Below are 70,724 nucleotides of genomic sequence, written 5' to 3'. Positions count from 1 at the left end.
AAGCATGACCAAGAAAACTCCTCACACCCTTAACATTAACAGGTGGAGGGATTTTCTCAATCACAGAAATTTTGGCCTTATCCACCTCAATTCCATTCCTAGACACCTTGTGTCCAAGAACTATACCTTCTGTCACCATAAAGTGACACTTCTCCCAGTTCAAAACCAAATTACAGGCCCGACATCTTTTTAAGACAGAATCTAAGTTTTTCAGACATACATCAAAATCAGACCCAAATACAGAAAAATCATCCATAAATATTTCTAGACATTCCTCTACCATATCAGATAAAATGGAAAGCATGCACCTTTGGAAAGTGGTAGGAGCATTGCATAGACCAAAAGGAATCCTCCGATATGCGAAAATTCCATATGGACATGTAAATACGGTCTTCTCCTGGTCCTCTGGTGTCACAGCTATCTGATTGTACCCTGAATAACCATCCAAGAAACAATAGAAAGCATGTCCTGCCAACCTCTCTAGCATCTGATCCAAGAAAGGAAGTGGAAAATGATCCTTCCTGGTTGCCTTGTTCAACCTCCGATAGTCAATACACATTCTCCAACCAGTGATTGTCCTTGTGGGAATCAACTCATTATTCTCATTTTTCACCACAGTTATCCCCCCTTTCTTGGGCACTGTCTGCACAGGACTCACCCAAGCACTGTCTGAAATAGGGTAAATCATCCCAGCATCAAGCAACTTCACAACCTCCTTCCTCACTACCTCCTTCATAGTGGGGTTGAGTCTCCTCTATGGTTGCCTTACTGGTTTGACCTCTTCTTCCATCAATATTTTATGGGTGCAGAAGAAAGGATTGATACCCTTGAGATCAGAAAATTGCCAACCAATTGCCAGCTTATTCTTCTTAAGTACTTCAATCAACTTTCCTTCTTCCTCATCAGACAACATTGCATTAATGATTGCTGGATATGTTTGATCATCCCCAAGGAACACATACTTCAAATGTGAAGGCAATTCTTTAAGTTCTACCTTAGGTGCTCCTTTTGGAATGTCATCAATCTTCTTCTCAAGCTCTTCCACTTCTGGCTCTTCTTTGTAATCTTCTGTACCTGTCTCTTCTTCTGAACTTTCTTCCTCAACTGGGAATTCTTCTTCTTTATTCACTTCTTCCACAACCTCCTGTATCACATCCAATCTAAAACAATCCCTCACATCAACAGGGTGCGTGATAGTTTCAAATACATCAATTGTGACTGTTTCCTCATCCACCTTTAGCAACAACTTTCCTTGTTCAACATCTATCAAAGATCTTGCAGTTGCTAAAAAGGGTCTTCCTAACAATAGAGGACTTTCTTTATTCTCTTCCTCCATGTCAAGAATCACAAAATCCACTGGAAAAATAAACTTGTCTACCTTGACCAAGACATCTTCAACCACACCTTCAGGCCTCTTGATAGATCTATCTGCAAGATGCAGAATAAGATTGGTCTCCTTCAAAGTGTTGATTCCCAAAGCTCTACATACTATCAACGACATCAAGTTTATACTGGCTCCCAAATCGCACAATGCCTTTCCCACCTCCACATCTCCTATAGCAATAGAGATACTGAAGCTTCCAGGATATTTCATTTTTGTTGGAAGCTTCTTCTGGATTAGGGCACTACACTCTGCTGTTAGGGCCACTGTCTCACCATCAGTTAATTTCCTCTTCTTAGTAAGAAGATCCTTCATGAACTTTGCATAGTGAGGCATATTTTCCAGTGCTTCAGAAAATGATATGTTAATTTGTAAATTTTTGAAGATATCCAGAAATCTTGCATAGTGCTGTTTCTGAATCTCTTGCTTCAACCTTTGAGGGTAGGGAACTCTAGCATAGGGAGATAAAATAACTGGCTGTTCTTTCTTGTCAGCCATCTTCTTCTTTTCCCACTTCATCATCTTTTGTGGGGAAGCATTTTTACCAACTTCTACCTCTCCTTCATTCTTATTGTCCTTCCCTTCCTCTTCTTTCTCAATTCCAACTATAACATCTCTAACAACTACTTCCTTCTCACTTTTCTCATTTCTCATCTTCTCTACTTCATCATCAGAGACTACATCTTCAACCACAACCTCTTCTTCATTCTTTTTATTTTCCACATTCTTTTTCACTGGTTGAAGTACCAACCCACTTCTTGTCATAATTGCTTTACAGTGCTCCTTAGGATTCACTAATGTATCACCTGGAAATTTCCCTTGTGGTCTCTCTGATATCTGTCTTGATAATTGACCAATCTGGGTCTCCAAATTTATGATTGATGCTTCCTGATTTTTGAAAGAAGTTCTGGTCTCCTGCATGAATGCAGTTGTCTCTTCCCTGAATGAATTAGACCCCTGGATATAATCCTGAGTTGTCTTAGATAACTGAGCAAACGCTTTCTCCCATGCAGCAGGATCACTTGACTGCTCCTTCATATGTGGTGGTGGAGGATGTAATGGTGGGTTGAATTGATGGTAGGAACTATAGCTGAATCCTGGGTGTTGATTCTTGTTCTTCCATGGTGGCACATAAACATTCCTTCCCTGATTGTTGTAGTTCCTTTGATTATTCTGATCATACCACACTCCATTCACCTCTGCTTGTTCTGGTGATCCCCCATAATCACACTCCTCTATCACATGGCCTTTGCCACAGATAGCACATACACTCTTGGTTTCCACAGAAGCTACCTTTTGTGAAGAGAGTTGCTTAATAAGGGTATCCAACTGTTGCTGCTGTTGTCTCTGTGTCTGCATCAGCTGATCATTCCTTGCCAACAGAGCATCATACCCATCTAACCTGATGATTCCTGTCCTTCTGTCAGCCACTGGGGCATTATCAATTTCCTGAGAAGCCAATGACTCAAAGATATCCAAGGCTTCTTGAGGAGTCTTGGTAGTCAATGATCCACCAGCAGTGGCATGCACCAAGGTTCTAGTGTTAGTGGTCATTCCTTGCAGGAAGATTGCTTCTTGTTGCCATGCCTCAATTCCATGCTGTGGACATTTCCTCAACAAAGTCTTGAATCTCTCCCAAGCCTCATAAATGGATTCTGACTCTTTCTGCTTAAAGCTTGTAAGTTCATCCTTCAACTTGGCCCTCTTGGATGCTGAGAAAAACCTCTGCAAGAACTTGGTTTGCAGATCATCCCCAGTTGTTATACTTCCTTGTGGCAATGATTGCAGCCATCTCCTTGCATCATCCGTCAGTGAATGAATGAATAGTATCAACAAAATTGCATCTTTTGTGACACCATTTATCTTCACAGTATCACTCAACAACAGAAAGTTCTCTATGTGCAAGTAAGGGTCCTCTGCACTGGTTCCAGCAAACTGATCCTTCTGCACCAAATGTATAAAAGCAGGCTTCAATTCAAAGTTGTTGGGCTCCACTGTTGGGCGCACAACATTCCCAATTGGAGGAATCACTGCAGGAGTCATGTACTCTCCCAGTGTCCTCTGTGGTGGTGGTGGTGGTGGTCTGTGATTCTCTGCCATTATCTCTTCCTGATTAACCGTACTGGATTCACTAATTTCTTGCAACTGTCTCCTTTTCCTGGCTGCCCTTTTGTGCTTCCTCTATGTCCTTTCTAATTCTGGATCATACAACAACAAATTCGGATCAAGTGTACCTCGCATATACCAGAATCAAAATTGACCAGAAACTTAACATAAACTAAAATACTGAAAATAAAAGGATTCAATCTCAGAATTCTATGGTATCAGTTAGTGTTGAAAAACAAATTCCCCGGCAACGGCGCCAAAAACTTGTTGGACGTTTAGCAACTGCACTAGTCGTACAAGTAATAAACTGATGAGTAAAGATCGTTCCCACGAGGAATTGTGTTGAAGCACCAATAAACCATAGAAAACTAATTTGAATCAGATAAGAATTTGTAAAAGTCATGAATAATTTGTCACCAGAAAATTGATTGTAAGTAATTTGACACAAAATAAATATGGATTAAGAATTAATAAAACAACAAGTAGTCATAAAATAACTTTCCTCCATAATAACCCATGTAAAAATTAATCATATGATGAATTCTTTTCCATGTGATGTTAATCAACCTTTTACTTATCATCAAGATGTAATCCCTTACTACCCTGATAGATACATTAATCAGAAACCCCAATCCCTTGGTGATCTCTTTCTTAATACATGCATGAAATACTAAAGTCTTAAGATTATATCAGAACTCTAGCATCAATCCCTTGAGTACTAGAATTCTGATGTTGAGATTATCAGATACAGAAGTCATATAAACATCCCTGTTCTACACTACTTCCTTGATAGAAATAATTAAATCAGAAAATCTCAAATCAACACATGAAAAATACTTCATCATATTAATCAGATCAACATAATATTATCATGGAGTTATATTGCATTCAGACTACAAAGACTCTACTCAGACATGACTAAGGAATAGACAAGAAAAGAAGAATCAAACTTCATTTCCATGTTGAAGGTCTTCAATCTCCAAACTATTACAAAGAAATCCTAATACAAAAACTAAAACACTAAGAGAATTTAGAGAGAAGTCAGACTAAAGTTTAAGAGAGAGAGAGAAAATTCCAGATCTTTTACTAAGTGTGAAGGCTTTGCCTTTTATAGTGTTACATTTAAAAACAGAAAACTGATGTAGGCGCTAAAACGTCCATAAGTGACCGTTTTAGCGTCCATGCTTTACGTATGCTCAACTGCTTTTAACTGACAAAAACGCTAAAACGTTAAGGAATGACCGTTTTAGCGTCCAAACTTGGTGGATGCTCAACTGACTTTAACTGAATCCAACGCTAAAACTCTTGATTTGGACATTTTAGCGGTGGAGACCAAAGTCCTTTTTCCACTTCAGAGCGCTAAAACGCTTATTGCAGGCCGTTTTAGCGCCCAAGACCAGCAATTTTCCATCTTCTAAGTGCAGCAGCGCGCTAAAACGCTCTGTGTGGGCGTTTTAGCGCTCATCACCAGCAAGTTTTGGCCTCTTCCTGTAGCAGGGCGCTAAAACGCTCAGTGTGGACGTTTTAGCGCTCAACACTTAGGCAATTTTTCTCCTCTTGAGCTCCAGAATCTTCTTCCTTCTCCAGTTGCCTTTCAAGCTTGCTTTTCCTACAAGAATCATACAAATTTCCAATAAAGCTCTTGAACTTGTAATTGAGGACATCTTAGGACATTAACCTTGTTTTTCATCATTTAATCACACAATTTGATCCTAATTCCTGCTAAAAACCATGATGGACATTAACCCCATGTTGGGGCACATTTTCAGGTACAGGTACCTCGGGGGTTGATACATCTGCCGGCAGGAGGCCGGAATTGAGTTGACTATGCATGCTGTTTTTACTGATATGCCTGGATGTTGACCATGCTTTATTTTTGGTAGATTGTTATTTGATTTGAGACATTGTTTGGCTATGTTGCTTGATTTGGTGAGCATAGGGGTTGTCCATGTCACGTTGATTTTGTTATGTTTATTTAGTCGGAGTTGTATAATGTATCAGGATACTGTTCGGTCTACGTGTTGTAGTTCAGTGACTAGATACACAGTTATTTATACCATGAGGTTATTCAGTTAGTTTTTATTTCAATTTACTTACAGGCGATATTTTGAAAAAGAATAAGTAATCCACTTGGTTAATTAATGATGATATCATAATTTGAAAGAAAAAATTAGTTTCCGCATTTATTTAGCTGCGCCATTACCATATGTATGTTTAATACACCGGGTGCACACGGGGTGTTACAAGAAGCTCCCTCTCTAAGTAGCTCTAAAGCAAATACTACCAAGCTTGGTCCAACCAGAAATGCTTACACATAGGTCATTTCCATTTCAATTTTAACCAAATAAAAACATACACTTGGTTATTCAAGAATTCATGCACTTTTTATAAGCATTCACCACAATCCTTTTTGTCAAGGACCAAAGGAAATCCACCAACCTCATCGTTCTAAGCTCACTTCCGTGGGAGGAAACCTACAATGATCACATAAGGATCATCAATACCATGGTGCAACCAAGTCAAATTACAAAGCACCACACCCCCTCCTCCACACACCATGATTCGGCCAAATGGCCAAAAAATACCAAGCCATGTTCTTAATTTTATTTCAAGGTTCCAATAGCTTCCTCAACTTACCACAACACCAAACCAATTCCTTAATTTCACTCTGTTACCATTTAACATCATTTTTCCCAATTATCCTCCTTTAGGCCAATTTCTACACTTAGACATATCCAATGGTTCTACTTCCAATCCACATGCATCAAACCAACATACAACCTATTTAAACACAATACACAACCGCACAACACCAATCACATGATTTTTACATCATCTTTTCCTTATTTTCCCTACATGGCCGAATTCTTCATGCTTGTTTACCTAGGGGTATTCAATCCAATTTCACACTTCCACACACCATACAATCTTACAATTAACTCATACAATTACTCCACAACTCAATTACACAATCCTACAACATTTTCATTTCACAAAGTCGTGACTTTCCATCATGAATTTTGCCTTAATTACCAACTTTTTCACCAATAAATTTTATGAGCTAAATCGCCATAAAACATAATTCTAAGACACTTTTATCTAATACACATTTCCAATTTGAGGTCTCTAACCATATCAATCCATGCATGCAAACCCTAGGTCATAAAACTTGCAGCCATGGGTCCCCTTTTCTCTCAATCTAGATAGTTTCATGCCTTGAAAATACCATGGCTGTGTTTAGAAGGTTGTTTACTTAAAGTTTGATATAGTAGAATTTGTGTTTTGGTGGAGTATTGATGGAGTTTGGAGGAGATGAAGTTTTGAAGCAAAACTTGCACAAATGAGAGGGAGGGCCGCAGGTTTGAGAGAGAGAATGGGAGGAAGGAATGCAATAGTGATTTGGCCATGTGGCATAAGTCACTTAAGTGGGGTGGGTCTCACCGCCAGCTCACACAATTCAAACTAATTCAAATCTCTCGCTTAAACCACTAAACATCCATTAATTCCTAGACTATTTAGAAACTTCAATTTTTAACATTCACCAATTTCTTTTAATTATCCTTGATCCGATGAATCCAGAGTTTTCCGGTCGTTCGGTGAAATCATAGTTTTAAGCTGTTATGCGCGTTATGGGCACGCTTCCCCAAAATCCCTAATTTTAATCAATTTTCACCAGAAATCACATTTTCTAGTTTTATGTACCATTTATAACTTATTTTCAAACCTAGAACTCAAAATTCGGCACGCTTTACGGTTCAACTGTACAACAATATTTTTATCTGGTAAAAACACTATTCATCATTTTTTCAGAAACTTGCCTATCCACTCAGTTATATTGTGAAAGTAAAATGGCCTTGAAGGCCGTAGCATGTCAGAGGGAAAACAAAATTTTTCATATGCGGAATTACATATGCAATCAAGAATCATGCTTTATGGCATGTGATGTTACCTTTGTTTGTGAGTTCAAAACTCCAAGACGATCAGTGTTAGGTTTGAAGGGTTCAAACCCTCTAACGTAGATCCACACCACCCACGTCAAGATGCAAGAACGTTTTCTTGAAAGCCACCAATTGACCACCACAGAGAGACTTGCTATGCGCTCAGTAGGTGAAGAATGAGGATAGGTATATGTGTTTAGAAGAGCGAAGTCTCGAGCATGAAAACTTAACAAGAGTGGGAATGGTATATAGAAGAATTGGCTAGGTTCTTTTGAAAAACCTTAAGGAGGAACTCACCAACTAGGCGCACAAGAGAGGGAGAGAATTAGTGTATCAAATCAGAATTTTTTACTTTACTTATAATGAAAATGGCGCACAAGTGAGTGAGACAAAGGTGGAGTTGTTGCCATTCAAAAATCCCAACAACCTCCCCTTTCAATCCTCATAAGACAAGGTCTTTTTCTAGTCAAAATTCTGAACCATTAGTCATCATATGACCACCAATTCATACGCCCCTATTCAGCCCAAAAAGGGTCCAGAAACATTTGAGCTGTTGCATTCAAGTTTGAACCAACTAGCTCACTGATTCTCTCAACAACCAAATCTGATTGGAGCTTGTTGGTTTGACAAGATGACAATCATCTCCCACCAAAATGGCGCCCCAAATCAGCCCTTGGACATCTCTATAGATCTTCTCTTGATACAAGGGATTTGTTCCAACAAGATCTCATCTTATCCTTTTGTTATGAAACAACTTTTCATAGCCAATTCAAATTCGAATTCAAACATTTAAATTCAAACGTTCAAACATTTCAATTCTAAATTCAAATTCAAATTTCAAATTCAAATTTCAAATTCAAATTCAAATTTCAAATTCAAATTTCAAAATTCAAATTTCAAAATTCAAATTTCAAAATTCAAATTTCAAACTTCCAATTCAAAATTCGAATTTCAAAATTCAAAATTTAAATATTTGATGATTAATTTAACTAATTAAATTAATTAGTAATGTCTTGGACCATCCAAGCTCATTAACAATACCATGCGCCCTCTCCCTCTTAGGTGGGCTTCCAAACTTCATCTTGGGCTAACAACCATTATTAGACCTAATACCTTTAATGCTATATCATCATGACATTAAGGAGCTAGTGTGTGACTCATTAGGTCCAACATAGCCACTGACATAAATGGGCTCGGGCCCAACAAGCCCATAACCCATTTAATGACAACACAGAGCACTAGCAAGGCTTTGTTGCCCTAGAGCTAGTTAGATTAATGACTTGATCATCCTATTACACATATTTGGTTGCCGTATGTATTTCTTTTCGTCTCGGTTACCTTCCCATAAAACCTAGGGTAAGGAAGCGTATCCACCCTTGTGGTTTAGGGTAAGCTTTATTCGAAATAGGGAATCTTCAATTTACTGACTCTAAAGGCAGATCATCTCATGATCTCTTTTACTATGCTTAGATTCCTGAGTCCCTGTAAAAGTCATCCTGAATTCTCCGGTTTACAGATAACCTAATCTCTCACAGAGATTTGACGAATTCCTTCAGCTTATCACCCTAGCCCTATGCTCTTTCAGGACAAGCCCAACAGTATACCTATGAGTCTCCATGTTTCAGGCAGACGAGGTATACAGTCAAAGCATGTCTTCTAGAACACAGTCTAGGTAATAACTTCTGGTCTAAGGAAAGACATACCCAAATATAAAGAGACTACTCTAATGATACTCTCTATGAGATTTCCTCATGGAGTCTCTTTTGTGGGTCTGTTCAGTGCGAGCTATACCCTTATAGATCCACCCACGACTTTAGCTAAGACATCTCCATATCTGTAGCTCATGAGGTCTTTACCTTGCATCCGAATACAAGTAGATAAGTCGTGCTAGTCTTACCCGAGATCACTTATCCCCATTCTCAGTGTCTCTAGACTAGGAACATAAAATTAGGAATAAATATCCAGTATCCTTGAATCCTCATGATCGTGATCTCATCACAGATACTCGAGAGATACCTATTTTATTCCAAGGGGTTTATCCAGTTACTCATATAAAATATTAACAGTAATATTGAGACAAAATATGAAACAGGATAAATAGTGCTTTTATTTATTTGCGACAATATAAAGGTCCACATATGTCCTAATCTAATTAAAAGATTGTCTCTAGGACATCCATATACTAACATATTGTATGAAGGCTCATTGTACAGCCGTACTAGCAAAAAGTGATGAACATAGATTTGTGATGAAATGTTGACACCATGCTGATGGATGTCCCTAGTATGTGAGAGCATTGTTGTCGAAGAATAGAAATACTTTGGTGGTCAGTAAGTTGGGTTAAGAACACACCTGCCTAAACCAAGGTCTTACCCGGGATCATAGACAGCTGGATTTTGATGTTATTTGTGCGGCCATTATAAGTATGTATTGTACGATGTGTTGTTACATATGTTATGTTTATGTTATTTAATGAAAAATGTTTATTGACAACGTTGTTGTGGAGTTTATTTTTATAGGTATGTTAAAAGAAAAACCATTCATAAAACTAATTCTTATACAAGAGAGGGTACAACATTTGTACGGATATAACATTACTTATAGGAAGGCTTGGAAGGCTAAAATGAAGGCCATTGTGAAGTTATTTGATGACTGGGATAAATCATATGTATTCTTGCCCAATTGGCTGATATAAAACAAAATAATAATAATAAAAATCAGAACATGCATAATTCGTCCAAAAATAAAAAAAACTTAAAAAACCATGAATAAAACCCTAAATTCATCAAAACCCTAAATTACACAACCATCAAAACATAAAATGGCCTTATATATCATGTCAATCAAACAAACCCCCTACCCATTCGGTTCACACTTCTTAAATTCGAAAAATAACAAAAAAATGTTGCAAAACAAAGAAAAATTACCGTGGAGGATGAAGAAACTAGTAGGAGACCTTGTCTTCTCAATCCACACGCTTGGACGAAGATTTGTGGAGCAAATCAGAGTTGGGGCTTTTCTCTACTCTTTAATCGATTAGGGTTTGAAAATAACCCCTTCTACCAAATGGGTAGGGGTGGAGTTTAAAAAATATCTCTGCCGAATTTTAATAGATTAACTAGAAGTCTTAATCGATTAAATATCCTGAGGTTTAATCGATTAAGAGATGTTTTTAATCGATTAAACCTCGAGTCAACAATTTTTTACGTATTTTGACCATTTAACCGATTAAATATTGTTGTTAATCGATTAAAGAGGAACATGATGGTGGATAATTTTAGGTAAGAGACAAAATAATTATTAATTAATTAATGAGGATAAAAAGGGTAAAAAAAACCCCATTATTTGCTTGCATTTGAAAGGTGGCAGCTTGCAAGTGGCACACATAAGTGGTCCAGTTTTGTTATACGTGCAATGGCAAGATATTTTGTAATATTCGTGTATTAGTACAGTCAACTCCATATTTTACCATAAAAAAGTGAGCTCCATTATTCTATTGTTTTTATATTTTAAATCCTGGACCTAGAGATTCTTGATATTTGCAAAATATTTCGATCATTTGATTATTATTTGATCATCCCCTTTAAAGGTTTTTGTGTTTTCCAGCTCTTACATTTGTGAGATTAATTTTAAGTCATTTTGTAATACATACTACATAATTTAAATTACAAACACATGAACTTACTTGATATCAGAAAGAAATTACCTGGAAAAGGAATGTAAATATAATTAAATGTGTCATTTGTTGTTATTTAAGTTGGTATAACATATAATGCACTAACAATTTGACAATCTTAAATGTCTTCAAAAATCCTAACATGTTGTATCGGACACTTTCCGATACTCTGACACTCTAACACATATTGCAGAGACTTAAAAAATAGTTCAAAATTTTTGTTGCATTGTGTTGTATTTTTAGTTTCAATTATTGGATTTTTTGGATTACAATTACTATTTTATTGAGTTTAATATATCTTATATTCCTTTACAAAATTGATGAATATTATAAGTTTAGATTCAATTATTTTTATAAATTATTGAATATTAAATACAATATGCACTATATAAATGTAAAATATTATTAAATATAAAAACTTGTTGAAATTTAATATTTTTTAAAATTAAGGTGTCGGAGTGTCGTGATGTATCCATATCTTATGTCGGTATTGGTGAAATACAAGATATAATAACAAGTATCACAAAAAGATTAAAAAAATTATTCTTTACCGTCCTTCCACCAAATTGTAAAAAGAGGTGGACCGACCCGAGACGATTGCCCACTAATTTAGATTTTTAGTATACATTTTTTCAGCCTTCCGCTGGAAAACGGATCAGCCTTATGGATCGAAGTGTTTTAGGATTATTTACAGGTGAGAGATCCAAGTTCTGCCTCTTCGAAAAATCATTTTTCCCACGGACAAAAAAAGTTTAGGCCAAAAAGTGTCACTATAACATCATCCCAAGTTTCCAAACCCCCGTATCGCAAACTACCGCATATAATGCTATTCACATCATCCCAAGTAAGGATGTTAGCGGTCTAAATTAGATCGGTTTTATAATTAAAAATTATATAATTTAATTTCTTCGATTTGATCATGTAATCATCCATTCAGTTTGAATTTTTTTTTCAAATTCAATCTGATCCAATCTTTTTTCTTTTGTTTGGATTGAATCGATTTTTCGATTTTTTGAAAAGTCTAAAACTTGTTTTACGTGTATTTTGCAAATAACATATCTTTTTTTGTATGTATTGACTTTGTAAAGTTGTTATTTTTTTTAAATACAAGAGCATCAATAAACGATAATATAGTTTCTTTTCTTTTTTTGGAGCAATGAGATATGAAACTCTACACAAATGAAATATTGCTGATGGAATGTGGCTAGATTTTTTCTTGAGTTTAGTTAATGGGTTAATGGGTCTTGGATTTAGAATTTTTTGGGCTATGATTGAGAAAAGACACAAGCAAATAGAGAGGAATTAATATATTGGATCGGTTTGGATTTGATCGGTTTTCACTAACTAAACCGAAAACCAATCCAATCGAATTAAAATTTGCGATTTTGTGTCATTTTTCAGTTTTCGGTTTTTTGATTTTCGGTTTATTCGGTTATCGATTTTTCGGTTCGACCACAACAATTTAAATTGGTTTGGATTGGTTAATGAACACTCCTAGTGCCTTTTTGGATCCTCTTTTTTATAAGCTAGAAACTACTTATAAGTATAAGCTAGGCCAAATAGGTTTTAGAAAAAGCTCTTATAACGAAAATCTCTTTTTTTATAATGAAGAAAAAAGCTGAAAAATAAAAACTCCCAAGAGGAGCTTTTTTTTAAGCTTTTATACGTTTTTCTTAAATTGTGTGCTTTTTTAAAAACGAAGAGTTTTCAAGATAGAGAAAGAGATAATTTTATTGAAATATGTGCTTTTAAGTAACTTTCAAGCTAAAAATTCTATGTAATTCCCAAACAACTTTTAGTTTCTTTTCTAAACTCCTTTTTTTAGCTCAAACTTATAAATAGCTTCTAACTTAAAAAAGAGATGATACAAACAGACTCATAATCCCAAATAGGGGTGTAAGTAGGCCGATCCGACTTACAAGGATCTAGGACCTACCTAATTGGTCTTGGTATCCTTCATACACGATACTGAAGGACGAAAAAGTGAAGGATGAAAAAGATAAACCAAAACCAGGATGATATAGGATGAAAAAGATAAACCAAAACCAGGATGATATAAAAAGAAAAGAGGAAAGGATAAACCAAAAAGTGAAGGATAAAAAGAAGTATAAACCAGAACCAGTATCAGGATGATACAGGATGAGAAAGAAAAGAGGAAAGGATGAAAAAGTAGCAGGTTAAACTAGAATGAAAAAGAGGAAAGGGCACGACAAAAGAATGTTGGAAAGCCACAAAAGAGAAACGGCACAACAATAATTTTATACATGAAAAAGTAGTTTTTTATTTTAACATCCAAATGACAATTTTACTTAAAAGCACTTTTTTTTTTATAAACTTAAAAACACTTTTTAAATATTACATCCAAATGCAAAATAACTTTGACTTTGAAAAAAATAACTCATAAAAAATCATTTTTTCAAATGCACGTCCAAATGGGGCCTATATCTAGTTCAAAATTAATTATAATTCAGTTTTAGCTTAAAAACAATAGTTGAGCAACCGAAAAATATCAGATTGTTTTGTGAATCATATTCCTCGTTTAGTCCGGTAGGATCAATATGAAGAAAATCATATTTACTTTTATGGGTAAAAGAAGAAGAAAAAAAGTGACAAAATAAAAAAGAGAAAAAGAAAAAGAAAAAGAAATGATGCTTACCTTCATTTAGAAACAAATATTTGTATAAATAAATTCAAAATAAATTTGTATAGAATATTATATATTCATTTAAATATTAGGTTAAACAAATCATTAATTAATCCATAATTAAACTAACATTGAGTTTGAAAAAATTGAATCAGTCAAATAACCGGTAAGTTTTGGATTAGAGTATATACGTAATATCGTTATCATATCTTTTATCGTCAACATTAATGTTGAAATTTAAATTTTGTATTGTTCAGCACATACTGAAAATAAAATTTTATATTACCGATAGATAGTGAAAACAAACTAGTAATTATTAAAAATGTAATAGCTGTTTTGACATTAAGAAATTCATATCTATTAAATTTTTTTTAAGATCTATGTTTTTAAATAGGCTCTCAAGAAAAGTTAAGATTTAACATTTGAAATTGTTCTGTCTTGAAGACAGAGATGTCCAGCCCAATGAACTGGTATGATGATATTAGATCTAGTGCCCTCTCCAAGGTATCTATAGGGAGATATCCTTGAGTCAAGCAGATCACTGTGCACAACGAACTAATAACGGCGTTCGCCAACGAGGGTGTGTGTGCGCACAGTGACAACATAACAGTAAGAGAGAGAGCGTAACGTACCTTTAGGGTTTACCTCTTATTTATAGGAGTTACCTGTGGGTAATGTGATGTGGGCCTTTAGTGCCTCTGATGAGGGCCCTGGCCTGTTTGCTACGCTGTCGTATTACGATTAGTATTCTTGATGGATTCTATCCGTAATCATACTTGATAAGAATCTAAGATTGCCCCTTATTGGGCATGTCATTCAGTGGGCCCCTTATATGGGTCCATAACAGTTGCCCCTCAGCGAGGCTACCTGGGTGTTCGGGTTGCCGGGGTGAACCTTGTTGTTTTTTTGCTCTAGGCTTTTTGCCGAGTTGAAAGCGTTTTGAGTATTTGTAAACTTTTTGTATGCATGCTCCTTATATTTTGGGGTTTTTTTCACCGGGGTATCCATTGCCCCTTATGTCGACAGGTTCAGAATCAACCCTGGTGAGATATTTCTCATATCCCTTTTTCTGAGTTAGGGATGAGCCTGAGCAGTTGGGATCCAACTGGCGAGTTTCCCCTCAAGCGTCATCCCTTATACACATATTCTGAGTCTGTAGCTCATTTCCGGGATCAAGGACAATTTTTCTCCGTCCCTTATCTCGGCAGGTTGAGCATCAACCCGGGAAAACATTTCACGTATTCCTATACCGAGTTTGGGATGTGCTTGAGTAGTTACGATCCAACTGGCGAGTTGCCCCCAAGCATCATACCTTACATGCACGCTCTGACTTTATAGCTTTGTTTTGGAGCTGGGAATGATTTTCCCTAGTTAGTTTGTAGGCAGGTTATGCATGAACCCGACAAGATATTCTGCATGGGTAACCAGGTAACGAGTGTGCTTGAGCAGTTGGGATCCAACTGGCGAGTTTCCCCCCAGCATCAGTCGTGTAACCTAGCTAACCGCTGTCGAATACACGTGTCGTTAATATCTCGTGCCAATTTTTCATCAGCACTCATTTCATTCTGATATATGTTGTTTGACCATGTGTTAGCGTGTTGTAGCTATTTTATGTCGTTTTCGCATTTCGTGCGCATTTATTAGGAACGTCGTTTCAGGCGTCTAATCATTGCTTTTTAATTGCAATGACACTGGTGCCCCTGGCCCTTGCCATCCACGACTGTTACGGTTACCATCCATGATTGCTGCGATTACCACTCGCGAGTGAAATGACTTTAAGCCCCCTGACCTTTGCCATTCGTAACCACAGTGGTTATTACTCATGAGTATATAAGCCTTCGCTTCGTATTTCCTGCCTTTGTTTTTCATTCTAAGCATTGTGCAAGAACTTCTTTCTTATGTGAACTTGTCTGAGTATCAGCATCTGAAACGCATTTCTCCCATAGCCTTGGAAGTTCATTCCTTTCTCCAGGTGCCTCACTTACCTTTTCATTTTTATTACTTCTTTCTTGGGATACTTGCATTTAGACATCTGATTTTGAACATGCTTCTTCCATGCTTCTTCAATTTTGAACTTTTCATTCATCATATGCCATTTTGTTGATTTTCTTTCTTTTTTCGTTGTATCAATGTTCTGTCTTTTTAGAGGGTTGCATACTGCCTCCCCTCTGGCATTTTGGTGTTCGTCACCTTGCCTTTGTCGTCTTTCTGTTGTTGCATTAAATCTTGGTGTCGTTTGGACTTTTAACAAAATGAGGGGGAAAACCCTCTTTCTTCAACTTTGTGTTGTGAGGAGAAGAAGGAGGAAGATTCTGATTTTTTGAAAAAGATTCGCCTAGTGTCCGTTTCTGGTTGTGCAGAATTACAAGGACTGACGAGGAAGAACGTGAAGCCATGCTTCGTGGTTACCGCGGTGGTAAATCCCGGACAAGGTCCGGGTTGTCTGATAGAGGATTAAGACAGAGCCGGGGTAGAGGTTCATCCGTCCAGGGTAGGAGTCGTCTTTTTGAGAGCAGACGTATTCCCCAACATTTTCCCCAAATCGGATGTGAGCCCTCCAGCAGTTCACTTATAACTCACCCTAGTCCTTCATCATCCATCTAGGATTGCCGTCGGTGTTCCCCTATCCAGAAGAGTGTTCCTTTTTATTCTTGTGTCTATCTGAGTGACAAGCTTATTAAGCAAGAATGTGACTCTCTAGCGGAGTCTACTTTGGCTAGCTGCCGGCATGGAGATATCCCGGGATCTACCTCTGCATCCGGTGAGGCAGATGATCCCATTATGATCTCAGATATACCGACTTCTTCATCTTCTAGTGATTCTTCTTCTAGTAGCATTTTTGATTCAGGTATGCCCATTCTCTTCTTCTGAACAAGCTATTTTCTTTGTTTTAGGTTTTTATGGCATCTCCCCCCAGAGGTTGTAGAAGAGTCGGGTTCCACTGAGTCATTCCCTGAGTGTCCTCCTGCCTCTTTAATATCCCAGTTTCTCTGGGTTACTTACGAGGTTTTAAGTACCACTTCCCAAATGAGTTCCAGTGATGTGGATGGTCTCCCCGTTGGGGAGTTAGAGAACTATGATATAATTCTCCCACGAGAAGACGAACCAGTTTGCTCGGGGGAACTTAAGAAGAACCTCATTTTTTCTTCTTCTACCGAGATATTGTAACCCAAATTGGCGTCCGGTTTCCTTTAACCGAGTTCCAAATGGACCTTCTTAATCATCTTCAAATAGCTACCACCTAACTCCACCCCAGCTGCTGGGGTTTTATTAAGGCTTTTGAGCGTTTTTGTGCATACCTTACATTTTCTGCTTATGTTTGTGTTTTTGTTTTTTTTTTCAAGTCCTTAGCCCTCGAACCGGCCGTGAACCTGAAGAACGAAAAGGTTGGGTTACCATCCGAGGTATCATCAGTCGTAAACTCTTCCGAGTTTATACCGATTCTTTCAAGAACTTTAAAGACAAGTTCTTTAAAGTTTCTGCACATCCCGGTAAGAATGTATGGTTTCTTGATAACTGTGGTACGTAGGATGTAGAGGGAAAATTCCCCTTGCACTGGTCATTTGACCATTATCAACTTCCCCCTTCGAGCTTCCTCTTCAAAGAGACCGAGTTGAACCCTACAGATGTCGATAGTTAAATTGCCATTGGTACATATCTCCAATCGCACAAGCATGCTAGTGTTGCATCTCTTCTTTTCAAATTGCAAGAGGAGCTCGATGCTGAACTAAGTATGACTTATTTTTGCCATTGCAGGCATACTTGTTATTTTTACATCTAATAACTTTATTTTATGGTTTCTGATTTACAGTTCCTAACATGGAGAACTAGCAGAATGAACCCCCCAGCTGGCTGGCCGTTTTAACTCAGTCAAAGGCAACTTTTGCCGAGTTGCCGAGAAAAAGAAAGGCGTCAGAGCTTAAGAAAGCGGCTATTACTGGCAAAGCAAAAGGTATGCCGGCTGATAAAAGTCATGCCGCTTCCAAGAGTAAAGGGGCCCTTGTTTATACTGGTGCCACTGCCTCCTCTCAACGAGTAATGAAGTCTCCTCCTCCTCCTTCGTCTCCTGAGCTGGCGAAATATGTTGTATGGCAGTCCGGGATGAACGGTGATCACCGAGATGCAATTTGCACTCTGAAGACCTTCTACAACTCCTCTCCTCTTACCGCGGTTCAGATTAAAGAACTGGAGGAAATGGAACTCTATTGTGTGAAGATGGCCGGATTGACGAGGCCTTTGCTTTCTCTTAAGCAAAAATATCTTCGCACACTAAACGAGGCAGCTGCATCCCGGGAGGAGAAAGCCAAGACAATTGCCGAATTGCTGAAGGTAAATGAGGATTTCTCCTCATTGAAAAAGGAGCATGACCAAACCGTTACTGATCTGGCCAAATCAAAGGAGGGCTTCACTACTCTTCAGCGAGACAACGTTAAGCTTCGAGACTTGCATGCTGTCGATGGCCTAAGGATTAAGGACTTCCGGATTAGGTATGAGAGGTTGGAGGAGAAGTTGAAGGAAGCTGAGGATAATGCCTAGCTTTACTAGGGTGAACTTGAAAAATCCATCATCAGTTCCTTCTATAATGCGTTAAGCTAACTCCAAGTTCTTAATTCAGATCTCTCTTTGAATGTGGCCGACTTGAATGCTCATGCATATGTCAGTAATGGTCAGATCATTCCTCCCACTTCTGCATCTCCAGTAGGTGACTCAGTCACTCAAACTGAGGGGGGAGTGACTGTCACTGAAGAGGGTGAGGAGGTAGGTAATCAGCCTACTAAGGTTCCTGCAGCATCAGAAGAGATCCTTGGAACTCAGCCTACTAAGGTTCCTTCGACACCAGAGGAGACCCCTGCCACCCCTGCTGAATGAAGGTCCAGGATGCCAGTTACCCTTATAATTTTCCCTTTTTCATTCGGGTCTCTTGAGTCCCTTTTTAATTTGTCTTGAATATTACCAGTTATATTCTAGTTTTAATTTGCTCTTTGAGCCCTTTTCACGTCTTCGTATTCTGCTTTATCATTTGACATTTTGCATTTTATACTCTTCGAATCACCTTAGATGCATTTATCTAGGTTTTTGATTTTCATAGACTGCCGAGGTTGCCTGAAGCATTCGTTGAATACATCTAAGGACTTAGTATTTCCTCGTTTTTGAAAAATAGGCTTGTGCCTTTGTTGGCTAAGTTCGTAACTTAGTCAATTTTCAAGTATTTCCAACCTTGTTCGAGTTGCTTCCCATCCTGGGTAGGTTATTTTTACAACTCGAGTAGATGTTACTTTCATAACTCATGCATTTTACGAGTTTCATGTTAAGCTTTATCTGAGTTTTCCCCATATGAGACAGGTTATTTTTACAACTCAAATAAATTTTATTTTCTCGAATCGTGCATTTTACGAGCTTTGTTTTCTTGACCTGATCGAGGTCAAAGCATTGTACGGATTCAATTTTTGTCATTTTCCATGACGCATGTTTGTTTTAACTTAGCCATTTTGCAAGTCTACATTGATGATGGTTACTTTGTTGACCTAACCATTCCATCATAACCCGGATTTTATATCCCGGTTTATCTAAGGTAATGGCAATGTTGTCATCTGTCATACTTGGGTATTTAAACCGAAGTAATGAGCATTTCGACTTGATCAAAGTTAGCATGACAAATTGCACTTGTACCTCAGTATTTGTATAGATGCACCCAAAATGAATAAGAATAAATCTTGAAAGAAAAATTTCTCATTTATTGATATCAAATTGTCAACTACATGAATTTGCCGGCATATTCGACTTTAGTTAAATCCCTAAGAAAGGAAAATAATTCGCCTATGAAAACTTCAAATAAATTGAAATATTTCAAAACTTCAGAAGGTGGATCCTGGATTTAGCTATAATATATCTTCAGCTTATCCGTGTTTCAGGTTCTCTTAATTCCTTTGCCTTCTATTGTTTCCAGGATATAGGCCCCTTTTCCGAGTTTTTCTTTAACTTGGTAAGGACCCTCCCAGTTTGCAGCTAGCTTTCCATTTCTCGCATTTTTATTGCCAATATCTGCTCTCCTAAGTACCAAGTCATTTCTCTCAAAGACTCTTGGTCTCACTATTTTATTGTATCTGGCTCCTATCAAATGTTTAGCCAACATATCCTGGTAGTGAGCTGTGATCCTGGCTTCGTCTACGAGATCCAACTCGGCAGTAAGCAGTTTACTGTTTTCTTGTTCATTCTTCTTTATAGCATTCATTCTCCTCCAAGAGGGTTCTCCAATCTCCACCGTGATCATAGCTTCACATCCGTATTTTAATCTGAAAGGGGTTTCCCCTGTTGCAGTAGTGTGTCCGGGTACAACCATTTCTAGTTCCTCCTGAGTGAAGAACAGTCTTGGGGGGTAGAATTGCTGGCTTTCCCTTTGAAGGTTGGCCTGTCTCTTACTGACATGACCTCCTTCAGGTACTTTCTTCTTGCGTTGGCCGTGTGTCCTCCTCCACCCAGAGCTCCGTTTATCACGTTGCACTCAAATTCGACTTCCTGAAAAACCTCATCTTTATCTTCAACCTCTTTGCCCTTTGTAGGGCGGTCTTGTCTCTGATCCTTTCTATCCTCTCTCTTCGGGCTCCGACTTAGTCTCCGACTTCTCCGCCTTCGCTTATTATTCTTCTTGCCTTGAGTTCTGATGATGTATTGTTTCAATTTCCCCTCTCTGATGTGTTTTTCGATGGCATCTCGGAGGTCCCAGCAGTCATCCGTGATGTGACCGTTCTGGTCATGGAAAGCGCATTATTTGTTTCTATCCAATCCACTCTTGGCTTTCAGGGGTCGAGGTCTCTCGACATTGCGCATTTTAGTCTGGGCCACCTCTTTCCATATCGTAGACCTGGACATGTTCAAAGGCGTGTAATCATCATATTTTCTCCTTGGGGATCGGTCACCCGACCTATTCTCCCGAGTGTCTTTTCCCTTCTTCGCCCCCCGTTGATCCCGATCTTTATTTTTCTTGCTTGGACTCCTGCGAATCAGGCTTCGACCTCAGGATTCCCCATAAGCCTTCTGCATGTCCTCCACATCAATGTATTTGTCCGACCTTCGTCGGAACTCCTCAAGGTCATTGACCGGGTTCTTGTAAATTGACTTCGCCAGTGGAGAATCGCCATCTAATCCCGAGATGATCAGATGCAAGTGTACTGGCTCAGTTAAATTCCGAACCTTTAGGGTGGCATCTTTGAACCTATTGAGGTATTTCCTCAATGATTCATTCTCCTTTTTTTCGGATTCTTCCCAAGGCGTAGGCTGGCATTGGATGCGCCTTGCTTGTTGTGAAATTCAACCGGAAAGTTCGGTCTAGGTCCTCGAACGAGTCAATCGAGTTCCTGGGAAGCCTGGTTATCCAGGCCATTGCCTGGCCTATTAACATCGTCGCGAAGATTCTGGCCTTGATAGGTCCAGTTATCCCATTGAACAACATTTCGGTCTTGAAAGCCTCTAAATGGGCCTCCGAGTCTTGCTTCCGTCGTACGGTGGTATCTTGGCACTCTTGAATCTCGGCGGTATTGCCAAGTTCATGAGCCTTTCAGTGAATGGTCTATCGTTAGCCTCCTCAGCAAGGAGATAATTATCTCCTTGGTTGTTGACTGGTCCTCCGCCCTCTTGGAGTTATCCTACTTATTATTGGGGTTCACCCCGGCTGGTGTCTTTAGGTTACTTCCTATTGCTCTGACCGACTTAAAATAGCAATCTCGAGATTCTTTTTGATCCCCAGGAATGGTGATTACTTACCAATCATCTCGAGCTTCTGATGCTTGGTGGGGACCAGAATATCCCAATCGTGGATAGTTGGCCTTCCCAGAATTACGCTATACTTCGATGGGAAGTCAGCCACTATGAATCTTATCCTTTCCGACTTGTAAGCCTCCTTTGATCCCAAGGTAAGACTCAGATCAATGTATCCCTTAGGGATAGTATCGCGGCCACTGAACGCAATCAAAGCCGTGTTGCAGGGTTTCAAATCTTCCACATCCAGGTTCATATTCTGGAATGCCTGCCACAAAATTATGTCGGTACAGCTGTCGTTATCTACGAACATCTTCTTGACTTTACAGTTGACTATTGTGCCGGTGATAACTAACCCGTCAACGTGTCCCGGCATGACATATTCCAATTCTGTCTTTGTAAAAAATAGCAGTGGTGCTTCTTACCTCGGCCTTCATCCCTGAACTTCTTTTCTCGGGGCGGGCTTATAAGTTGTCCTCCTCTCCTCTTCTTATTATTCTTCCACCCTTGAGTTGTTATCAAGTATTGACGCAACTTTCCTTCCCTGATATATCTTTCAATTACGTCCCTTAGATCCCAGCATTCATCGGTTGTATGGCCAGGGCCATCATGGAACGCGCAATATCGAGATTGGTCCAGGCTGGCTGGATTTTGTAATGGTCGTGGCCTATCCACCCTCTTCATTTCGGTGGATGCTACCTCTCTCCAGATTTGGGATCTGGTCGAATTCATAGGTGTATATCTATCAAATTTAACTTTAGTTGAAACTTTCTCTTCTGGCCTTTTACCCCGGAAATCATTTTGCCTTCGATTTCCGCGTTTCTCCATCTGGCCGTGGTGTCGCCTTGGGTCTGCATTTTCAATCTCCATCTGCTCGAGCTCCAAATATTTTTTGGGCCGTGCAGTGAACTCAACTAGAGTTCGGACTGGGTTTTTGTATACGGATCTAGCTAACCTGGAGGATCCGTGGAGGCCGGCAATCACCAAATGTAAATGAACTTTCTTAGACAACCCGGGAACATGTAAGGCGGTCACTTTGAAACAGTCAAAATACTTCAGCAGCGTCTCACCAGGTTGCTGTTTTATTTTTCCCAGCGCGAATTCAAACTTTGGCTATTTTTTACTTGTAGCAAAATTCAGCAAGAATCTACCTCCGAACTCTTCAAACGATTTGATGGATCCCGCTGGTAGAGATGAGAACCATGATTCAGCTGCTCCCATCAACGTGGTCGCAAATAAACGGGTTATCAACGGCTCTTCAATTCCCTTAATGTACATCACCGTATCAAAGGCATCCAAATGCACTTGGGGGTCTTGCGCTCCATCGTATTTTGGGATTTCAGACAAGTTGAGGTTCTCTGGAAATGGTGCATCCACGATCTCGTCAACGAAGGGGCTGTCATTGTACTGCCCCCTGTGATACTTCCTCCTGTAGACCCTGGATACGTCGTTCGGGTTTGGGTTCCGGGATGGGCGTCTCCGTTCTGAAGACTGGGGGTTCTCTTCCAGCCTTCCCGGTTGTCCTATGCCGCCGTTATGAACTTCGGGTCCTTGATTATGAACCACATGGGGTGTGCTTCTCTGAGGCCGGCTTTCGATATTTCCAATTCCTCTCCCCCGACCCCGGGTCCCATCAGGGTTCGCCTGGGTGCTAGTGATCCGCAGATCATTCATGACCCGTGTTATGGCTCGTTCCGGGTTCGGGTTGGCGGTTCGACCTACTCGAGCCTCCAGCTCTCGCATCTGTCTGGCATCTGCCTCCTTTTCAAGCCCATGTCTTCTCTCCATCTCCTCCATTCTCCGAAGTACTGCGGCAACAACCATATCTGTTACCCGAGAATCACCAACTGCATCGTTTGGTGCCTGCCCAGCATCCGCCGTTTGTTCCTCCATCGGTTGTAACCCTACGTATGGGGCGTCTGGATTGACGGCTGGAGTTGATGCCGAATCAGAGTGCACATCACTCACGTGCACTGCATCGGTATCAATCTGCCGATGATCCGATGGATTCTCCCCGATTGGAGAAATAGGCTGGATCCTGGAATTCGATCTTGATGGTTGTCGAAATCCACTTCTTGTCGTTCTCACCATCGTGGATTTCGATCACGTAGTAGTGGAAAAGTTTTCCCACAGACGGCGCCACTGTTCTGCCGTGGGCAGAGGTGTCCGACTGTAAGTCGGTTGTTTGATGTTGGATCTATAGCTTTCTCTCTAGATACCTATGGAGTAGGTATCTTGGGGACAGCGAATCACTACACACAGTATGATGGCCTTAGCCTGAAGGGGTGTGTGTGTGCGATGTCGTGCTTGAAAGAAAATAGGGTTAGAGAGAGATCAGCCATACCTGTGGTCTTTAGCTCCTATTTATAGAGCTTACCTTTGGGCTTGTGTAGGTTGGGCTTCTTGCTGTCGTGGGCCTTTTCCTGGTCCATAACACATATATATATATATATATATACAAAGCTTCAAGTAATGAATCTACCACAAAACAAACAGTGTAGTAACTAAGGAAAACAAAACATAAGACCTATAATCGATAATGTAATATCATAAACCCTCTGGAAACACAAGCATCAATCTCACTCAAAAGCCATGTTAGGTCCTGGATAGACCGTATTGCTATACCGTGAGGTATGCGCTCAGAGATAATGTATAATCAGATGTATACTAGGCTTATAGCCGAGGTCCCAATCACTGCGCACAAGCAATAGGCTTATAGCCAAGGGGTGGGTGTGTGCACAGTGTGGGCAGTATTCGTAAATAGGTTCAAAGTGTGTACCTGGGGTCCTTAGGCTCTTATTTATAAGGATTACCTTCCTAGGCTTGGGCCTTTTGAGCTCCCCAGATTGCATTAGGGTTCAGCTCCCTTTCTGTTGGGATGTGACCCTTATCTTGTGCCCTTTGACTGTTTAATGTTGTTGAGATATTCATGAATCTATCTCTTAGTAGATTCTTAGGTGAGTAGTTGGGATATGATATTCATATCCATAACATTTGCCCACCAGCTCGGTATTCCGAGGCTCGGAATGCCGAGGTGTTTGCTATATCATCTCGGATTTGATTCACCCGAGTTCACTCATTTCGGTATTGAGCCTTTGAAAGTTTGGGTCCACGACATTACTCGGAATCACTTTTGCCGAGGTCGTTCGCGTGATGCTTTTTGACCTTCCTTGGTATTGTATGTTGAAATCGGTTTTTAACATGTCGGATTCGCCACGAGTCCGACCTATGCCTTCAGGCATTGTTTGTTCCGAGTTTCGACTTCGTTGTATCGGGCCGAGTTGAAGTTCTTGGTCATGTTACGACTTTCGGCTGCGACCTCATGGACTTCAAGTCTAACTATAGTAGACCTTTAGCTTGTCTGCGTTACAAGTTCTCTTTACTGGTTTGTTGGAGATAGTTTCCAAGGTGTAGGCTCCCTTTCCCAAATTTTCCTTGATTTTGCAGGGGCCTTCCCAGTTCGCGGCGAGCTTTCCATCTCTGGCGTTCTTGTTGCCGATGTCGACTCTTCTTAGCACCAAGTCGCCGCTCTGAAATGACCGAGGTCTGACCTTCTTATTGAATCTAGCAGTTACTAGGTTTCTTCAGTGGCGGATTGGGTGCTTGTCCTGTAACCCCACAAGACGAGGTGTAGTTGTTGCACCCAATTTCCTTTGGCATCGAACAACCTTTTCTTGAGCCCATTGATAATCACCTTGTTAGCAGACTCGGCTTGTCCGTTGGTCTGAGGATGTTCCACTGATGCAAACCGATGTGTGATCTTGAAGTCGGTCATTAACTCCTGGAACTTTTTATCAGCGAACTGTGTTCCATTGTCTGTGATGATCTCGGCAGGAATTCCGAATCGGCTAATCAAGTTTCTTTCAAAGAATCTTTGAATCCTAGCCGAGGTAATGGTGGTGAGGGGTTCGGCCTCGATCCATTTGGTGAAGTAGTCGACTGCCACTATCAACCACTTGAGCTGTCCTTCAGCCGCGGTGAAGGGTCCCAACAGGTCCATCCCCCATTTGAAGAATGGCCATGGTGCCGTGATAGTTTGCAGCTCTTCAGGGGGTGCACGAAGGATGAACGCGTGCTTCTGACACTGTTCGCACCTTTTGACGTGCTCCTTCGCGTCTGCCTCCATAGTAGGCCAGTAATATCCTGCCCTCAGTGCCTTCCTGGCTAGGGCTTTTCCTCCCATGTGATGTCCATTTATGCCTTCATGGATCTCGGCCAACGCATATTCAGCTTCATTTTTATTTAGGCATTTCAGCATGGGTGTGTAGAAGCCCTTTTTGCATAGTTGCCCTTCTACTATGGTGAAGCAGGCCGAGTTCTTAACAAGTTTTCTGGCCTCTTGTGTCTCGTCTGGCAGGACCCCTTTTTCCAAGTAGGCCACTATTGGCCTTCTCCAATCCTCAGTCGCGGTTATGACCATGACGCAGGTCGGCTCTAAGATGCTTTGCTGTATCACGGTTCGGTGATTTCCCGATCCATTCGAGCTGGCGAGCTTTGACAGGATGTCCGCCCTGCTGTTTTCATTTCGGGGTATATACTGGATTATTACCTCGTCGAATTCGGCCAACAGCTCCTTGACTTGTTGGAGATATTTCATCATGAGAGGTCCCTTAGCTTGATATTTTCCTTCAACTTGTGAAGTTACCAGTTGCGAATCACTGAGGATTTTTATCCTTCTTGCTCCGTGCTCCTTTGCTTGCACAATCCCTGATATGAAAGCCTCATATTCAGCTTGGTTATTCGAGGTTGGGAATGCTAGGTGAAGTGAATGTTCAATGGACACTCCCTCCGGGCTTTCAATTATTACCCCAGCTCCGCTCCCTTTAGAGTTTGAGGATCCATCGACGTATATCGTCCAGAGATCTTCATTCCCTTCTCTCTTTTCTTTGGACGGGGTTAACTCCAAGATAAAATCGGCCAGCGCCTGAGACTTGATTGCCTGCCGAGGTTCGTATGAAATGTCGAACTCGGAGAGCTCGACAGCCCAGTTAATCATCCTCCCAGCTAGATCCGGCTTGTGTAACACTTGCCTGATGGGCTAGTTGGTTCTCACGACTACTCGGTGCCCTTGGAAGTAAGGTCGGAGTCTCCTTGCCGTGGTAAGGAGAGCAAACGCCACCTTCTCGAGCTTCTGGTAACGGAGTTCAGGTCCTTGCAGTGTCCGGCCTACGTAGTAGATCGGCTGTTGTGATTTGTCGGTCTCCCTTACCAGAGCGGCGTTGATGGCCTCTTCGCCCACAGAAAGGTATAAGATCAATGCTTCTCCGGGCTCTGGCTTGGACAGTACGGGGGGGTGGCCAGGCAACTCTTTATATTTTCAAATGCCCTTTTGCATTCTTCCCCTCATCCGAACTCTGCCTCCTTTTTAAGGAGCTTAAAGAAAGGTAAAGCCTTTTCTGCCGACTTGGGCAGAAATCTTGTTAAGGCCGCAAGGCGACCCGTGAGTTGTTGGATTTCTCTCTTGCTTTCTGGTTGCTTCATCGCGAGGACGGCCTTGCATTTGTCAGGGTTGGCCTCAATTCCCCGGTTGGTGAGCATGAAGCCCAAGAATTTTCCAGCTGGTACTCCGAAGGCGCATTTGGCCGGGTTCAATATGATCTTTCGAGCTCTTAGTTGCTCGAATGTTTCCCTGAGGTCGGCTATATGTGTAGTTATATGCGCTGACTTGACGATCATGTCGTCGATGTACACCTCTGGGTTTCTTCCAATTTGATCTTGGAAAACACGGTTCATCATCCTTTGGTAGGTTGCCCCTGCATTCTTGAGGCCAAAAGGCATGACGTTGTAGCAAAAGTTTCCCTTTTCCGAGATAAACGAGGTCTTCTCGTGGTCATCAGGGTGTAGCGGGATTTGGTTATACTCGGAGTATGCGTCCATGAAAGATAGTAGCTGAAATCCTGACGAATTGTCAACTAGCTGGTCAATGTTTGGCATCGGGTACGAATCTTTCGGGCAGACCTTATTGAGGTTGGTGTAGTCCACGCAAATTCTCCACTTCCCACTCGGTTTCTTCACCATCACCACGTTGGATAACCAGGTGGTGTATTGTATTTCCCTGATGAAACCGGCCTCCAACAGCTCGTCCACGTGTTCGTTCAAAGCCTGACGTCGGTCAGATCCTATCTTCCTCTTCTTTTGGGACACTGGCTTCGATCCCGGGTACATAGAGAGCTTATGACAGCAGAAAGCTGGGTCTATTCCCGGGATCTCCGAAGCCTTCCATGCGAACACGTCGGAGTTTTCACTTAGGAAAGCGGCCAGCTCCCTTTTGAACTCGTCCTCAAAGCCCTTTCCCACCTTAGTGTGCCCTTTTTCTTCCTTCCTAATGCTGACGTCTTCCAGCTCTCCTTGGGGTTATGGACGAGGGGCTTGGAGCTCCTCCCTCATGTCCAGCTCCACCAAGTTTACTTCGTTTCCACATGGGTGTAGAGATTGGTCCCTACCTCCTCCATTTTTGTGCCGAGGGGGAGAAGACGGGCCTCCTTGATTTACTCGTAGGGTCTCATAGTAGCACTCCCTGGATTCTTTCTGATCCCCTCTTATGGTGATAACTTCGTTCTTTGCCCCCAGCGTCTTCAGGGCTTGATGCTTGGTGGAGATCAACATGTTCCAGTCGTGTATTGTAGGTCGGCCAATGATCACATTGTAGGACGACTCGGTGTCTACTACGACGAAACGAACCCTTCCAGCACGGAATGAGTCCTTCGTCCCTAAGGTCAGCTTCAAATCAATGTAGCCCTTTGGGGGGATGACGCTCCATTGAACCCGACCAGCTCGGTGATGCATGGTTTCAAGTCCTTCTCGTCCAGGTTCATCCTTTGAAAAGCGTCCCAGAGAAGTATGTCTGCCGAGCTCCCGTGATCAATAAAGATTCTCTTAACCCGGCAATTGACTAGCACTCCAGTGATCACCAAGCCGTCAGTGTGTCCGGGTACAACCATTTCTAGTTCCTCCTGAGTGAAGAACAGTCTTGGGGGGGTAGAATTGCTGGCTTTCCCTTTGAAGGTTGGCCTGTCTCTTACTGACATGACCTCCTTCAGGTACTTTCTTCTTGCGTTGGCCGTGTCTCCTCCTCCACCCAGAGCTCCGCTTATCACGTTGCACTCAAATTCGGCTTCCTGAAAAACCTCATCTTTATCTTCGACCTCTTTGCCCTTTGTAGGGCGGTCTTGTCTCTGATCCTTTCTATCCTCTCTCTTCGGGCTCCGACTTAGGCTCCGGCTTCTCCGCCTTCGCTTATTATTCTTCTTGCCCTGAGTTCTGATGATGTATTGTTTCAATTTCCCCTCTCTGATGTGTTTTTCGATGGCATCTCGGAGGTCCCAGCAGTCATCCGTGATGTGACCGTTCTGGTCATGGAAAGCGTAGTATTTGTTTCTATCCAATCCACTCTTGGCTTTCAGGGGTCGAGGTCTCTCGACATTGCGCATTTCAGTCTGGGCCACCTCTTTCCATATCCTAGACCTGGACATGTTCAAAGGCGTGTAATCATCATATTTGCTCCTTGGGGATCGGTCATCCGACCTATTCTCCCGAGTGTCTTTTCCCTTCTTCGCCCCCCGTTGATCCCGGTCTTTGTTTTTCTTGCTTGGACTCCTGCGATTCGGGCTTCGACCTCAGGATTCCCCATAAGCCTTCTGCATGTCCTCCACATTAATGTATTTGTCCGACCTTCGTCGGAACTCCTCCAGGTCATTGACCGGGTTCTTGTAAATTGACTTCGCCAGTGGAGAATCGCCATCTAATCCCGAGATGATCAGATGCAAGTGTACTGGCTCAGTTAAATTCCGAACCTTTAGGGTGGCATCTTTGAACCTATTGAGGTATTTCCTCAATGATTCATTCTCCTTTTTTCGGATTCTTCCCAAGGCGTAGGCCGGCATTGGATGCGCCTTGCTTGTTGCGAAATTCAACCGGAAAGTTCGGTCTAGGTCCTCGAACGAGTCAATCGAGTTCCTGGGAAGCCTGGTTATCCAGGCCATTGCCTGGCCTGTTAACGTCGTCGCGAAGATTCTGGCCTTGATAGGTCCAGTTATCCCATTGAACAACATTTCGGTCTTGAAAGCCTCTAAATGGGCCTCCGGGTCTTGACTTCCGTCGTACGGTGGTATCTTGGCACTCTTGAATCTCGGCGGTATTGCCAAGTTCATGAGCCTTTCAGTGAATGGGCTATCGTTAGCCTCCTCATCAAGGAGATAATTATCTCCTTGGTTGTTGACTGGTCCTCCGCCCTCTTGGAGTTATCCTGCTTATTACTGGGGTTCACCCCGGCTGGTGTCTTTAGGTTACTGCCTATTGCTCTGACCGACTTAAAATAGCAATCCCGAGATTCTTTTTGATCCCCAGGAATGGTGATTACTGTGTTCTGCTTACCAATCATCTTGAGCTTCTGATGCTTGGTGGAGACCAGCATATCCCAATCGTGGATAGTTGGCCTTCCCAGAATTACGCTATACTCCGACGGGAAGTCAGCCACTATGAATCTTATCCTTTCCGACTTGTAAGCCTCCTTTGTTCCCAAGGTAAGCCTCAGGTCAATGTATCCCTTAGGGATAGTATCGCGGCCATTGAACACAATCAAAGCCGTGTTGCAGGGTTTCAAATCTTCCACATCCAGGTTCATATTCTGGAATGCCTGCCACAGAATTATGTCGGTACAGCTGCCGTTATCTACGAACATCTTCTTGACTTTACAGTTGACTATTGTGCCGGTGATAACTAACCCGTCAACGTGTCCCGGCATGACATCTTCCAATTCTTTCTTTGTAAAAAATAGCAGTGGTGCTTCTGGTTCGGCTCCTTTAAACTTGGGTTGTTCTCGAATGGAAAGCACCTCTCTTAAATACTTTCTCCTGGCATTCATTGTATCACCTCCTCCACCAAAACCCCCGCTAATAACATTGCACTCAAACTCAGGTTCTATGAATTCATCATCCTCTTCTTTGGCCGGCTTCTTACCTCGGCCTTCATCCCTGAACTTCTTTTCTCGGGGCGGGCTTATAAGTTGTCCTCCTCTCCTCTTCTTATTATTCTTCCACCCTTGAGTTCTTATCAAGTATTGACGCAACTTTCCTTCCCTGATATATCTTTCAATTGCGTCCCTTAGATCCCAGCATTCATCGGTTGTATGGCCAGGGCCATCATGGAACGCGCAATATCGAGATTGGTCCAGGCTGGCTGGATTTTGTAATGGTCGTGGCCTATCCACCCTCTTCATTTCGGTGGATGCTACCTCTCTCCAGATTTGGGATCTGGACGAATTCATAGGTGTATATCTATCAAATTTAACTTTAGTTGAAACTTTCTCTTCTGGCCTTTTACCCCGGAAATCACTTTGCCTTCGATTTCCGAGTTTCTCCATCTGGCCGTGGTGTTGCCTTGGGTCTGCATTTTCAATCTCCATCTGCTCGAGCTCCAAATATTTTTTGGACCGTGCAGTGAACTCAACTAGAGTTCGGACTGGGTTTTTGTATACGGATCTAGCTAACCTGGAGGATCCGTGGAGGCCGGCAATCACCAAATGTAAATGAACATTCTCAGACAACCCGGGAACTTGTAAGGCGGCCATTTTGAAACGGTCAAAATACTTCAGCAGCGTTTCACTAGGTTGCTGTTTTATTTTTCCCAGCGCGAATTCAAACTTGGGCTGTTTTTTACTTGTAGCAAAATTCAGCAAGAATCTACCTCCGAACTCTTCAAACGATTTGATGGATCCCGCTGGTAGAGATGAGAACCATGATTCAGCTGCTCCCATCAACGTGGTCGCAAATAAACGGGTTATCAACGGCTCTTCAATTCCCTTAATGTACATCACCGTATCAAAGGCATCCAAATGCACTTGGGGGTCTTGCGCTCCATCGTATTTTGGGATTTCAGACAAGTTGAGGTTCTCTGGAAATGGTGCATCCACGATCTCGTCAACGAAGGGGCTGTCATTGTACTGCCCCCTGTGATACTTCCTCCTGTAGACCCTGGATACGTCGTTCGGGTTTGGGTTCCGGGATGGGCGTCTCCATTCTGAAGACTGGGGGTTCTCTTCCAGCCTTCCCGGTTGTCCTATGCCGCCGTTATGAACTTCGGGTCCTTGATTATGAACCACATGGGGTGTGCTTCTCTGAGGCCGGCTTTCGATATTTCCAATTCCTCTCCCCCGACCCCGGGTCCCATCAGGGTTCGCCTGGGTGCTAGTGATCCGCAGATCATTCATGACCCGTGTTATGGCTCGTTCCGGGTTCGGGTTGGCGGTTCGACCTACTCGAGCCTCCAGCTCTCGCATCTGTCTGGCATCTGCCTCCTTTTCAAGCCCATGTCTTCTCTCCATCTCCTCCATTCTCCGAAGTACTGCGGCAACAACCATATCTGTTACCCGAGAATCACCAACTGCATCGTTTGGTGCCTGCCCAGCATCCGCCGTTTGTTCCTCCATCGGTTGTAACCCTTGCACGTATGGGGCGTCTGGATTGACGGCTGGAGTTGATGCCGAATCAGAGTGCACATCACTCACGTGCACTGCATCGGTATCAATCTGCCGATGATCCGATGGATTCTCCCCGATTGGAGAAATAGGCTGGATCCTGGAATTCGATCTTGATGGTTGTCGAAATCCACTTCTTGTCGTTCTCACCATCGTGGATTTCGATCACGTAGTAGTGGAAAAGTTTTCCCACAGACGGCGCCACTGTTCTGCCGTGGGCAGAGGTGTCCGACTGTAAGTCGGTTGTTTGATGTTGGATCTATAGCTTTCTCTCTAGATACCTATGGAGTAGGTATCTTGGGGACAGCGAATCACTACACACAATATGATGGCCTTAGCCTGAAGGGGTGTGTGTGTGCGATGTCGTGCTTGAAAGAAAATAGGGTTAGAGAGAGATCAGCCATACCTGTGGTCTTTAGCTCCTATTTATAGAGCTTACCTTTGGGCTTGTGTAGGTTGGGCTTCTTGCTGTCGTGGGCCTTTCCCTGGTCCATAACATATATATATATATATATATATATATATATATATATAAAGCTTCAAGTAATGAATCTACCACAAAACAAACAGTGTAGTAACTAAGGAAAACAAAACATAAGACCTATAATCGATAATGTAATATCATAAACCCTCTGGAAACACAAGCATCAATCTCACTCAAAAGCCATGTTAGGTCCTGGATAGACCGTATTGCTATACCGTGAGGTATGCGCTCAGAGATAATGTATAATCAGATGTATACTAGGCTTATAGCCGAGGTCCCAATCACTGCGCACAAGCAATAGGCTTATAGCCAAGGGGTGGGTGTGTGCACAGTGTGGGCAGTATTCGTAAATAGGTTCAAAGTGTGTACCTGGGGTCCTTAGGCTCTTATTTATAAGGATTACCTTCCTAGGCTTGGGCCTTTTGAGCTCCCCAGATTGCATTAGGGTTCAGCTCCCTTTCTGTTGGGATGTGACCCTTATCTTGTGCCCTTTGACTGTTTAATGTTGTTGAGATATTCATGAATCTATCTCTTAGTAGATTCTTAGGTGAGTAGTTGGGATATGATATTCATATCCATAACAGTTTCCCCCCAGCTCGGTATTCCGAGGCTCGGAATGCCGAGGTGTTTGCTATATCATCTCGGATTTGATTCACCCGAGTTCACTCATTTCGGTATTGAGCCTTTGAAAGTTTGGGTCCACGACATTACTCGGAATCACTTTTGCCGAGGTCGTTCGCGTGATGCTTTTTGACCTTCCTTGGTATTGTATGTTGAAATCGGTTTTTAACATGTCGGATTCGCCACGAGTCCGACCTATGCCTTCAGGCATTGTTTGTTCCGAGTTTCGACTTCGTTGTATCGGGCCGAGTTGAAGTTCTTGGTCATGTTACGACTTTCGGCTGCGACCTCATGGACTTCAAGTCTAACTATAGTAGACCTTTAGCTTGTCCGCGTTCCAAGTTCTCTTTACTGGTTTGTTGGAGATAGTTTCCAAGGTGTAGGCTCCCTTTCCCAAATTTTCCTTGATTTTGCAGGGGCCTTCCCAGTTCGCGGCGAGCTTTCCATCTCTGGCGTTCTTGTTGCCGATGTCGACTCTTCTTAGCACCAAGTCGCCGCTCTGAAATGACCGAGGTCTGACCTTCTTATTGAATCTAGCAGTTACTAGGTTTCTTCAGTGGCGGATTGGGTGCTTGTCCTGTAACCCCACAAGACGAGGTGTAGTTGTTGCACCCAATTTCCTTTGGCATCGAACAACCTTTTCTTGAGCCCATTGATAATCACCTTGTTAGCAGACTCGGCTTGTCCGTTGGTCTGAGGATGTTCCACTGATGCAAACCGATGTGTGATCTTGAAGTCGGTCATTAACTCCTGGAACTTTTTATCAGCGAACTGTGTTCCATTGTCTGTGATGATCTCGGCAGGAATTCCGAATCGGCTAATCAAGTTTCTTTCAAAGAATCTTTGAATCCTAGCCGAGGTAATGGTGGTGAGGGGTTCGGCCTCGATCCATTTGGTGAAGTAGTCGACTGCCACTATCAACCACTTGAGCTGTCCTTCAGCCGCGGTGAAGGGTCCCAACAGGTCCATCCCCCATTTGAAGAATGGCCATGGTGCCGTGATAGTTTGCAGCTCTTCAGGGGGTGCACGAAGGATGAACGCGTGCTTCTGACACTGTTCGCACCTTTTGACGTGCTCCTTCGCGTCTGCCTCCATAGTAGGCCAGTAATATCCTGCCCTCAGTGCCTTCCTGGCTAGGGCTTTTCCTCCCATGTGATGTCCATTTATGCCTTCATGGATCTCGGCCAACGCATATTCAGCTTCATTTTTATTTAGGCATTTCAGCATGGGTGTGTAGAAGCCCTTTTTGCATAGTTGCCCTTCTACTATGGTGAAGTGAAGCAGGCCGAGTTCTTAACAAGTTTTCTGGCCTCTTGTGTCTCGTCTGGCAGGACCCCTTTTTCCAAGTAGGCCACTATTGGCCTTCTCCAATCCTCAGTCGCGGTTATGACCATGACGCAGGTCGGCTCTAAGATGCTTTGCTATATCACGGTTCGGTGATTTCCCGATCCATTCGAGCTGGCGAGCTTTGACAGGATGTCCGCCCTGCTGTTTTCATTTCGGGGTATATACTGGATTATTACCTCGTCGAATTCGGCCAACAGCTCCTTGACTTGTTGGAGATATTTCATCATGAGAGGTCCCTTAGCTTGATATTTTCCTTCAACTTGTGAAGTTACCAGTTGCGAATCACTGAGGATTTTTATCCTTCTTGCTCCGTGCTCCTTTGCTTGCACAATCCCTGATATGAAAGCCTCATATTCAGCTTGGTTATTCGAGGTTGGGAATGCTAGGTGAAGTGAATGTTCAATGGACACTCCCTCCGGGCTTTCAATTACTACCCCAGCTCCGCTTCCTTTAGGGTGTGTTTGGTACAAGAGAAATTTTTTAGTGACCGGGAATCATGATTAATGGGAATTCAGTGCTCCGCTCCCTTTGAGGTGAAGTTTCAATGGACACTCCCTCCGGGCTTTCAATTATTACCCCAGCTCCGCTCCCTTTAGAGTTTGAGGATCCATCGACGTATATCGTCCAGAGATCTTCATTCCCTTCTCTCTTTTCTTTGGACGGGGTTAACTCCAAGATAAAATCGGCCAGCGCCTGAGACTTGATTGCCTGCCGAGGTTCGTATGAAATGTCGAACTCGGAGAGCTCGACAGCCCAGTTAATCATCCTCCCAGCTAGATCCGGCTTGTGTAACACTTGCCTGATGGGCTAGTTGGTTCTCACGACTACTCGGTGCCCTTGGAAGTAAGGTCGGAGTCTCCTTGCCGTGGTAAGGAGAGCAAACGCCACCTTCTCGAGCTTCTGGTAACGGAGTTCAGGTCCTTGCAGTGTCCGGCCTACGTAGTAGATCGGCTGTTGTGATTTGTCGGTCTCCCTTACCAGAGCGGCGTTGATGGCCTCTTCGCCCACAGAAAGGTATAAGATCAATGCTTCTCCGGGCTCTGGCTTGGACAGTGCGGGGGGTGGCCAGGCAACTCTTTATATTTTCAAATGCCCTTTTGCATTCTTCCCCTCATCCGAACTCTGCCTCCTTTTTAAGGAGCTTAAAGAAAGGTAAAGCCTTTTCTGCCGACTTGGGCAGAAATCTTGTTAAGGCCGCAAGGCGACCCGTGAGTTGTTGGATTTCTCTCTTGCTTTCTGGTTGCTTCATCGCGAGGACGGCCTTGCATTTGTCAGGGTTGGCCTCAATTCCCCGGTTGGTGAGCATGAAGCCCAAGAATTTTCCAGCTGGTACTCCGAAGGCGCATTTGGCCGGGTTCAATATGATCTTTCGAGCTCTTAGTTGCTCGAATGTTTCCCTGAGGTCGGCTATATGTGTAGTTATATGCGCTGACTTGACGATCATGTCGTCGATGTACACCTCTGGGTTTCTTCCAATTTGATCTTGGAAAACGGTTCATCATCCTTTGGTAGGTTGCCCCTGCATTCTTGAGGCCAAAAGGCATGACGTTGTAGCAAAAGTTTCCCTTTTCCGAGATAAACGAGGTCTTCTCGTGGTCATCAGGGTGTAGCGGGATTTGGTTATACTCGGAGTATGCGTCCATGAAAGATAGTAGCTGAAATCCTGACGAATTGTCAACTAGCTGGTCAATGTTTGGCATCGGGTACGAATCATTCGGGCAGACCTTATTGAGGTTGGTGTAGTCCACGCAAATTCTCCACTTCCCACTCGGTTTCTTCACCATCACCACGTTGGATAACCAGGTGGTGTATTGTATTTCCCTGATGAAACCGGCCTCCAACAGCTCGTCCACGTGTTCGTTCAAAGCCTGACGTCGGTCAGATCCTATCTTCCTCTTCTTTTGGGACACTGGCTTCGATCCCGGGTACATAGAGAGCTTATGACAGCAGAAAGCTGGGTCTATTCCCGGGATCTCCGAAGCCTTCCATGCGAACACGTCGGAGTTTTCACTTAGGAAAGCGGCCAGCTCCCTTTTGAACTCGTCCTCAAAGCCCTTTCCCACCTTAGTGTGCCCTTTTTCTTCCTTCCTAATGCTGACGTCTTCCAGCTCTCCTTGGGGTTATGGACGAGGGGCTTGGAGCTCCTCCCTCATGTCCAGCTCCACCAAGTTTACTTCGTTTCCACATGGGTGTAGAGATTGGTCCCTACCTCCTCCATTTTTGTGCCGAGGGGGAGAAGACGGGCCTCTTTGATTTACTCGTAGGGTCTCATAGTAGCACTCCCTGGATTCTTTCTGATCCCCTCTTATGGTGATAACTTCGTTCTTTGCCCCCAGCGTCTTCAGGGCTTGATGCTTGGTGGAGATCAACATGTTCCAGTCGTGTATTGTAGGTCGGCCAATGATCACATTGTAGGACGACTCGGTGTCTACTACGACGAAACGAACCCTTCCAGCACGGAATGAGTCCTTCGTCCCTAAGGTCAGCTTCAAATCAATGTAGCCCTTTGGGGGGGATGACGCTCCATTGAACCCGACCAGCTCGGTGATGCATGGTTTCAAGTCCTTCTCGTCCAGGTTCATCCTTTGAAAAGCGTCCTAGAGAAGTATGTCTGCCGAGCTCCCGTGATCAATAAAGATTCTCTTAACCCGGCAATTGACTAGCACTCCAGTGATCACCAAGCCGTCAGTGTGTCCGGGTACAACCATTTCTAGTTCCTCCTGAGTGAAGAACAGTCTTGGGGGGTAGAATTGTTGGGTTTCCCTTTGAAGGTTGGCCTGTCTCTTACTGACATGACCTCCTTCAGGTACTTTCTTCTTGCGTTGGCCGTGTCTCCTCCTCCACCCAGAGCTCCGCTTATCACGTTGCACTCAAATTCGGCTTCCTGAAAAACCTCATCTTTATCTTCGACCTCTTTGCCCTTTGTAGGGCGGTCTTGTCTCTGATCCTTTCTATCCTCTCTCTTCAGGCTCCGACTTAGGCTCTGGCTTCTCCGCCTTCGCTTATTATTCTTCTTGCCCTGAGTTCTGATGATGTATTGTTTCAATTTCCCCTCTCTGATGTGTTTTTCGATGGCATCTCGGAGGTCCCAGCAGTCATCCGTGATGTGACCGTTCTGGTCATGGAAAGCGCAGTATTTGTTTCTATCCAATCCACTCTTGGCTTTCAGGGGTCGAGGTCTCTCGACATTGCGCATTTCAGTCTGGGCCACCTCTTTCCATATCCTAGACCTGGACATGTTCAAAGGCGTGTAATCATCATATTTGCTCCTTGGGGATCGGTCATCCGACCTATTCTCCCGAGTGTCTTTTCCCTTCTTCGCCCCCCGTTGATCCCGGTCTTTGTTTTTCTTGCTTGGACTCTTGTTATTCGGGCTTCGACCTCTGGATTCCCCATAAGCCTTCTGCATGTCCTCCACATCAATGTATTTGTCCGACCTTCGTCGGAACTCCTCCAGGTCATTGACCGGGTTCTTGTAAATTGACTTCGCCAGTGGAGAATCGCCATCTAATCCCGAGATGATCAGATGCAAGTGTACTGGCTCAGTTAAATTCTGAACCTTTAGGGTGGCATCTTTGAACCTATTGAGGTATTTCCTCAATGATTCATTCTCCTTTTTTCGGATTCTTCCCAAGGCGTAGGCCGGCATTGGATGCGCCTTGCTTGTTGCGAAATTCAACCGGAAAGTTCGGTCTAGGTCCTCGAACGAGTCAATCGAGTTCCTAGGAAGCCTGGTTATCCAGGCCATTGCCTGGCCTGTTAACATCGTCGCGAAGATTCTGGCTTGATAGGTCTAGTTATCCCATTGAACAACATTTCGGTCTTGAAAGCCTCTAAATGGGCCTCCGGGTCTTGACTTTCGTCGTACGGTGGTATCTTGGCACTCTTGAATCTCGGCGGTATTGCCAAGTTCATGAGCCTTTCAGTGAATGGGCTATCATTAGCCTCCTCATGAAGGAGATAATTATCTCCTTGGTTGTTGACTAGTCCTCCGCCCTCCTGGTGGTTGTCATGGCGGGGAATTCTACATATTTCCTTCTATCGTGGCCGCGTTTTGATGTTGTGGCTCATTAGCCTGGCCTGCGCTTCCACCTCGTCCTGCTCCTCTAGCTTGGCCTGCTCTTCCACCTCGGCCTGCTCCTCCAGCTCGTCCCACAAGGTTTTGATTTTGCAGCTCAGCCTCCAGCGCCTCCATCCTCTGGGCATTCAGCCCTTGTTGAGCCAGGAATCTGTTCTCCATCTCCTGCATCCTTTGGAGGATCGCATTCATGGCCACAGTGGTTATGTCCCTGAATTGTTCATTATGTGGAGGTGGGCGCACTGGGCCCGCTATCGTGTTGGGTTGGGTTCTGGAGGGCAGTCCTTGAGTGCCGACCTCGCTGACCTGGACTTCTACTAGCACAGGGGTCACAACTGATTGGAGTTGTTCCAATGCAGGTTGGTGTGGAGGCATTTGGGAAGTGCTAGACGTCGAACGGGTGTTCGTCATCGTGGAATGGGAATCGAAATTTATCGTCCCCACAGACGGCGCCAATGTTAGGTCCTGGATAGACCGTATTGCTATACCGTGAGGTATGCGCTCAGATAATGTATAATAAGATGTATACTAGGTTTATAGTCAAGGTCTCAATCACTGCGCACAAGCAATAGGCTTATAGCCAAGGGGTGGGTGTGTGCACAATGTGGGAAGTATTCGTAAATAGGTTCAAAGTGTGTACCTGGGGTCCTTAGGCTCTTATTTATAAGGATTACCTTCCTAGGTTGGGCGTTTTGATCTCCCCAGATTGCATTAGGGTTCAGCTCCCTTTCTGTTGGGATGTGACCCTTATCTTGTGCCCTTTGACTGTTTAATGTTGTTGAGATATTCATGAATCTATCTCTTAGTAGATTCTTAGGTGAGTAGTTGGGATATGATATTCATATCCATAACAAGCCCATTTATTCTCATTCTGAATGGCCTCTTCTTCTTCAGGACTAAATTCATTCTTTATATTGAAGTATTGGCATATCTCCTATTCTTCAGGACTAAAATCATTCTTTATATTGAAGTATTGGCGTATCTCTTCTGGACTCTCATCCTTTATCAAGTTTGCCATAGTTTGACATGTCAGATCCAACAGACTCTCAATTTCCAAATAATTTGCCGCCTGAAAAAGAAAAGTACCACAAATTAACAATACTATAAAAGCACTTTGATTAAACAACACATCAACGCTAAGATATATATATATGGATAAACATACATGACAAAATTTCTAAAATATACAAATCCCTAATCCAAAGTTAGATTCCATAAAGTAAAACACAATTTGTAAAAATTAGGATAGAAATAACGAAGATGTAGCACATTACAGATATGTATTAATTTGCGCAATTCAATGGATTTTTACCTTTTTTCACCTTTAATTTTAGCAAAGTACTGATTCTGCAGTTAAAATTTGCGCTTTCTTGATTATTCATTTTACTCACTTATAAAGTTAAAATTTTATGGGAAGTGATTTTTTTTACTTGAAAATTCAAATTCAGGGAGACACAAACCCCTCAAATCAGAATGACATTCTATTTAATTGAGAATTTAAAATAAAATTAAATATAGAGCAAAAGTTGAAAATCAAATCCAAATTACCAATAATATTAAGTTATTAACACTTATCAGCGAAACAATTATTATTTTTTTTAATTTTTGTTATCTCGAGATAATAAAATCCATGTTAAAATTAGGAGGATACACCATCGGATTAAAAACCATTCACTAACTATAACATTATTAAATGGTTGAGACAATTGTTATATATGTGGATGTGAATATTTAGATGCACTCACCATCAATACAAGGAAGAGGGTGTGCTTATCCACCTCAACAAATTCATCATCCCATTTTTTGAGAGCATCTATGTTGTTGTTGTCGTCGTCCTCTGCATGATGCTTGTTGCAATACTCAAGAACCTTTGCGAGGACGAGACTGTTGACATTCTCAAGAGGAATAACACCGATTGAACTATCACCGCTTCCTCCACCTCAAACATGTTTTTCTCTGAACTACGCAATTTTATCATCTTGTTAGAAGAAGAAAAAGAAGAAGAAGAAGAAGAAGAAGAAGACATGGTCAAATGTAAAGAGAAAAAGATTGTAGAGAGATAGGGCACAATGAGTAGAATAAGCATTGAGAGGGTTGGGTTTGCGTTGCACTTATATATATAGAAAATTATTAAGGATTTTTTTCCCCTCAAGTAACTCAGAAATAGGATTACAAAATTGCATAAATCTATTTCAAATTTGAATCAAATCAGAACAAGATATTCTAAATTCATTATCTAGATTATATATGTATTACTTGGGAATTCATAAGATTTATTTATACTGGTTGAAAATTCACTTTATTATTTGTTCCGTCAAAATACTGATTGATAAGATTACATGGTAAATTTTAATCTATAATTTGATGTAATCTTATCAAAATCATGAGATTATCTATTAATTAATCCTTGTTTTCGGATACAATTAATTAGTATCCCTTATAAAATACGCAAAGATATTCAAAAAAACTATTATCTTTCAAGATCCAACTTATGGTAATAACGGGTTTTTTTAATAAAAATAAAAAATAAAATAAAATCTTTAAGGAGGCGGTGGCCAAGATTGTAATCTCACTTTGGTTTTATTTTATTTTTTTAGTTTTTTTTAAAAGTCGAAATACACATAAACTGAGAAAGTCCATCTAAATAGACTCTTAAGAAAAAAACGAAAATTACCCGCATCGTATCATCTTTTCTTGTTATCTTTATTTAACCAAAAATATATATTTCAGTCAATCAAATTAATTATGAAAAAATATTTGTCCTTTTAAAGGATCTAATCTTATATCATTTTAGATCATAACAGTTGATTTCCGTCAATTAACAGGTAAGATTTATTGGGTTTTATTGTGAATTAATAATTAATTAATAAATTTGACCTAATAAATCTTAATCGTTGATGAACGCAAATCAACGGTTAGGATATAAAAGGACATAAGTTTAGATCTTTAAGGAGGCGGTGGCCAAGATTATAATAACGTTAATAAAGGTATAGTATCCCTTTATGGTGTGCAACTCTCATTCTCTGCAACTCTTTTTGGGTCAGCATTTGAGAGGGTTGGGTTTGCGTTGCACTAATATATATAAAAAACTATTAAGGATTTTTTTTCCCTCAAGTAACTCAGAAATAGATCACAAAATTGCATAAATCTATTTCAAATTTCAAATTTGAATCAAATCAGAACCTTGAATGATTATAATAAAAGATATAATTATTATTAATTGTGACGTTTTCAAAGTTTCAACCTTGAATGGCATTGATTGTGAAATTCGAATTTCAAAGTTTTCACCTTAAAAGAAAATAGTAAATGACATTGATTGAGAAATTGAAATTGAAGTTTGGAAGTTTTTAACCTTGAATAAAAATAATAAATGATATAATTAGTATTAACTAGAAAGTTTTCAACCTTCAATATTTTATGAAAGAAATCAGTAAAATCATCATGAAAAAATGAGATATAAGCAGTCTAAGCACACTATTTTTATTTTTTTATTTTTTCTGGTCAGGAGGGGAGCAAAATCATTGTAATTATCTTTGATATGCTTTGCCAATTTAGCACAGCTTATTGAAAGAATTTTGGGAAAGCTATAGTATCAATAATTAATGATTCCAACACAAGGTTTAAAATTCAAAAATTATAGACACAAAGGCATTAACAAGAGCAGCAACAGTAAACCCCCCTTAATTTCGTTAGTCAAAAGAAAAATAAAAAAATAGAACATATTCACAAGGCAAACCCAAACAAAAGAATAGAAAAAAAGAAGAAAAAAAGACAAAGAAGAACAACTTAATTTCCAAAGAGAACCCCATCGACTTTTATGAAAGTGGCATTCCCAGCAGTTAAAAACCCTTCATCATCATATGCATATCCAATTCTTCACAATTTTTGGGTTGTCTTTATAATGATTCTTTTACCATAAAATAACACTTTTTTAAAGATTAACACTAAGAAATTGTAGAGGATCCGGATCTGGCTTTAGAGTAAGAAACCTCCTATATATCTCTGTTCATGATTGTAATAGGCTTTATGGCCTTTTGTATTCAATTGAAGTTGAAACTGTTATTTCTTTCTTTTATTTTCTAGGTTGATATTCTTTAACCTCTTTTGTGCATTATCATCATGGGTTTAATGTTTGTCATTTTAGGAGAGAGATAGACACAAGGAATGAAAATCATGGGATAGAAAGAAAGTGGGTGGTTTTATTTATTTAAATTTTAATTAAAAAATATATTTTTATTTGTGTCTTTCTCTCTCTCTCAAAATGACATAACTTTATGTCATTTAAAATGAAAACACTTTTCCCTATCATCATTTGCTTAATTTGATTTTGAATGTTTAAATGTTAGATAACTCAAAACATATAAGATTGCCATAAAGCATAGCTTATATCTTTTATTTTTCGATATAAGTAAAAATGTAGATCTAATTATTCATGCCATGCACGCGATTATTAAGTAAGTGGTGTATATATTTGCTAAATTATTATAATAAATATAAATGTATTTTGATATACAATTTGAAACATATAGAAATTTATTATAAAACACTATTTTTATTTAAACTAAAACAATAGCCGCCAAGATAATTTTGTGAAGCAGGCCAAACAAAAGGGCAATCAACTGGTACAAAAAAAACAATGCTTTGACCACTAAACTTTCTACCCCTAGTAGCGAGTTTGTTATGCTAATGGGAACGTACCACGTGACATAACCAAACTTGCTACTAAGCGTAGCGAGTTTGGACGCATGGCAATCTTTTTAAAAATACTATTGGCATGACATTTAATAAATTTTTTTAAAAAAGGGATTTGTTGGACACTGTTCCATGATTCTTTCTATATGAAAGCCTATATATAATTAAACATGTGCGGTGACTCTATCAGGAAAATAAGCGCCTGAGAGCAATGTTATTAAAATCGGTCTGGTCATTAACTCGGTCGAGATACTGGGTTAGTGGTTCAACTAGTGGTTCATTGGTTGAATCGCATGAATCGGTGATTATATATAAATCTATAGTTCATATTAAAAAAATTTATAAACTTACTCAAATAGCTAAAAAAATTAATTTAAATTTTTAAATTTTTTAATATAAAAAATAATAAATTTTACATTATTATCCAATAAAGAATCAAACAAACATATAGTGCTTGTGATACTGGTGTTTCAGGTTGAGGAAATGACCTGAACAAACATATAGTGCTTCAGACAACTTAATTAGAGGAGGAAGGTAGTGTTGTGAAAAGTGCTCTTCTGGGAACACTTGTAATTTCATTTGAGTTGTTTTCTTGATTGCATGAAGGGGCAGTGTGAAAAGTGCTCTTCTGGGAACACTTATTGTTGAGATTTATCTTTTCTTCTGCATTTTCCATGCTTGCTTTTCCTTTCACCTAATGGTAACTCTTTATTCTCTGCTGTACACATTTCTTCCTACTTTTTGGAAGCTTCTTTTCAACGTTTCCTGCAAAGTGGTCAGAGAGATTGAGTTACAGGTGCATTTAATGAACCAATCTATTCCCTTTTTTCCTATATTTCTCAAATGATTACTTCATCAACTGTTCCTTACTGTGTTTTTGTTATAGAGATCTAAACATGTGTTTTTAATGCAAAAATTGGTCACCAGATGAAGGAACAGATGGCCTTTTACTGCCAAAATGAGCTTAGATGGGAACAAATTTTCATCCCATTAACATGCAACATATAACAGTTTATATCCATATACCGTATGAAAGAACCACCCTTCCTTGAAGTTTGGTGGAACAAACGGAAGATTAACCCTAAGGACCGAAAGCTTACCTAACAAGCAATGTCCTCCAACAAATCTCGTGTCCATAGAGTCACAAATGCGATCTCTCGCAAGGTCACAACCTAGTTCTAAGATGTGAAGACAATTAGTACATAACTAAAGTATCACATTTAATTTCCAATACTACACATACAAGACACCTACACTTGATTTTGACTCCAATTTATCAAAATGTTCTAAAGGGCGATTTTATAATTTTTTCTTTCTTGGGAACCTATCCCAAGCATGTTTAACAAAGGGACCAACCTACAAATCACCCTCCAACTACTCATACCATTAAGTTTTCGAAATTGACATATAGTCAAAACCATGATTTTCTACAGTGAGCTAAACAGTGATTTCTTTTGTTCTCTTTCATCAAGAAGCACTCCTAAGCATATTTAAAAAGGAAATTATATCCAAATAACTATCTAACTATCCATACCATCAAATCCCAATTTACAAACCCTAATCTCATGTATTTTCTCCAAAAACACAAAAGGGAAGTTGGGTACTTACCTTGGAAGCTTCAATAACAAAGATTGCAATAATAACTTAAGTATTTATCCACTAAAACTCTTCCTCCTTGCCCAAATCTGAAATGCTCTCTCTCAAAGTGGGTTTCTTTTCCTCTCACAAATAAACATCAAATGACAAAGATGTGGAGATGAGGTAGAGGATGAAGATTGGGTATTTGTCTCTCTTGCATTAGGAGTGAATAGTTGAGCAAAATGGGAGGAAAAAAGAAAGCTCTTCTTTGTTTGAGAGAAAGAGGCAGCTACGGGTGAGGAGAAGAAATGAGGAAAATGGGAGGAAAAAAGTTTTTGGCGCCGTTGCCGGAGACTAAAAATCGACAATAGTAGTACCTGTGGGTCTGAATAGTCATCTCTGTTTGACCATCAGTCTGAGGATGATAAGCCGTGCTCAGTCGCAACTAAGTGCCGAAAGCTTGCTGTAGTGCTCCCTAGAAGCGAGATGTGAACCTTGGGTCCCAATCACTTACAATGCTCTCGGGCACCCCGTGAAGTCTCAAAATATCCTTCAGATAGAGTCGAGCCAACTGCTCTGTAGAAAAAGTCACCTTCACTGGCAAAAAATGGACATACTTCGTAAGCCTATCAACCATAACCCATATAGAATCATATCCATCTCGAGTCTTGGACAACCCAACAACAAAATCCATATAATACCTCTGTGAGCTAAGCTTACTATAGGACGTCTCCTAATCGGGGTTTTAACTTATCCATTCACCTGGCCAGGGGTTTATATAAACTTCTAAGGGAATTCTACATCCTTGGATTCATCATCTTCGTCACTAATACATGTAACGTATTTGCTATACAAATCAATTCATCTTACAAATACAGAGTGATATCCTCAAACAGTCATAGAAGATTTAAACCACATTATTTCATGTGTCTATATTTAATGACAAGAGTGTAATCACTCATTCAAGCCATCACTTTAACAGCATGCTTCAGTTACATAACCAAAATATCATGTCTTCATCATTATTTATTTATTTATTTTACATGTAGCTTATTATCAGGAGCCAAAAAAATAGCAATCCCAATAAAACATATTCACAATATCACAACCGACTTAGCATGAAACTTGAAGCTATATCTCTTTCGAGAGACAATAACTTATCCGTAAATGCTCCCATGAATAATACTCATAGTAACGTGCTATCTTCACTTAAGTACCCTTTTTCATCATAATTTTAATAAAATGGAAGCTTTAAACATATAGGCAGAGAACACCTATCATAATACTCATAAGCTTTCTCATAATAATTTGCACATCAAACTTTATAGCATTCTTGGCAACCCTGAAGCATGCATATTGGCATTATCCTTCCAAAAGAGTACATAGGGTCCAAAAAATGTAGGCATTAACATAATACTTAGTTATATAATCTTAGCACAAGACCCATCCCACAAACGAATATATATATACTCATGAATATTAGTTTGGTCTTTCATTCGTGGATTCTCATGTATAATCTGAACACTTGGGCAGTCAACATCATATATAAGATAACTTTAAATTAAATCACACAATGCTATAAAAGTAGCACAAAGTATAGTGACATGAGAGACTACTATATGTCCAGCAATAATCATTCACACATATCTTAGATATATAAATTTTCCACCAATTAGTAAGCTATGTGGTAACTAATATACTAGCCACAAACTTATCTGGTTATAACCGTACAATGCAATTTCCATGAACTTTGGTTGAACAGAAAGCATACTTGGATGCAATGCACACTTGAGTTACACATTGTCTCAAGGAAGACAGAACATATATGATGAGTAAGTGGAAAATAAATGTCACAACTTGTGTTTATTTAGACTTGACTTCAGAAAATCATATAAATTCGAAATCTTTACCAAATGACTTGAAATTTCAATGGAGTAAAGTCGACCTCTGGGACTTCAAAATGATATAAGATTTTACTCCTTTGGAGGTTTGTAGATCCAGAAATAGATTTTTTGAAAACAGTGGACATAGATGACACATTACAACATTTTGTTGATTTTTACGTAGAGTTGGTTCCAACTATACGTATTTTGACATACCAATCCCAAGAATACGAAACTCTCCAGTCTGAAAGTACTTTAGTCCCCTGATTTGTGGCCTCAAGAATCACATGAATTGGATTCCTGAGGCCTGAGATGTGCAGCTATCAAGTTAGCTATTCAGCTTGAAGTGCAAAACAAGGCAGTCAAATTACATCTTGCACAACTCCTTGAATTTTTGCTCAATTGATCTGATATTTTAGAGGCATATAATACACTTATCTATATTTGATATGCAATTAGAACCACATTGTTTTGAGGTCTCTAGGTCGAGATATCCATCCAGGAAGTTGGCTGTTCAAATCAGTAATCTATGACAGCAATCGAAATAATCTGTCAACTTTCTAACGGAACTGAAGCCACTAAGTATTCTCAAACAGACTATAAATTTGCAGAATAATAGCTTAATGAGTCAGCTTTTTTATGGCACCGGTTTCACCAAATTCTGATACTCCTAAGTCAAGTTATGCAATCATTTACAGAAAGTATTCAGACAAAAAATGTTGTAGAAATTTTCTGCTAGAACCTACAATATGAGATATGACTATATACATATTATATAATAGCTGTCACCACACAATGACCACAACATTTTAAGAAATCCTTAGTTTATTATTACCTATACTATGTTCAATCCATTAGACAAGCAATGTGGGTCCAGCTTAACTATCCTTTCCCTTTAAGGTTTGGATTAGATTGATGCCTTGTCACTTAACTTTTCCATGTTATAATTGTCTCTTGTTATTACATGTACCACAACAAGCAAATATTGTCTTTCACTGTTATATCATGAATTACCAAGATTAGGAAGGATGGTAATCATATTGGTGTAAGCAAATAAACTAGTTTGTCACTCATAAAAAATATATATATATATTTTTTTGGAATAAGGGAAAAGTCAATTACATAATACAGCTTATAGGAAGAGTAATGCCCAAAGCATCTCTATCTAGAAAAATTCTACACCCAAGAAGTGGAACAGAAAAAACATGAACCTCTCAATTATCTAGTTGGTGTGCGTAAGCTGCTAGCCAGTCTGCTAGCATGTTCCCCTCTCTGTGGGTATGTGTTATAACCGTATTCCAATCATCAGCAATGGTCATTTTAATTCTGTTGACCAAATGAGCTAGAGGATGGTTCTCCTCACAGCCATTTTTGATTAAATTAACTGCCACCAACGAGTCTCCTTCAAAGCAAACATTTCTGAATCCAGCCTTCTTCGTTTGCTCCACACCCTCCAGGAAGCCACGCAACTCAGCAACGAGGGAGTTTCCAAACCCAAGTCTACCGCAGAAACCTCCAAGCCATCTTCCCTCATCGTCCCTCATAACCCCACCAAAGATAGAGCTTGTTCCTCCATTTTTACTTGAGCCATCAACGTTAACTTTAACCCATCTAGAATGAAGGAGCTGCCAACCAATTTCCTGGACCGTTCTTGTATTCTGAATGCCACTGGTATGTATTAACCTCTGAGATTCGATGGTATTAAGGACGAAAGATTTAATGGCCAAAGACGTACTCCTTTCCTGCAAGGTTTTCCCTTGGAACACTAACTCATTTTTGGCTTTCCAGATATGCCAGTGTAACACCCCGTTCTAGAACCGGTTGGTTAACATCACGTATTACAAAAATGATATAATTAGTATTAACTAGGAAGTTTTCAACCATCAATATTTTATGAAAGAAATCAGTAAAATCATCATGATAAAATGAGATATAAGCAGTCTAAGCACACTATTTTTATTTTTTTATTTTTTCTGGTCAGGAGGGGAGCTAAATCATTGTAATCATCTTTGATATGCTTTGCCAATTTAGCATAGCTTATGGAAAGAATTTTGGGAAAGTTATAGTATCAATAATTAATGATTCCAACACAAGGTTTTTAAAATTCAAAAATTATAGACACAAAGGCATTAACAAGAGCAGCAACAGTAAACCCCCCTTAATTTCGTTAGTCAAAAGAAAAATAAAAAAATAGAACATATTCACAAGGCAAACCCAAACAAAAGAATAGAAAAAAAAAAAGACAAAGATAAGAGAACGTCACCTCTGAACAATCTAAGATTGTGTGACCTTAATTTCTTAAAGTTTATTTAATCTAAGATTCATCTACTCCAGTAAATAAATAAAAAATAAATGGTGATGATATTGACTGAATCATGATTTTATTTAGATAAGAGCTCATACGAAAACAAAAACTAGCAATATTAAAGCTTCAAGTAATGAATCTACCAGAAAACGAACAGTGTAGTAACTAAGGAAAACAAAACAAAAGACCTATTATCGATAATGTTATATCATAAACCCTTCGGAAACACATGCATCAATCTCACTCAAAAGCCCATCTATTCTCATTCCGAATGGCCTCTCCTTTTTCTTCTTTTTGAAGTTACGGTCTCTTCTTCTCCAGGACTAAATTCTTTTCTTTTTTTTGAAGTTATGGCCTCTTCTTCTTCTTCAGGACTAAAATCATTCTTTATAGTGAAGTATTGGCGTATCTCCTCTGGACTCTTATCCTTTATCAAATTTGCCACAATTTGACATGTCAGTTCCAACAGACTCTTAATTTTCAAATATTTTGCCACCTGACAAAGAAATATACCACAAATTAACAATACTATAAAAGAACTTTGATTAAACAGAACATCAACGCTAAGATGCTAAGATCCAATAGACTCTTAGACGAGGTGTTAAATTTTAAATTTGACACTGGTTCTAAAGGATCCTGCCTCATATATATTCATAAACATACATGACAAAATTTCTAAAATATACAAATCCCTAATCCAAACTTAGATTCCATAAAGTACAACACAATTTCTAAAAATTAGGATAGAAAAAACGAAGATATAGCACATTACAGATATGTATTAATTTATTCAGTTCCATGGATTTTTACCATTTTTCACCTTTAATTTTAGCAAAGTACGGATTCTTCGGTTAAAATTTGCACTTTCTTGATTATTCATTTTTCTTAATAACTGAATGGTATGGAAATAATTTCATTGATCTCTTCCAAAATCAAGTTTAATAATTAAATCAAATTCCATAAAATACATTGAAAAAAAAAAACACACTCAGAAAAAATATATCTACATATGAGATATGAGGATAACAGTTAAGAGTCTGCCTCACTGCAAATTTCACTCTCTGAGTCTCACTTATAAAGTTAAAATTTTATGGGAAGTGATTTTGTTTACATGAAAATTTAAATTAAGGGAGACACAAACCCCCAATATCAAATCAGAACGACTATCAACTTAATTGAGAATTTAAAATAAAAATAAATATAACTTATTAAGAAGCAAAAATTGAAAATCAAATCCAAATTACCAATTATATTATCCCTTATCAGCAATTTTTTTTTTTAATTTTTTATCTTGAGATAATAAATTAGGAGCATACACCGACGGATTAAAAACCATTCACTAACTATAAGATTATCGATATCAAATGGTTGAGAGAAATGTTATATATGTGGATGTGAATATTTAGATGCACTCACCATCATTACAAGGAAGAGGGTGTGCTGATCCACCTTAACAAATTCATCATCCCATTTTTTGAGAGCTTCTATGTTGTTGTTGTCATCGTGGGACTCCTCTGTATTATGCTTGTTGCAATACTCAAGGACCTTTGCGAGGGCGAGACTGTTGACATTCTCAAGAGGAATAACACCGCCACCACATTCATCATCAATCAAGTTCTTGATAGTCACTGATTGAACTATCACCGCTTCCTCCACCTCAAACATGTCTTTCTCTGAACTACGCAATTTTATCATCTTCTCATAAGATGAAGAAGAAGAAGACGAAGAGGAAGAAGATGAAGAAGAGGAAGAAGAAGAAGAGGAAGAGGAAGAGGAAGAAGAGGAAGAAGAAGAGGAAGAAGAGGAGGAGGAGGAGCCACAATTATCATCAATCAAGTTCTTGATAGTCACCGATTGAACTATCACCGCTTCCTCCACCTCAAACATGTCTTTCTCTGAACTACGCAATTTTAACAACTTCTCATAAGATGAAGAAGAAGAAGAGGAAGAGGAAGAAGATGAAGAAGAGGAAGAAGAAGAAGAGGAAGAGGAAGAAGAAGTAGAGGAGGAGGAAGAAGAAGAAGAAGAAGAAGAGGAGGAAGAAGAAGAAGACATGGTCAAATGTAAAGATAAAAAGGTTGTAGAGAGATAGGGCACACTATGCAGAATTAGCATTGAGAGGGTTGGGTTTGCGTTGCACTAATATATATAAAAAATTATTAAGGATTTTTTTTTCCTCAAGTAACTCAGAAATAGGATCACAAAATTGCATAAATCTATTTCAAATTTCAAATTTGAATCAAATCAGAACCTTGAATGAAAATAATAAATGATATAATTAGTATTAATTGTGACGTTTTCAAAGTTTCAACCTTGAATGGCATTGATTGTGAAATTCGAATTTCAAAGTTTTCACCTTAAAAGAAAATAGTAGACATTGATTGAGAAATTGAAATTGAAGTTTGGAAGTTTTTAACCTTGAATAAAAATAATAAATGATATAATTAGTATTAACTAGGAAGTTTTCAACCTTCAATATTTTATGAAAGAAATCAGTAAAATCATCATGCAAAAATGAGATATAAGCAGTCTAAGCACACTATTTTTATTTTTTTTATTTTTTCTGGTCAGGAGGGGAGCTAAATCATTGTAATCATCTTTGATATGCTTTGCCAATTTAGCATAGCTTATTGAAAGAATTTTGGGAAAGTTATAGTATCAATAATTAATGATTCCAACACAAGGTTTTTAAAATTCAAAAATTATAGACACAAAGGCATTAACAAGAGCAGCAACAGTAAACCCCCCTTAATTTCGTTAGTCAAAAGAAAAATAAAAAAATAGAACATATTCACAAGGCAAACCCAAACAAAAGAATAGAAAAAAAAAAAAAAAGATAAGAGAACGTCACCTCTGAACAATCTAAGATTGTGTGACCTTAATTTCTTACAGTTTATTTAATCTAAGATTCATCTACTCCAGTAAATAAATAAAAAATAAAAGGTGATGATATTGACTGAATCATGATGTTATTTATATAAGAGCTCATACGAAAACAAAAACTAGCAATATTAAACCTTCAATTAATGAATCTACCAGAAAACGAACAGTGTAGTAACTAAGGAAAACAAAACATAAGACCTATTATCGATAATGTTATATCATAAACCCTCCGGAAACACATGCATCAATCTCACTCAAAAGCCCATCTATTCTCGTTCCGAATGGCCTCTTCTTTTTCTTCTTTTTGAAGTTACGGTCTCTTCTTCTCCAGGACTAAATTTTTTTCTTTTTTTTGAAGTTAAGGCCTCTTCTTCTTCTTCAGGACTAAAATCATTCTTTATATTGAAGTATTGGCGTATCTCCTCTGGACTCTTATCCTTTATCAAATTTGCCACAATTTGACATGTCAGTTCCAACAGACTCTTAATTTTCAAATAATTTGCCGCCTGACAAAGAAATATACCACAAATTAACAATACTAAATAGGATCACAAAATTGCATAAATCTATTTCATCAAATTTGAATCAAATCAGAACCTTGAATGATTATAATAAAAGATATAATTATTATTAATTGTGACGTTTTCAAAGTTTCAACCTTGAATGGCATTGATTGTGTAATTCGAATTTCAAAGTTTTCACCTTAAAAGAAAATAGTAAATGACATTGATTGAGAAATTGAAATTGAAGTTTGGAAGTTTTTAACCTTGAATAAAAATAATAAATGATATAATTAGTATTAACTAGGAAGTTTTCAACCTTCAATATTTTATGAAAGAAATCAGTAAAATCATCATGCAAAAATGAGATATAAGCAGTCTAAGCACACTATTTTTATTTTTTTATTTTTTCTGGTCGGGAGGGGAGCTAAATCATTGTAATCATCTTTGAAATGCTTTGCCAATTTAGCATAGCTTATTGAAAGAATTTTGGGAAAGTCATAGTATCAATAATTAATGATTCCAACACAAGGTTTTTAAAATTCAAAAATTATAGACACAAAGGCATTAACAAGAGCAGCAACAGTAAACCCCCCTTAATTTCGTTAGTCAAAAGAAAAATAAAAAAATAGAACATATTCACAAGGCAAACCCAAACAAAAGAATAGAAAAAAAAAAGACAAAGATAAGAGAATGTCACCTCTGAACAATCTAAGATTGTGTGACCTTAATTTCTTACAGTTTATTTAAGCTAAGATTCATCTACTCCAGTAAATAAATAAAAAAGAAACTAAGGAAAACAAAACATAAGACCTATTATCGATAATGTTATATCATAAACCCTCCGGAAACACATGCATCAATCTCACTCAAAAGCCCATCTATTCTCGTTCCGAATGGCCTCTTCTTTTTCTTCTTTTTGAAGTTACGGTCTCTTCTTCTCCAGGACTAAATTTTTTTCTTTTTTTTGAAGTTAAGGCCTCTTCTTCTTCTTCAGGACTAAAATCATTCTTTATATTGAAGTATTGGCGTATCTCCTCTGGACTCTTATCCTTTATCAAATTTGCCACAAATTGACATGTCAGTTCCAACAGACTGTTAATTTTCAAATAATTTGCCTCCTGACAAAGAAATATACCACAAATTAACAATACTAAATAGGATCACAAAATTGCATAAATCTATTTCAAATTTCAAATTTGAATCAAATCAGAACCTTGAATGATTATAATAAAAGATATAATTATTATTAATTGTGACGTTTTCAAAGTTTCAACCTTGAATGGCATTGATTGTGTAATTCGAATTTCAAAGTTTTCACCTTAAAAGAAAATAGTAAATGACATTGATTGAGAAATTGAAATTGAAGTTTGGAAGTTTTTAACCTTGAATAAAAATAATAAATGATATAATTAGTATTAACTAGGAAGTTTTCAACCTTCAATATTTTATGAAAGAAATCAGTAAAATCATCATGCAAAAATGAGATATAAGCAGTCTAAGCACACTATTTTTATTTTTTTATTTTTTCTGGTCGGGAGGGGAGCTAAATCATTGTAATCATCTTTGATATGCTTTGCCAATTTAGCATAGCTTATTGAAAGAATTTTGGGAAAGTCATAGTATCAATAATTAATGATTCCAACACAAGGTTTTTAAAATTCAAAAATTATAGACACAAAGGCATTAACAAGAGCAGCAACAGTAAACCCCCCTTAATTTCGTTAGTCAAAAGAAAAATAAAAAAATAGAACATATTCACAAGGCAAACCCAAACAAAAGAATAGAAAAAAAAAAAAAAAGATAAGAGAACGTCACCTCTGAACAATCTAAGATTGTGTGACCTTAATTTCTTACAGTTTATTTAATCTAAGATTCATCTACTCCAGTAAATAAATAAAAAATACATGGTGATGATATTGACTGAATCATGATTTTATTTAGATAAGAGCTCATACGAAAACAAAAACTAGCAATATTAAACCTTCAAGTAATGAATCTACCAGAAAACGAACAGTGTAGTAACTAAGGAAAACAAAACATAAGACCTATTATCGATAATGTTATATCATAAACCCTCCGGAAACACATGCATCAATCTCACTCAAAAGCCCATCTATTCTCGTTCCGAATGGCCTCTTCTTTTTCTTCTTTTTGAAGTTACGGTCTCTTCTTCTCCAAGACTAAATTTTTTTCTTTTTTTTGAAGTTATGGCCTCTTCTTCTTCTTCAGGACTAAAATCATTCTTTATATTGAAGTATTGGCGTATCTCCTCTGGACTCTTATCCTTTATCAAATTTGCCACAATTTGACATGTCAGTTCCAACAGACTCTTAATTTTCAAATAATTTGCCGCCTGACAAAGAAATATACCACAAATTAACAATACTATAAAAGCACTTTGATTAAACAGCACATCAACGCTAAGATGCTAAGATCCAACAGACTCTTAGACGAGGTGTTAAATTTTAAATTTGACACTGGTTCTAAAGGATCCTGCCTCATATATATTGATAAACATACATGACAAAATTTCTAAAATATACAAATCCATAATCCAAACTTAGATTCCATAAAGTACAACACAATTTCTAAAAATTAGGATAGAAAAAACGAAGATATAGCACATTACAGATATGTATTAATTTACGCAATTCCATGGATTTTTACCTTTTTTCACCTTTAATTTTAGCAAAGTACTGATTCTTCGGTTAAAATTTGCGCTTTCTTGATTATTCATTTTTCTTAATAACTGAATGGTATGGAAATAATTTCATTGATCTCTGCCAAAATCAAGTTTAATAATTAAATCAAATTCCATAAAATACATTGAAAAAAAGAACACACTCAGAAAAAATATATCTACATATGAGATATGAGGATAACAGTTAAGAGTCTGCCTCACTGCAAATTTCACTCTCAGAGTCTCACTTATAAAGTTAAAATTTTATGGGAAGTGATTTTGTTTACATGAAAATTTAAATTAAGGGAGACACAAACCCCCAATATCAAATCAGAACGACTATCAACTTAATTGAGAATTTAAAATAAAAATAAATATAACTTATTAAGAAGCAAAAATTGAAAATCAAATCCAAATTACCAATTATATTAACCCTTATCAGCGAATTTTTTTTTTATTTTTTATCTTGAGATAATAAATTAGGAGCATACACCGACGGATTAAAAACCATTCACTAACTATAAGATTATCGATATCAAATGGTTGAGAGAAATGTTATATATGTGGATGTGAGTATTTAGATGCACTCACCATCATTACAAGGAAGAGGGTGTGCTGATCCACCTTAACAAATTCATCATCCCATTTTTTGAGAGCTTCTATGTTGTTGTCGTCGTGGGACTCCTCTGCATGATGCTTGTTGCAATACTCAAGAACCTTTGCGAGGGCGAGACTGTTGACATTCTCAAGAGGAATAACACCGCCACCACATTCATCATCAATCAAGTTCTTGATAGTCACTGATTGAACTATCACCGCTTCCTCCACCTCAAACATGTCTTTCTCTGAACTACGCAATTTTAACATCTTCTCATAAGATGAAGAAGAAGAAGACGAAGAGGAAGAAGATGAAGAAGAGGAAGAAGAATAAGAGGAAGAGGAAGAATAAGAGGAAGAAGAGGAGGAGGAGGAGCCACAATTATCATCAATCAAGTTCTTGATAGTCACCGATTGAACTATCACCGCTTCCTCCACCTCAAACATGTCTTTCTCTGAACTACGCAATTTTATCATCTTCTCATAAGATGAAGAAGAAGAAGACGAAGAGGAAGAAGATGAAGAAGAGGAAGAAGAAGAAGAGGAAGAGGAAGAAGAAGTAGAGGAAGAGGAAGAAGAAGACATGGTCAAATGTAAAGAGAAAAAGGTTGTAGAGAGCTAGGGCACACTATGCAGAATTAGCATTGAGAGGGTTGGGTTTGCGTTGCACTAATATATATAAAAAATTATTAAGGATTTTTTTTTCCTCAAGTAACTCAGAAATAGGATCACAAAATTGCATAAATCTATTTCAAATTTCAAATTTGAATCAAATCAGAACCTTGAATGAAAATAATAAATGATATAATTAGTATTAATTGTGACGTTTTCAAAGTTTCAACCTTGAATGGCATTGATTGTGAAATTCGAATTTCAAAGTTTTCACCTTAAAAGAAAATAGTAAATGACATTGATTGAGAAATTGAAATTGAAGTTTGGAAGTTTTTAACCTTGAATAAAAATAATAAATGATATAATTAGTATTAACTAGGAAGTTTTCAACCTTCAATATTTTATGAAAGAAATCAGTAAAATCATCATGCAAAAATGAGATATAAGCAGTCTAAGCACACTATTTTTATTTTTTTTTTATTTTTTCTAGTCAGGAGGGGAGCTAAATCATTGTAATCATCTTTGATATGCTTTGCCAATTTAGCATAGCTTATTGAAAGAATTTTGGGAAAGTTATAGTATCAATAATTAATGATTCCAACACAAGGTTTTTAAAATTCAAAAATTATAGACACAAAGGCATTAACAAGAGCAGCAGTAAACCCCCCTTAATTTCGTTAGTCAAAAGAAAAATAAAAAAATAGAACATATTCACAAGGCAAACCCAAACAAAAGAATAGAAATAAAAAAACAAAAAAAAGACAAAGATAAGAGAACTTCACCTCTGAACAATCTAAGATTGTGTGACCTTAATTTCTTACAGTTTATTTAATCTAAGATTCATCTACTCCAGTAAATAAATAAAAAATAAATGGTGATGATATTGACTGAATAATGATTTTATTTAGATAAGAGCTCATACGAAAACAAAAACTAGCAATATTAAACCTTCAAGTAATGAATCTACCAGAAAACAAACAGTGTAGTAACTAAGGAAAACAAAACAAAAGACCTATTATCGATAATGTTATATCATAAACCCTCCGGAAACACATGCATCAATCTCACTCAAAAGCCCATCTATTCTCGTTCCGAATGGCCTCTTCTTTTTCTTCTTTTTGAAGTTTTTTGAAGTTACGGTCTCTTCTTCTCCAGGACTAAATTTTTTTTCTTTTTTTTTTGAAGTCATGGCCTCTTCTTCTTCTTCAGGACTAAAATCATTCTTTATATTGAAGTATTGGCGTATCTCCTCTGGACTCTTATCCTTTATCAAATTTGCCACAATTTGACAACTGGAAGAGAAGAGAAATGACAACTTATATTAATAAGAAACAAATTAGGTTACAAGAAAATAAAATGGAGAAGTATGGTAGTTGCTCGTGAGGAGTCTCAAATGGAAGATACAGAATGGAGGAGGGTTGCTGTCACTTAACTATTGTTAAAAATTATACAACTGAAAAGTAGAGATTGAAACTATTCTAAGTGATCTCTTTTGAAGGAATTTGCATTTTCCATGCTTGCTTTTCCTTTCACCCAATGGTAACTCTTTTATTCTCTGTTGTACACATTTCTTCCTGCTTTTTGGAAGCTTCTATTCAACATTTCCTGCAAAGTGGTCAGAGAGATTGAGTTACAGGTGCATTTAATGAACCAATCTATTCCCTTTTTTCCTATATTTCTCAAATGATTACTTCATCATTCGTTCCTTACTGTGTTTTTGTTATAAAGATCTAAACATGTGTTTCTAATGCAAAAATTGGTCACCAGATGAAGGAACAGATGGCTTTTTACTGCCAAAATGAGCTTAGATGGGAACAAATTTTCATTCCATTAACGTGCAACATATAACAGTTTATATCCACATACTGTATGAAAGAACCACCCTTCCTTGAAGTTTGGTGGAACAAACGGAAAATTAACCCTAAGGACCGAAAGCTTACCTAACAAGCAATGTCCTCCAACAAATCTCGTGTCCACTCAGTCACAATTGCGATCTCTCGCAAGGTCACAACCTAGTTCTAAGATGTGATGACAATTAGTACATAACTAAAGTATCACATTTAATTTCCAATACTACACATACAAGACACCTACACTTGATTTTGACTCCAATTTATCAAAATGTTCTAAAGGGCGATTTTATAATTTTTTCTTTTTTGGGAACCTATCCCAAGCATGTTTAACAAAGGGACCGACCTACAAATCACCCTCCAACTACTCATACCATTAAGTTTTCGAAATTGACATATAGCCAAAACCATGATTTTCTACAGTGAGCTAAGAAGTTATTTCTTTTGTTCTCTTTCATCAAGAAGCACTCCTAAGCATATTTAACAAAGGAAATTATATCCAAATAACTATCTAACTATCCATACCATCAAATCCCAATTTACAAACCCTAATTTCATATATTTTCTCCAAAAACACAAAAGGGAAGTTGGGTACTTACCTTGGAAGCTTCAATAACAAAGATTGCAAGAATAACTTAAGTATTTATCCACTAAAACTCTTCCTCCTTGCCCAAATCTGAAATGCTCTCTGTCAAAGTGGGTTTCTTTTCCTCTCACAAATAAACATCAAATTACAAAGATGTGGAGATGAGGTAGAGGATGAAGATTGGGTATTTGTCTCTCTTGCATTAGGAGTGAATAGTATAGAAAAATGGGAGGAAAAAAGAAAGCTCTTCTTTGTTTGAGAGAAAGAGGCAGCTGGGGGTGAGGAGAAGAAATGAGGAAATGAGGAAAAAAGTTTTTGGCGCCGTTGCCGGAGACTAAAAATCGACAATAGTAGTATCTGTGGAGTTTAAGATTAGACCTTTATTTTTTATTTTTTATTTTTATTTTTTTTTACCCTTACTGATTTTTTTTTTTAAATTCTGGTTTATGCGAGGTACAGTTATCCAAACGACTTGCTCTACGAACTAGAAATTGAAAAGATAGCAAGGGAGAACAGAAGGCTCACTAAGAAGCGAAAAGAAAAAGAAAGAGTGAACCGATCACTCTTCCTAGGAGAAACATCAATTATAGCTGAAGAATACCACATGAGGATACCATGGAGCAATTCATCAACCCATCATTTGCACCTGTCTCTTCTGCAATCATCATTCCACCAATCCAGGCCAATAACTTTGAAGTTCATCCGGCCTTCTTGCAGCTGTTCCAGAACAATCAATTTTCAGGAGAGGACGGCTATGATCCCAATCTTCATGTGTCAGGATTTTTGGAACTATGTAGGCTTCACAAGCATAATGGAGTTAGCACTCATGACATTCGTCTGATACTTTTTCCTTTTACATTGAAAGGAAGAGCAAAGGAATGAACCTAAAGGGAGCATCACTTCATGGGATGACTTGGTGGTTAAATTTAGAAAGAAGTTATTTACTCTCACTAAATTCATGCAGAAGCGGGAGATTGATCACTTCTCTCAACATGTTGGGGAATCATTTGGCATAGCTTGGAGAAGATTCAAAAGCCTATTGACAGCTTGCCCACAAATGTTCTTGAAGTAGGAGATAAAGTGAGACTCTTCTACCATGGTATATGCGCTGCTGATAGAAGATTTTTGAATGCGGCTGCTAATGGATCATTAGTTAACAAAGCTCATGCCGCATCTCTACAACTCATTGAAGAATTAGCTGCTAAGGAGAATGAGGATGTACCTAGCTCAAAAAGAGGCATTCTGCAAGTGGATAGACTTGACATCTTAATGACTGGTCAACAGAGTTTGCAAAAGCAGATGGAATCTCTCACAAAAATAGTTGCTAAGAATCAAATCTTTGCCATCAATGCATGGAAAGAAGAGTTAGTTGAATTGACCAAGATACCTGAAGGTCAAGTTTATTGCATCTATTGAAAAGAAGGTTGAGGAAGGAAACAAGAAGAAAATCCATCAGGAGTATGAGGAACGCAAGCCAAAAGTTAAGATGGAAAAACCCACGAGCAAAGGAAAGCACGTGAAGGCTAAATTTAGAGTTCCTGATGCCACTTATTCTCATCCATCCACACAGGAGTATTATGGAAGGACACAATATTGGACCAAGAAGATTGGTTCGTCAATGATAGCATGCTTCCAACCACCATAATCATGACCGGTACGTCAGGCTCGTGACGTTAAACAAGCGTTGATTGAGAGGCAACCCAACAATATTTTCTATTTCATATCTTTTTTTATTTTTTTATTTTATTTTATTTATTTATTTTATTTTGTTTTGTTTTTTCTTTTAGTACTGTATGCAAATAAATACTTTTATTTTGATAATTCTTGTACATATTATCCTATTATCAATATCTTGTTTTGATCTAGATGTGTGTTCTTAGTTCGCAGAATCATTTGGTTTAATATTATTGCTGCGGACAACAATGTTTTAAATTTGGGATTTTGGTGCATATTATGCTTGGACAGAGGAATAGATATGCTCATCATGAACTTTCAAATTCAGGGGAGATATCTCAATTCTTTTTATTTATTTTTATTCATTTTATTTGTTTATTTATTTTTATTCTTTTTACCTTGTGATTTTTTTTAGTTTTTTTGTTTTCCGTTCTACTGGTATTGGTGTCTCTGAATGTTTTTCCAAAATATATGAGCATAAAATTGATTAAAAATAATTATAAGTTATGAGAATTATAATTGAATTATTATTTTATTTTCAATAATATTCTCATAAGATTTCTTATATTTTGCAGTAAATTTCAGCTCATATTGACCCTTAATATATAATAAGCTGGAGACTCATCAGAGAGTGTTTTAGTTCTTTAAGTGAGTTCAACTAACAGTGTTGGTATAAACTTATCTATCTTTCTCACGTGACTCTAATTCCAATTTTGGACATTGATTTAGAAAATTTTTGGGGTTATATTTACTATTTTACTCTTAACTTTCGAGTAACTTTGCCTACCCACATTTTTACCCCCTTAACTATCATTTTTAATACTTTTTCACCAAGGTGACTTTATTTCTCTTTCTTATACCTTGCCTCTAATTATTCTTCAATATTATGATAAAATCATTAATCCACAATTAAATGTGAGTGTTATTATACTTACCTCACCTTTTTGGGTTTTTCTCCGCAAAATAGGATTTTACCTGGAAACGAACATAGGATATAGTCGGGGGATCTTATCCTCACGCTCCCAAGTAACCTCCTCAGACGTCCCGCCTTCCCATTGAATCTTGATCATAGGAATTTGACTTATTTCTCAGTTTTCTTTCATCTCTGTCAAGAATTTTTCACGGCCTCACATGACTTTTCAAATTTCCCTTTATTTGAACCTCATCAAGATGCGCAACATGGGATTCATCCGAATCTATCTCCACAGCTGAGACAGATGGAATACGTTATGAATACCAGATAATTATGGAGGCAAGGCAAGCAGAGAAGCCACTGGTTCCACGCTTTTGATTATCTGATAGAGACCGATAAACCTGAGACTCAGCTTCTTTACACTAAGAGCACGCCCCACACCTATCACAGGTGATAATATCACAAAACAAGCTCACCCTTTGCAAACTCTAGAGGTCGATGCTTGTGATCATAATAGCTCTTCTGGCGAATCTGTGTCTGTTTCAATTTATCTCTAATCATTCTGATCTGATTAGAATTGTCCTGTACAAAGTCTCACTCAATCATTTTCCTATCTCCAACCTCATTCCAACAAGTAGTTGATCTACACTGTCGGCCACACAAAGCCTCATATGGTGCCATGCCCAAATTGGATTGGAAACTATTAGTATACGAGAACTCTACCAATGGAAGATATCTATCCCAGGACTTACCCTGCTCTAGGGCACAGGCTCTTAGCATGTCCTCTAGGGTCTGAATAGTCATCTCTGTTTGACCATCAGTCTGAGGATGATAAGCCGTGCTCAGTCGCAACTAAGTGCCGAAAGCTTGCTGTAGTGCTCCCTAGAAGCGAGATGTGAACCTCGGATCCCAATCACTTACAATGCTCTCGGGCACCCCATGAAGTCTCAAAATATCATTCAGATAAAGTCGAACCAACTGCTCTGTAGAAAAAGTCACCTTCACTGGCAAAATATGGGCATACTTCGTAAGCCTATCAACCATAACACATATAGAATCATATCCATCTCGAGTCTTGGACAACCCAACAACAAAATCCATATAATACCTCTGTGAGCTAAGCTTACTATAGGACGTCTCCTAATCGGGGTTTTAACTTATCCATTCACCTGGCCAGAGGTTTATATAAACTTCTAAGGGAATTCTACATCCTTGGATTCATCATCTTCGTCACTAATACATGTAACGTATTTGCTATACAAATCAATTCATCTTACAAATACAGAGTGATATCCTCAAACAGTCATAGAAGATTTAAACCACATTCATTTCATGTGTCTATATTTAATGACAAGAGTGTAATCACTCATGCAAGCCATCACTTTAACATCATGCTTCAGTTACATAACCAAAATATCATGGCTTCATCATTATTTATTTATTTATTTTACATGTAGCTTATTATCATGAGCCAAAAAAATAGCAATCCCAATAAAACACATTCACAATATCACAACCGACTTAGCATGAAACTTGAAGCTATATCTCTTTCGAGAGACAATAACTTATCCGTAAATGCTCCTATGAATAATACTCATAGTAACATGCTATCTTCACTTAAGTACCCTTTTTCATCATAATTTTAATAAAATGGAAGCTTTAAACATATGGGCAGAGAACACCTATCATAATACTCATAAGCTTTCTCATAATAATTTGCACATCAAACTTTATAGCATTCTTGGCAACCCTGAAGCATGCATATTGACATTATCCTTCCAAAAGAGTACATAGGGTCCTAAAAATGTAGGCAATAACATAATACTTAGTTATATAATCTTAGCACAAGACCCATCCCACAAACGAATATATATATACTCATGAATATTAGTTTGGTCTTCCATTCGTGGATTCTCATGTATAATCTGAACACTTGGGCAGTCAACATCATATATAAGATGACTTTAAATTAAATCACACAATGCTATAAAAGTAGCACAAAGTATAGTGACATGAGAGACTACTATATGTCCAGCAATAATCATTCACACATATCTTAGATATATAAATTTTCCACCAATTAGTAAGCTATGTGGTAACTAATATACTAGCCACAAACTTATCTGGTTATAACCGTACAATGCAATTTCCATGAACTCTGGTTGAACAGAAAGCATACTTGGATGCAATGCACACTTGAGTTACACATTGTCTCAAGGAAGACAGAACATATATGATGAGTAAGTGGAAAATAAATGTCACAACTTGTGTTTATTTAGACTTGACTTCAGAAAATCATATAAATTCGAAATCTTTACCAAATGACTTGAAATTTCAATGGAGTAAAGTCGACCTCTGGGACTTCAAAATGATATAAGATTTTCCTCCTTTGGAGGTTTGTAGATCCAGAAATAGATTTTTTGAAAACAGTGGACATAGATGACACATTACAACATTTTGTTGATTTTTACGTAGAGTTGGTTCCAACTATACGTATTTTGACATACCAATCCCAAGAATACGAAACTCTCCAGTCTGAAAGTACTTTAGTTCCCTGATTTGTGGCCTCAAGAATCACATGAATTGGATTCCTGAGGCCTGAGATGTGCAGCTTTCAAGTTAGCTATTCAGCTTGAAGTGCAAAACAGGGCAGTCAAATTACATCTTGCACAACTCCTTGCATTTTTGCTCAATTGATCTGATATTTTAGAGGCATATAATACACATTGTTTTGAGGTCTCTAGGTCGAGATATCCATCCAGGAAGTTGGCTGTTCAAATCAGTAATCTATGACAGCAATTGAAACAGTCTGTCAACTTTCTAACGAAACTGAAGCCACTAAGTATTCTCAAACAGACTATAAATTTGCAGAATAATAGCTTAATGAGTCAGCTTTTTTATGGCACTGGTTTCACCAAATTCTGATTCTCCTAAGTCTAGTTATGCAATCATTTACAGAAAGTATTCAGACAAAAAATGTTGTAGAAATTTTTCTGCTAGAACCTACAATATGAGATATGACTAAATACATATTATATAATAGCTGTCACCACACAATGACCACAACATTTTAAGAAATCCTTAGTATATTATTACCTATACTATGTTCAATCCATTAGACAAGCAATGTGGGTCCAGCTTAACTATCATTTCCCTTTAAGGTTTGGATTAGATTGATGCCTTGTCACTTAACTTTTCCATGTTATAATTGTCTCTTGTTATTACATGTACCACAACAACCAAATATTGTCTTTCACTGTTATATCATGAATTACCAAGATTAGGAAGGATCGTAATCATATTGGTGTAAGCAAATAAACTAGTTTGTCACTCATAAAAAATATATATATATATTTTTTTGGAATAAGGGAAAAGTCAATTACATAATATAGCTTATAGGAAGAGTAATGCCCAAAGCATCTCTATCTAGAAAAATTCTACACCCAATAAGTGGAACAGAAAAAACATGAACCTCTCAATTATCTAGTTGGTGTGCGTAAGTTGCTAGCCAGTCTGCTAGCATGTTCCCCTCTCTGTGGGTATGTGTTATAACCGTATTCCAATCATCAGCAATGGTCATTTTAATTCTGTTGACCAAATGAGTTAGAGGATGGTTCTCCTCACAGCCATTTTTGATTAAATTAACTGCCACCAACGAGTCTCCTTCAAAGCAAACATTTCTGAATCCAGCCTTCTTTGTTTGCTCCACACCCTCCAGGAAGCCACGCAACTCAGCAACTAGGGAGTTTCCAAACCCAAGTCTACCGCAGAAACCTCCAAGCCATCTTCCCTCATCGTCCCTCATAACCCCACCAAAGCTAGAGCTTGTTCCTCCATTTTTACTTGAGCCATCAACGTTAACTTTAACCCATCTAGAATGAGGGAGTTGCCAACAATTTCCTGAATCGTTCTTGTATTCTGAATGCCACTGGTATGTATTAACCTCTGAGATTCGATGGTATTAAGGACGAAAGATTTAATGGCCAAAGACGTACTCCTTTCCTGCAAGGTTTTCCCTTGGAACACTAACTCATTTTTGGCTTTCCAGATATGCCAGTGTAACACCCCGTTCTAGAACCGGTTGGTTAACATCACATATTGCATTAGGCGCAGTTACAATCACAACAATTGAATTAAAGTACGGATAAACTTTTTCCTATTTGCGTTAGTGAACGTTTAGATTTAAAATTGAATCCGTAATTAAAACAATTTCAATAGTTGTAATCATAACTTAAACTATGTGTGAACACCTAACGTAATTTTACTTAAACCATACGTTGCTACCCTAGTGTGCCAAGTAGTCCCCTTAGACCAACAAGGCTTATAAACTCATTTTTAGTGTTATTAAACACCAAACATCTCCACTCTTTATTTATTTAAGAAAATCCTATACTACTTTTACGGTCTCCATCTTTTAACATGTTATAGGATTTTTCATTAGCTACGCGTGGGTTCAAACCATGCTCAAATCGGAGCACCGCAGCTCAAGTTACACATTTTCTAAGAAAATAGGCTGAGAAATCCCCAGGACCCCCCACGCTCATAGCGTGAGTCTCACGCTCATAGCGTGAGAAGTCAGAGAGGTTGACACTCATAGCGTGAGTCTCACGCTCATAGCGTCAAACCTACTGATGGTTGGCGCTCATAGCGTGAACTTGACGCTAAGAGCGCCGCAGTTCTGGAGCAAGCACCAAAACAGGGCAATTTGACTTCCTTTTGTATTTCATCCATAACTTTAGTTATACTACTCCTATTTATGCAATCTTGGTCTCGTTGGAAATCTAAGAAAGAGATCTACAACTTCCATTAAGACACAAGGATCCAAATTTACCATATAGGACATGAAAAATGGACAACAAGCCAAAATATCCTTATGTTTACATTAATTCCCAATCCCAAAGGCTTTTTTTCACCTAATAGACATTATATAACAATTTCAATGCATAATTCTTGACATTTCAAGGCCCACATGATATCAAGAGGGGCTCAATTACATCAATATGCATCAAAATGATTACATACCAAAGACTTAGAAATAATAAGTGATCAAAGTCCCACAAGGGCAATACAACATCAATGATAAACTTCTAAGTCCTACATGAATTCATCTATCATTAATGCATCAAAATATCTCAAATATCATCTATCATATGCAAGCTACTCGTGCCCTTTGCCTCGCCCAGTATCATCTCTGCTAGCAGCTGAAATAGCAGTCCCCAAACTGGGTGAGATAAAACTCAATAAACCCAGGGTTCTTGGAGAATTGCTCCAACCCCAGAGTTCACTTTCTGCATGAAGGGTTAGTATACACATGGCATGAACTACATCATATATCCAGAGGAAATAACAGTAATGATTTAACAACAGCATACTCATGCATTTCAATGGCCAGAGAATTAAACAATCAAATCATCACATACGCTTCAGTTGCATCTTAGTCTTTTCCACTAAGCATACAACCTAGCCCCTAGTGCTTGTCCATTGGCCCTTCCTCCAATGACACAACAATACTATATGAATGCAAACATACCATAATACTAACATTACCACTCATTCATCCATTCATAAACCATCCCTTCCATAAAAGCAATGGTGGAACAACAAGAGGGATTAACCTCCAAGATCCAAAGGTTTACCTCTTGATGCTTCCCTTCCTTTTGCAAGCTTTCCTCATGCTCACTTATCCACACCAACCTTTCTTGATATGTCCACTTGGCAATTCTGTCTAATCACCAATACTCCAATCCAAATGAGCTACTCAAGCTCCATGGCTTCCACCAATGGTTGATCACTCAATATGGGTCCACTTGCTTCAATCCTATCAACACAATGGACACCATCAACACAACCAATCCAAGCCATGACTCAACAATGCAAGAAACTCCACATTTCAAGCATGAATTTTTCCAAAATATTGACCATAACTTAAATTACTATCTCAACTCATTTCTATCGATTATTTATCATCCTTAACAACTTTTACAAAGGAGTTAAGCCTAAATCAAACTCAAACATATATAACCCACAAACACTATTCATCATCTTCAACCTTTTTGAAATCTCCATGAAAGCTAGTGCAAGGAATGAGAAACTTACCACAAAAGGTCTCACAACAAGGGAATGAAAGTCTCTTAAGCTCCCTTGGAATGAAATGCCCTCAAACTACTCCAATCACCAAATGGGTCGAATTTTGGGAAGGAAAAGTCTCAATCCACCATGATTCCCATTCAAAACCAAGCTTGGATTCACAAAGAGGGAAAGATTTGAATCAAGATTGGCTTTGGAATGGAAGGATTTGAGTAAGAAATGGAGAAATGGTGGCTTAGGGTTCCATTTTTGGCCTCTCACCCTCTCCCTCTCTGTTTCTGGCGTCGGGTAGGAGAAGAAGAAATATGAGATTGGTTTGTGTTTTTGTCACTTAACATAGGTTAAGTGACTTTAACCGGGTATGAGCTCATCTATCTATTCAACTCTGTTCTCTTTCAAACTTTACCCAAGGGTCTTGAATATTTTTATGGGAATATTTTCACTTTAATTTTTATATTTTGGGTACGTTTGCCTACACCCATTTATACCCATAATTTTCACTGAGTACACTTTTTACCTCAAAAGTGACCCCAATTAATTTAATTAGGCCTTTTACTTATTTCTACTCACTAATACATGTCAATTTACTTAATTACATGTACTTTACTATTTAATTAGGTGAGGGATATTATAGCCAGCAAGCCACCCCAAAGGTCAAACACCAGTCGGTTCCAAGGTTCTGTAAATGATGTTGAGAGAGGTTGTCCTTCAGCCACTCATGCAGGGGTTGGTTAAAGAAATTGCCCTCAGATATACGGAGGTGGAGGTGTTCCCAGACTTTCCTACTATAGGGGCAATCCCTGAGCAGATGCAGACAGTCTTTCATGCTGGTGTGGCATCTGGGACATGTGTAGGACGTTGAAAGGTTTCGTTCCATTCTCCTAGCATCGGTAAGAAGAATCTCTGCCTTGAGTTGCCATAAAAAGTATTTTATTCGATTAGGCCCCAACCAATTCTACACCACACTCCAGTCTTGCGCACCCGTATTAACGTTATCAGGGAGGATGAGCTCATAGGCACTTTTGGTCGAAAAGGAGAGATCCTTCGAAAGATGCCAGATGACTTTATCGTCCCCATCCCCTGGTGAGGGCGGCAAAATATTTTCTAGTTTCGTACAAGCTACTGATGAGATAATATTTGATTGTATTCAAAGCAACATGTTTGATCACATAATAGGTAGCACTATCAGCAATAGTTTTGTTTGAAGGTATCTTAACATCAAGCCACGTGTATTCTCACTTAACTTATTACGACATCTCTCGTTTAAGCTACATTAATATTATCGTATCGTTGACATGAATCAAATAAACATTATAAAACCAAAATTTAAGAGACTGACACATTAAAACACTAGCAATTTAATTGCTGCTTGAAATAACAATTTACGCAATTAATAGGCATAGTCAACAAACTAGCAACCATAAACGTAAAGGAGTTTGTCTATTTCATGAAACGATAGGGTGACTGAATGTATAATAATATCAACTTTATAGATTCAAGCAACACATATAATTATAGTTAACCTTAAACTTGTACATCGTAAAGAACATAATCTGATTCAAATATAACATCTTATTTACATAATCAAAGTTGTAGATGAAATAAGAATTTTCAGCATATAATCTTTAACAAGTACATCCAACATATGCATGAGTCTCACAACATATAACACTTCATTGAAGTATCACCTAGGCATTTGGCTTGCAAGGATACAGTCAGGCAATTTCAAATTTCACATTTATGTTCATTGCACTGTTTACTAGGCACTTTTGCACAACAACTTTCAGATAGTAAATTCAATTAACCATCCAACATTTACTGCCTTTGAGATCTAGTCAAAACCAACGTAACATGGTGAGTTCTATATCTGGTCCATAATTTTCTTAATACTAATCAGCTATCTCGGATGCATATATTCAATTCGGTTCAAGTAAAAGTAACTCCTGTCATGACAAGTGATATAAATATAACATGATCAACAAAAGGATCACAAGGTTCATTTCCCCAACAATCAGAGTCTATCCTGGTGTTCACCATGATTCTGCAATCATCCTACGAAGGAATGAGTTGATCAGATTCATACTCAGTATCTGTGAATGTCACTTTACATCAACACTAGGAATCACTTCACGACAACACTATCAAATTGTTAGAGTAGGTCTTTATCTAGAAAGTGCTCTGATATCATAAAATGTAACACTCTGTGTGCATCCGGTGTATTAACATTCATATGATATTAATAGGGGTGTTCATCAACCGATCCAAACAGATTCAAACTGCAGTGACCGAACCGAAAAACCGATAACCAAATAAACCAAAAATCGAAAAATTGAAAATCGAAAAAAAATCGCAAATTTTAATTGGATTGGATCGATTTTTGGATGGGTTGATGAAAATCGATCCAATCCAAACCGATCCAATATATTAATTCCCCTCTACCTACTTGGGTCTTTTCCCAATCATAGCCCAAAAATTTTTAAACCCAAGACCCATTAACCCATCAACTAAACCCAAAAAATCTAGTCACATTTCATCAACAAAATTTTATCTTTGCAGAGCTTCATATCTCATTGCCCAAAAAAGAACTATATTATAGTTTACTAATGCTTTTGTATCTCAAAAAAACAAAAAAAATTCCAAAGCCAATGTATACAAAAGATGTTAGTTGTACAATAATCAAAAAATAAATTTTAGGATTTTAAAAAAATCGAAATCGACCCAATCCAAACCGAAAAAAATTGGATTGGATCGGATAGGATTTGAAAAAAAATCTAAACCGAATGAATGATTATATGATCAAACCGAAGGTATTTGATTGGATGATTATTGCTTCCAAAACTGATCCAATCCAGACCGCGAAAACCCCTAGATATTAAGCGCAACAAGTTTAAATAAATAAATGCGGAAGCTAACATTCATATGATAAAAGGAAAATTCCAGATTTTAAAATTTTAAGTGTTTTTGCATTAGATAACATGCATTGCATCTTGCATCATTTTCACATTTCAAAAAATAAAATAAAATAAGTGACAAACAAACTCTAGACGGGTCCATTCTCCCGCACCTTTAAATTTCTGCAAAGACGGGTCCTTTCCCCCGCATCTTCTAATTTCTGCTCTAGACTGGTCCATCCTCCCGCACCTTTAATTTTCTGCCAAGTTGGGTCCAATCTCCCACACCTTTAAATTTCTGCTCAAAAGGGTCCATCCCCCCGCACCTTTAAATTTCTGTCAAGACGGGTCCATTCCCCCGCACTTTTAAATTTTTGTCAAGTTGGGTCCATCCTCCCACACCTTTAATTTTCTGCCAAGTCAGAACCACTCTCCCGCACCTTTAAGTTTCTGCTCAAGATAGGTCCATTCCCCCGCACCTTTAAA

General features: G+C 38.7%; 4 protein-coding genes, 1 non-coding gene and 1 pseudogene across 5 annotated transcripts; 1 reads left to right on the top strand and 5 right to left on the bottom strand.

Annotated features, from left to right (window-relative positions):
* Positions 1-2,972: 2,972 nt before the first annotated feature.
* Positions 2,973-3,079, top strand: LOC133286230 (small nucleolar RNA R71). Its single transcript, XR_009748101.1, has one exon. It is a non-coding gene; the product is annotated as a small nucleolar RNA R71 (small nucleolar RNA).
* A 34,057-nt stretch (positions 3,080-37,136) lies between these two features.
* On the bottom strand, positions 37,137-38,192 carry LOC133286229 (uncharacterized). Its single transcript, XM_061483621.1, has one exon. The coding sequence runs from the start codon at positions 38,190-38,192 to the stop codon at positions 37,137-37,139; it is 1,056 nt and encodes a 351-aa protein (XP_061339605.1).
* A 1,246-nt stretch (positions 38,193-39,438) lies between these two features.
* Positions 39,439-40,530, bottom strand: LOC133286228 (SKP1-like protein 11; annotated as a pseudogene).
* A 7,341-nt stretch (positions 40,531-47,871) lies between these two features.
* LOC133286227 (uncharacterized) lies at positions 47,872-48,201 on the bottom strand. The gene has a single exon (XM_061483619.1). The coding sequence runs from the start codon at positions 48,199-48,201 to the stop codon at positions 47,872-47,874; it is 330 nt and encodes a 109-aa protein (XP_061339603.1).
* A 1,001-nt stretch (positions 48,202-49,202) lies between these two features.
* Positions 49,203-50,849, bottom strand: LOC133286226 (SKP1-like protein 11). Its single transcript, XM_061483618.1, has 4 exons — positions 50,814-50,849; positions 50,379-50,657; positions 49,318-49,458; positions 49,203-49,238 (listed from the first exon to the last, which is right to left on the bottom strand). The coding sequence occupies exons 1-4, from the start codon at positions 50,847-50,849 to the stop codon at positions 49,203-49,205; spliced, it is 492 nt and encodes a 163-aa protein (XP_061339602.1).
* A 3,596-nt stretch (positions 50,850-54,445) lies between these two features.
* On the bottom strand, positions 54,446-63,697 carry LOC133286225 (SKP1-like protein 11). The gene is made up of 4 exons (XM_061483617.1): positions 63,689-63,697; positions 55,620-55,898; positions 54,561-54,701; positions 54,446-54,481 (listed from the first exon to the last, which is right to left on the bottom strand). The coding sequence occupies exons 1-4, from the start codon at positions 63,695-63,697 to the stop codon at positions 54,446-54,448; spliced, it is 465 nt and encodes a 154-aa protein (XP_061339601.1).
* Between the last annotated feature and the right edge of the window lie 7,027 nt (positions 63,698-70,724).

Source organism: Gastrolobium bilobum, unplaced genomic scaffold (genome assembly GCF_033153095.1).
Source record: "Gastrolobium bilobum isolate Gb01-03AN ecotype WA unplaced genomic scaffold, APGP_CSIRO_Gbil_v1 utg112830, whole genome shotgun sequence".
Lineage (NCBI taxonomy): Eukaryota > Viridiplantae > Streptophyta > Magnoliopsida > Fabales > Fabaceae > Gastrolobium > Gastrolobium bilobum.
This window is presented reverse-complemented; position numbering and strand designations above follow the sequence as displayed.

What these genes read in the sequence shown, in the direction of transcription:
- LOC133286229 (XM_061483621.1), bottom strand. Translation starts at nt 38,192, where the DNA reads ATGTTAACAGGCCAGGCAATGGCCTGGATAACCAGGCTTCCTAGGAAC.
- LOC133286227 (XM_061483619.1), bottom strand. Translation starts at nt 48,201, where the DNA reads ATGAGGGACGATGAGGGAAGATGGCTTGGAGGTTTCTGCGGTAGACTT.
- LOC133286226 (XM_061483618.1), bottom strand. Translation starts at nt 50,849, where the DNA reads ATGTTTGAGGTGGAGGAAGCGGTGATAGTTCAATCG. An exon ending in AAGCGGTGATAGTTCAATCG is followed by an intron (nt 50,658 to 50,813) that starts GTGACTATCAAG and finishes TCTTATGAGAAG; the next exon opens with ATGATAAAATTGCGTAGTTC. An exon ending in GTCCTGAAGAAGAAGAAGAG is followed by an intron (nt 49,239 to 49,317) that starts GCCATAACTTCA and finishes GAAAAAGGAGAG; the next exon opens with GCCATTCGGAATGAGAATAG.
- LOC133286225 (XM_061483617.1), bottom strand. An exon ending in CCCTCTTCCTTGTAATGATG is followed by an intron (nt 54,702 to 55,619) that starts GTGAGTGCATCT and finishes TTTCTTTGTCAG; the next exon opens with GCGGCAAATTATTTGAAAAT. An exon ending in GTCCTGAAGAAGAAGAAGAG is followed by an intron (nt 54,482 to 54,560) that starts GCCATAACTTCA and finishes GAAAAAGAAGAG; the next exon opens with GCCATTCGGAACGAGAATAG.